We start from the raw sequence: 60,608 nt of genomic DNA on the forward strand, positions 1-60,608 counted from the left end.
CTTATCTTCTACGTTTCTGTTGTCAATCCAGTAAGAAGCTGGGCAGCAATAGTAAATGTATCCTGGGCTTCAGTGAGGCAATGAGGATAATGAGGAAGGCCTATTAACACCAGACAATTTGGAAAATTCTACCCTATTTGCAGAAATGAAAATTTGCATTATATTTTTCATTTAAGATTTTTTTTTCATGAAAGTGAAGGATTTCAGCAGCTCCCATAATCCTTAGCAAGCCTTGCTGCTGGATAGCAATGCACTGCCTTGTTCATCAGAAGCAAATCACCTTTTTGGCAAGTGTCTATGCAAACCTTGCTGGTTAGATTGGCACCAATATGTACCAAAGAACTGCAAATGCAGCAATTCATTCTAATCTTGCATTCAGCAGCACCGTGAAATTCAGTACAGTGTGGGGCTCAAGCAGTCACTCCCATGCATCACATCATGAAGTCTCTCCCTCAGCATCCAGGCTGCAGAATAAGTCAGTAAATACAGGAGGGCGAGTGACTCCAACCTAGTTATTCATGTACAGTAAGAGGATCAGCTTGGGAACACTCCTACATGTTCCTTTTTAGGCAGGAGGCGTGCCATCAGTTGTGTCAGCTGCTGCACATGGAGGTGTAGATGTTCCAGCAGGAGCAGCAGAAGTGTGTGTGTGAGTGTGTGTGAGTGTGTGCAGCACTAGCGCTCAGCCCTGCACTCTGCACTGGAAACCCACTGATCACTTGGGAAAGGCACAGCTCCCCTTTTACTTCTTTGCTTTTTTTTTCTATTCTTTTCTCGGTCAAACCAACTTAAAGCAGCAGCAGAGAATTCACCATGGAGAAAATGTCCAGGGTTTTACCTCTGAACCCAACTTTTATACCTCCGACTTATGGTGTGCTGAAATCTCTTCTGGAAAATCCGCTGAAATTACCTCTGCACCACGAAGATGGTAATGTATCAAATGATTTCCATGGCTGTGTGGGTGGCTGTACTTTTATATTCTCCTTATAATTTAATAAATAATGGGGGCTCTTAGCTGTAACTGTCTTAGCTGCTGTAATTAAACTGTATTTTATTGTCAGTATATTTTCATATAGGGATAACTGATCAATAACATAGGTTTGTGTGTATTTGTTACTGTATTTGTGTGCAGATGCACGGATAGAGAAAGTTAGAGGGGGGGTTACATGCATCAGAGAAAATCACAAAATTCAGATATCATTATAATTAATATTTGTCTAGACTGGTACCTTATTATAACATTGTGCCAGACTACATTTTTTTTGCTCATTCTTTCTTTGGTTCTTCCTCCCTAATGAACTACATTGTTATAGACAGAATTTAAATTACAGGTATGGGATCCATTTTCCAGAACTCCATTATCCCGAAAGCTCTGAATTATGGAAAGGCCGTCCCATAGACTCCGTTTTAATCATATAACTCAGATTGCTAAAAATTATTACTTATTTTGTAATAATAAAACAGTACCTTGCACTTGATACCAACTAAGATATAATTCCTTCTTATTGGAGGCAAAACATTCCTGATGGGTTTATTGAATGTTTAAATGATTTTTAGTAGACATAAAATATGGTGATTCCAATTATGGAAAAAAAACCTTATTTAAAAAAAGCCAAATCCCAAGCATTCTGGAAAACAGGTCCCATACCTGTATTTCTTCTGCAGTACAAGATAACTTCTATCCATTTCCTTTGAACTGTACCCCTGCTAATATCATACTTGTTTTATGAATAAACTCATTTTATTCACTTCTGAAATGAAACTGGATTACACTGAGTACAGGGGTATGAATTCGAGTGAAGTAGTAAACTCTATAGACTGTCTAATGTGTATATGTAGCAGACAGGTACTAACTTCTTTGCTTCTAAAGTTCATTCTTGGCTTTAAAGTGAGAAAGTGCTTCTCAACTTGATTTTATGCTGAATAAAGTCCCTTTTGTTATCGCTAGCTTCAAACCAATATTTTGCCTAGGAGGGGTATGTGTTATTACAGTAACTGGTACAGCATGTATAGAGCACAAGGGCATGGTTTATGTCTGGTAAATCTCTTAATGAGATTACGGGGAGCCTTACTTCAAGACCACCTGTTTATGGTGCGTGGCGGTGCCCTGTACGAGTCGAGAGCAAGCTAATGCTGGTTGGCTGCAAGTAATTAAAAGATCAGAATGTATCCTGTTGTAACCTCCTAAGCATGTTAGGTGCATCATTGTAAGAATCTCAGCCAACAGCAATTATATTTCGCATGGTGATTGCTCACCATAACCATATGGGATCTGTTATTTAGAAACCTATTGTCTATAAAGTACATAAATAAGGCAATGCCATTTCCCATACAGTCCTATGTAAGAAAATTCTAATTTATGGATACTTTAATGATCAAAACCTATTTGTGGCCAGAAATAAATCAGTCTATTGGGATGCCTAGATTCATACAGTCTTATGGCGGATTGGGTTTAGATTTAGCTAAAGCTAGTAAATGCAGAATGTTACAAATCCAGCATTTGGTGCACCCATAGTTTGTCCTGTTGTCCATGCACAGAATAATAGGAGCTATACCTTAAATTCTCTCCATATAGATAGAATTATTTTTTCATTTGTTTGGGTTGGATTGGGTTTGGGATATGGCAGTATTTAGCTCTAAAAGAATGTAAACATAATTTGAAGGTTTAAAGGGGCTTAGGATCTTAAAAAAGAGACCAACTGCCATGCATAAGTATGTTGTTTATAGATATACATGAAAAGCCATATATTGGTAGCGTCCCAAAACACAAGTTTTACCTTTTCTTAATGTAAACATGTTCATTTCAGACATTGTTGATCTATAACAACCAGTATCTACTATAGTAACTGACAGGTGTGACTTCTGGCGAAAATTCTTCCTAAGAAGGTGACCTTCCCCTTTACTGCTGTAAAGCGAGGTCCACAATGCTCCAACCTCCATGATTTGTTGCAAACTCTTGCTTCTGAATTTCATGACTTATTCATTCAAATATATATATATATATATATATATATATATATATATATATATATATATATATATATATATATATATATATATACCACTGTCCAGCATGTTGCCCAATAATATAGAATATCTAAATGCTAGGCAACAGAAATCCTCAGAATTTCTTACTGGAAATAGCGTATAATAAACACTTATTAGAAATCTATGCAGCAAATAAAAATCTGAACTTTATCTTGGGATCCTTGATTTTCAATAACTTTAATGACCCAATAAAGCAAAAACAAAAAAAGTTGTCATTATATGTTAAAGATGGTTTTTATAACAAGGAACAAGTAAAGAAACTTAGCACTTAGTACTATTTCCATAACTGTAGTTCTGCATGATATGTTTCTTACCGTATATATATATATTTTTTTTTATAAGCTTTCCAATTCATTAACTGCACATTTTAAATTATTTTTAAGTTGTTTGTAAATGTAATTGATATTGTCCCTTGCTAATCTATGCACTACCTGCTGATCCTGCCTTGCAGAAGTCCAGCTATCCTCCATCCTAGACATCAGTTCCTACAATGCCTTGCACACTTCTTCATGGGTCTGTTGGTTAGCCTGCTTCTGTTACACTGTTTCAGCAGTCAGAACCAACAGTGCAGAGAATAGAAACAGACAGACAGATACAGTGTCAAATTGTACTTTGGGGGGTGTTACAACCCCTTTAAAGTGCCAGATTCTCTTATGGATTCTCAGTTGCAAACAATAGTGTGAATTTCCACCAGTGTAGTAACCCATAACAACCAATTAGCCAGCTGCTTTTATGATTGTAACCGCATTTGACAGATGAAAGCTAGTTTGTGATTGATTAGTGTAAGTGACTGATGCGGGGCAAATTGTGCTTGTTAAAAATGATATTATATGTATGCCCTCTTTCTATTGCGTGGAAAGTTCTTTGTGTCTTTTAATGTTATATTTTTCAAAATGATTTCCCATATATCTAAGGGTTTGCTAAAGACACACAAATCACATGAGCTCCTGGTTTAGAGATAACCATGTCCCTCTAGAAGTGCAGGGATCTGCTACTTGAGGCTACCTCCCTTTAGATCAGTAACATCTAGCATCCTATTGGAGGATAACTCATCATTAAAAGTGTAGTAAAGCAACTGCAACTTTGCATAATCCAAGCAAATGTCATTCTAAGCAACTTTTCCATATTTGTTTGTAAAAATGTTTTTAACGTTTGTTGTAAAAGTGCTAGTCTAAGCAGTATCTTGCTGTCCTTTGCTGTTCTCTTTACTGCTGGTTCTGACTGTGCACCTTGAAACAGTGTAGGAGCAGTAAGCCGTCCTCTGTCCGAGATTCCAATCCCCACACATCTTTGCATGTTGTGTGATAAAAAGACCTGGAAAGTAGAATAACAGAAGCAAAGCATTGTGGGGAAGGGAGTTTTGGCTAGAGGAGGGCTGGATATTGTTATGAGGTTTCAATGGCACATTTAATCAGAATCAGTAGTTCAGTGAATAAGGAAGGATAGATGCTGCTTTCAGTAGCCATTGCATTTTCATATAACTAATTAAAAAAATATATGTCTGTTGAGTGGTATTTGTGTGTAACATGCCTGTATTGCCCCACTCATAAGCATGAACATGTCTGGCTTTCTAAATCTATATCTTGCTCTTGCTTCTCTGCAGCCTTCTGTAAAGAAAAAGAGAAAGAGAAGAAATTAGAAGATGACAATACCACATCCACAGTCCCACAGTCGGCCTTTTTGGGGCCAACCTTATGGGACAAGACACTACCCTACGATGGAGATACCTTCCAGCTAGAGTACATGGACCTGGAAGAGTTCCTCTCTGAAAATGGCATTCCTCCTAGCCAATCCTCACATGAACTGAGCCATCACCAGCCAAGCCACCCACAAGCTTCTGCTACGTCACCATCTGTCATTGATCTAAGCAACAGGGCGTCAACATCTGTCTTGCCAGGCCTGGTACCTCATAACTGCATGCACAGCCCAGTCCGACCTGGTAAGTGTCATATCCAGTGGGTCACTGTCTTCCTTGAACATTGGAATGTTGCAGGTCCATCGGCCAGGGGTTGCAGTAACTTACACTTCCATAACATTTGCACTGCCAAGAACTCACTATAACAATGCCAGCTATCCCTGGAACATCAAAAATATAGTTTGTAAACCTTGTTATTATGAAAAGATTATACTTTTTTAGTACATTTGTTCACATGTACAAGATAGTTGTTACTGGATGGACTTTCCCAGTTGTAAAATTGGAATGAATTTCGAATACTCCTCTAATGGCTCAAACATACGCACCAAGTTTAGCTAAGTTTTAAAAAGAAAAAAAAAGGCAATTTCCATTGTTTTAATGGAGGGCAGCATTTATAACATCATTTTATATTACAGCAGATACTAATTTTCATGTGTTACATGAGTCTTATTACCGTTAACCTAGAATTTTAACTGTTTTGTTTGGACTACAAGGTTTCTTTTAATTCAGGTTTAATTTAAGTAATATCACAAGTGAGACTGCAGAGCAGTAGCTTAGCAACAGCTGGAGGGATACTTGTGACATCACTCATTTATATATAATGAACACCCAAGATATTTTTTTATTAAACAGCACTTTCCCCCCTGCAGGCCTCCAGTCACAGGGCTACAGTTTCCAGCATTGTCTGACATCAGCAGCAGCCACTTGTGATATCACTCATGTATTAAAAGGGACCATGTATCCCAATTTTTAATGTTTAAGGATGGAGTATAGGGTTGTCCCACCTGGGATGCCCATGGGAGATTAGTAGCTGCTATATATAGTTACAATCATGCCTTGCATGGGCCAATTTCATCAATTCTTTTTCAAAGGAATGACCTTTGTTTTTACAAGTTTCTAACATAATCTGTTTTTTTCCTGCTTTTCAAAAGTACATCAGATAATTATGGTGGTGCCATAGCTAAAAATAACATCTCTTAATTACACAAAACAGCGCCGCTAAAATATTTTGGAGGATTCCATTTAGTCTGTTGCCAGAAAACAGCAGTGAAGGTAAAATTCTCAATTTCCTTAAGACTTTTTCCAAGTAGAATTGTATTTCTCTCAACTGCACCAGGAGCACCTTCTCTAGGAAAGTGTTAGGGAAGCAGAAATTACAGTGAAAAGTCATTTACATTTTGTGGGCATGGTGATAGATTCTTAGTTTATTGCAAATCCGATTTATCCGCACTCATTCACACAGTTTAACTCTTAATATCCCAGTATATGAAAGGCGGGCTTTGATGGATGGAGAGGTCAATATATATGTTTGTGTTGCAAACTTTATTCTTAAGAGTAGATAAGAAACCTGTAAGAGGTAAGGATTGTATTACTGAGGATGGGGCAGAGGCCAAAGTCATTGTGAATGGAGGGGGGGGGGGGTGGAGTACAAGCCGCCTAACGTTCATTCGGGTTAAAATACTGGGGAATTATTTGATACTGTATTGTTTGTCGAAGGAGAAATAGTATGAATTGTTTTAGTACTAAAAACTGGGGTCCTAGGTTTGTTCCAGTCTGGGCACAATCTTCAAGGAGGTTGCATGTTCTTCCTGTGCCTGTGTGGGTCCATGTACTCCGGTTACCTCCCACACTCCAAAACCAGGCGGGTTTACTGGCTCCTAATCATACTGTGTATGTGAAATATAGGGAACTTAGATTGTAAGCTCTACTGGGCAGAGACATCAGTAAACTATGTATAATAGCTTTAAAGCACAGCGGAACACGCCAGGGCTGTATAAATAAAGAATAATAAAATTTTCACTGATATATTTAAGTTCATAAGTGACTCTAGTCCCAAACTTTCCTTTTAAAGGGGTAGTTCAAATTTGGACATTGTTAGTAAAAGAGCTTCAATTGTGCCAATAGAGAAGTCAAGCCATGCTTGTGCTTGAGTGGAGAGGTTTCCCTTTGCAATGAGTGGAAATAGACAATTAACGGGCACCGTCCAATAGTTGCATGTACTTGTATAGAAACGGGCAGACTACCAAGCAGTGGCATAACTAGCTGGTGCCGGGCCATTGCCATGATGGCTAAAATGTAAAAGCAGAGAGTTGCCACTGTGCAGAGATAGTTGGATGATAATGTAGGGCACAATCTGTAGTTTCTGGTGTTACTTTGTATTTTAGCCATTATAAAGAAAGGCTGTAGTAACTGCACCTTAGGTGATGGGGTTAATTCATAGAATAGTCTAGAAACCATCTAGTAAACTCAGTAGGGGCCAGGCTGCTGTATCAAGGATATTTTTAGCAGTACAGTACAATGCTTGCAAAGTTTATTGGTTTAATAAATCCTCTATATCGCTCCTAGTTGGGTGATGTCTTAAAGGATATATAATTCTTCACATAAAAATTAATGATACGCAGATATGGTCTATTGTGCTTTTTGTATAGTAATAATATTATAGCCTGTGTGTAATAATAGATGAGAAGGTCTCATAGCTACATTACAATTCATAAGGGGTTTTGTGATGTTAGATTGTGACCCAATAATCTGGGAGGGCTGTGCAGACTGGAATATGGGACATAGTACATGAAGCCTTTAGAAATCCCTGGTTTGAGTAGGTATCGATACCAACAAGAGGAACATTTGAAAGCTTTTATCTAATAAATTAACTGATGTGCCTGAAAGCAAATTTTTGGTTTCTTATTTTGCCCAGAAGGCTGCTAAGGCTGATGTATCTGTAAGACATTTACTAGCGATGGATTGCAGAGTTCTGCTTATTCCTATGTTTGTACTAAGGGCAATATGACTTGGACTAAGGGCAATATGACTTGGACTAAGGGCAATATGACTTGGACTAAGGGCAATATGACTTGGACAAAGGGCAATATGATTTACTCTTCCTTGTTTACTTGAGGTACCTTGCTGACCTACATAGAAAAGTAGTAGCCTTTGACTACAGCAATCTGTCAGTACATTTGTTGTTTATTTTACTTAATACCAGCAAAATTATAACTTCGGTATAATAGCCCTTCTTTCCATTGGGGTCTGGATATTCCTGCTGAGGGTGCAATCATAGGCCACTGGACACATCCATGATTAGATTTTCAACACCTTTTCTATCAACAAGTATTTATTGATTATACAGGTATGGGATCTGTAATCCGGAAACCTGTTGTTCAGAAAACGCATAGGAAGGCCATATCGCATAGAGTCCATTTTAGGTAAATGATTTTCTATTTGACTGTAATAATAAAACAGTACCTTATACTTGATCCTGATTTTGAAAAAAATGTTGGTAACAGGCGCCATGCCACCACACTGGGAGGGGGCTTCAAGCGTATGTGACCACATTTCTTAGCATGTATGTGTTTAAATCAGGGGTGTATTTAGGTCCTAGGCACCGGACGTGTGTATGTGATGTGATGCGTATATACTTCGTACGCGTGATGTCACGGGCAGCATCATCGTGGAAGTGACATCACATGCAGTGTGACGTCACTTATGCAAAGCCCACGACAATTTGTCTTCATTTTTCATTATTTTGTGTTTTTGAATTATTTAGCTTTTTTGATCAGCAGCTCTTCATTATGGAATTTTAGCAGCTATCTGATTGTTAGGGTCCAATAGCAACCAGGAAGTAGTTTGAAATAAAGACAGGAATATGAATGTGAGGCCCAAAGTAGAAATAAAAGTAATACAAACTAAGAGAGCCTCTGATCTCCCTTACATGGATACTATGCTCAACACGCAAGTTGGGACACTAAGGGGTATATTTATGAAATGTGAGATTAGAGCTCACCATGGAAAAATCCACCCTCTTTCTATTTATTTGTATGGAATTTTTAAAATTGTATTTATCAAATGATGAACTCTTTCACTTATTGATAAATACACATTTTTCTGTTGTAAGCAGTAATTTCACATTTTCATAAATCTGCCCCTAAGCCTCATTTGCATGCTTGTGTCCTAACATGCCCCCCCCCCCCACACCAGGAGCACCCTCCCAGTATGGGTAGCATAGCACTCGTTACCAGCATTTCGTTTCACAAAATAGTGAAATTAGCCCACCTCTTACCACACACCTCTTTACGGAAAATCTTTCCCCCAATAGATGCCCTTTAAGACATTTGTGAATTTGAAGATTTTCTCTACATCAACTCCAATTTCAGCCTAACCCCACTCTATGCAGTCCCCCTATAAAGGGGCAATAAGTTCAATAAACGTTATATTTAACCCTACAGAGATGCCAATTATAGAAGCAAGCGCGGCAGTAATTAGCAGATGCCTACTCACACATTACACACCCTTGTAATGTTTATTTCTCCAGGCCGGTAATTGCGACACATGTGAGTGCACGGTTACAATGCCTCTCACATTACATGTCATGTGATTGGGAGTGGATTATTATGAACACATGGTTCTGCCATGTGCTGCCTATCTGCTTAGAGACTTAGCTCCTTCCCGTGCTAGTGACTTGTGCCCGATGGGTTTGTGGGCCGCGCAAGCATCTCTTATCCCTCTTTACTTAAAAAGACTTGTACGTCAGATTTAATATACATGAGTGTGGAACTCTCAGATTCCTAATTCCCTGAAAAAGCAATATAAAGCTTTGCAGCTTATTTACTGAAAGTGTACTGAATGTGCCATGAATAATGGGGATCTCGTATGCAGTTTCAGGGTATTGAGGATTATGGTGGCAAACCTAGTGGCTTTGCAGGCTTTCAGTACTCAGTGATCGACGCAAGAAGCTCCACTTTGGATCTAAGGAGTCTTAAACTGTGGTGTGACCTGGGTCAAAACAGGCTTTACTGGGCCCTATTGATTTCAATTAAGGGGTATTATTGCTCTCAGGCGCAGTGGTGCAACAGCTGAATGGTCATAGGTTGGGCAGTACAGCTATAACTTGTATTGTATGCACAATTTGGTGGTCTGCTTTAACACCCGTAGCAGCTCTTTGGGACCTATCCTTAGGTACAGGCCTGAGGCAAATGGAAGTTTTTACTTGTGCATGTTAACAAAGCACTTGGGCAATAGCTATGAGAGGAATGCGACTACATGCACAAAATAATCTAATTCTAAGTCTGCAGAAATGTGAGGCATGTCAGTGGATGATAAATATTTTACTTCAAGAGCCAATTTTTCATGCTTATTTTCCTTTAACAAAGCTTTGCTCCTATCACGGCCCTGGTTACACATCAGTTTTTGGAGATTTCCACTCGATCACTTTTGTGCTTTCAAGCACAGGGAAAATTAACAATGCTTAGCATTTGTTATCCTCTGAAACAGACATTACATTTTGAGGATATGGTTGTACATTTCATCTTTGTATATACGTGTTAGTAAATATGCACAAGAGCTGCCATTTTCTTAAGGCAATGTTTACTGGGTGCAGAAAGATAGGTGCTGTGCCGAATCTGTTCAGGTAGCATCTCAGTGGCAATTCATCAGCACTAATAGAATGATCTTATTTATGGTGTGAATCAAACAAAACACCTTCACCCTCCCTTTCATTGTGTTGAGAATCTTCATTAGTCTGCAGTATTGGGCAGAACCAGGGGCGCTGCTGCCAAGAGGTAAGTTGGGAAGCTTGCCTGACGCAACAGCACCCTGCAAGTTACCAGGGGCAGTAAAAAGCCTCTCCTGGTAACTTCAAGAGCCAAAATTCCAATGGTTTAGTGTGCTATCTGCACTAGAGATGCAGCCCACTGCTACATAAAAAAAACCTAAGAGCAAAGGGCAAGGGGGTGCGGCATGGACTAGGCCACCTCATGGGGGCACTGAGCCCTGGGCAAAACACAACATCTCTAATCAAATTTCTATAGCATAAACCAAATTTTACATGCACGAGTGCCTCATTTTCCATTGCCCCAAGTACAAGTGCTACAGCTTTAAGGTGCCCCTTAGGGCCCATGCGTAGATCACTTGCACAGGCTCTTAAGTTTTGATGGCGCTACATCCAGAGTGGGTGGGGTGGCACCAGGTAATGCTGCATAAACTATTGCCCTGGAAAGAAGTTCTCCATGCATGGGCCATAAGGGTGTAACATTTAACTTAGTGCTGTTCTGATTTCCATTATTGCAGATAGGACGATATTCTAAACACAACCAAAGTAGCACAACCACTCCAGTAGAAACTGTACAGTGGATGAACTAGGTTAAATGAATTAAAAAACTGAGCCTTATGAATTTTTGTTTAAATACAAAATACTTAGCCCCCTGCAAGTGGCGTCACATTGCAACTTTGAACAGGAAACAGACAAAGCACTTATTGTTGAAAGATTTATTGCACGCGCATGGACAGCCATTGATGTTATAACCTCAAAGATAACCTTACAGATAGTTGAGATCCACATAAAAAAATGGGGCTCACATTGGGCAAATTTGCATCTGGGTAGTAACCCATAGCGACCAGTTGGCCATTAGTTTTTCTAGCTAGCTGAAAACAGCTGTATTGTATTTATCTCTAACATGTTCATGTTAACAGAAAATAACCCCCCTTGCTTTTTAACAACTACCCCTCCTTATCACATGGCAGCTCATCACAACATCACCAACCAGAAACATGTCCAGTGGAAACTGGTACTAAGTTGCCTAAGTTATGAGCCAGGAGCTGTGCAGGGGAACTAGTAGTTCAGTCACACTTTACTGCTGAGCTGCAAGTTGGAGTGTTATCACCCCCCTCCCAGCAACCGATCAGCAGAACAATGGGAAGGGAGCAAGATAGCAGCTCCCAGTAGATATCAGAATAGCACTCAATAGTAAGAAATCCAAGTCTGGCTTGGGACTCCTCCAGTTACATGGGAGTAGGAGAAACAATAGGTTACCTGAAAGCAGTTCTAATGTGTAGCGCTGGCTCCTTCTGCAAGCTCAGACTCAGGCACAATGCACTGAGATGGCGCCTACACACCAAAAAGAAATACTTTTGTTGGTTTCAGAATAAAATGTTAAATGGTAGAGTGAATTATTTGCTATGTTAATAGTGTAACTTAGAAATAAAAAGTACACCATGGTAGTATCCCTTTAAGATCTCCTGTGAGCAAATCCACATTCATGACTGTGACATCACAGCGATTAAAAAATCAAATCGGATTGGCTTGCTGTAAAATCACATGCAGTCACACTGTCCACAAAATCTCATCCAACTTATTGTTGCTTGAGCTCCAAAGAGTAAATTGCATGACTGCTCAACACAGGGCTATTTATCTTTTAGAAAGAGATAAACAAACAGTCTGGTCCTTAGGGGATGAAGGCTGGTGCGTCAGTACAGTCATGACCCCAATCACAAGGCTCACAGTACTTACAGTCTTCATGAATGGCTTATGCAGACCCATTGCTCACAAAGCAAAGGCAGAGTTAAAGCTCTTTTGTTGCGACAAGGTAACATTCCATGGGCAATTTAGTTGCAGAAATCACTATAATAAGAGCCACTTCATGCAGTAGCCTTAACAAATTGATTTTGTTTGTTGCTGCTTCATTCATTTTTTTTTGTTATCCTTGTACAGTAGGATACTGGGTCACTATCAGCAAGGTATCCTGATCAACATTTACTGCAGCCCAGTCCCCTATAGCAACTAAACAGATATTAGCTTTAACTTTTACCTGCCTCAGACCAGTTAAAGCGAGCAGAAGACACCTCAGTCAGACACTGCCTGCTTGGAAAAAATAAATAAATGAAACTCCTAGGGGTAATGTAATAAAAGGTACAAAGTTTGCTATAGTTACTGCTTACTAGTATCAGGCCCCATTGAAAGGATGGTAATGATTGGTTGCCATGGTTTACAAGACCTGGAGCAAATTAGCACACATTATTTAAGTGCATGTGTACACAAGTGACACCATCAAGATAGCAGTATGAGTGCAAATGTCAGTAGCGGTCTCCCTTTTCATACGACTGCACTGATTCATATGCTGGAGGAATACGTAATGAACCAGTGAACTAATGGCCAATTTTTCCATGAACCTGGGAAATCTTCTGCCCAAATCATCTGTAATGGATTACCCAAGCTGACAGATAATGCTAGGTCATTATCAGTATTGAGCTGCTTCTTGCCTGCAGACACTACCTATCCATCTAGAAAGATAAAATATGACACAAAAACCATTTAAAGCTTTAATAACCCTTAGCTACATTTGTAGTTTAGGCAGAATAAGATCTGACTACAACTCACTGATAAAAAAAAAACCCATCCATTTATTCACATGCAGATGGGCACAAAGATCTAATAATGTTCTGGACAGAGCGAGCAGAATATTTTTAGATGTGTGGCCCTGTCAATCCTATTACTAGTTAAGCTTGTGGTGTGCATCAAGGTTTGCCTGTGGCAGATTCCTAGCATTAGGCTGTTGCATTCTGAGGTGTGGGCAGGCAGGCTCTCTGAGCTCTTGGGTCACATTGAATCACTTGTGCCAATTATGGAATGAGATGCAGATCCTGCTGTAACTTTCACTGACTTCCTATAAGTCATATTGGTACAGTATCTGCAGCGGTGCACTGTGTATGGAATGTGCTGTCCGGCATCACATGTTCCATTACTGGTGTCCTGTTGTAATGTTATATAATTCCTTGGTGAGCGTTAGTACAGACCAGAACTATGTTTGAAACCAGTATACTTTCAGTGTGGGATTCATAGAGACACAAGATGTCTTCATTTATATCTTTATTTACCTATTTACCAGGGCTTACAATCTAAAGTAAAGCTTCTCTGACCTAAAGAACCTTCTTGAATGTGGCTTAAATGCATTACATGTAATTTTAGAAAATGTATCTACCACAAAGGAGGGGTCAGGGGGAGGATTTATAGTTTTATTTTCTCTTTAGATATCATATGCTCTATGCACAATCATTTTGGTCTTGACACAGACTTCCAGTTTATTATTGTCAGCCTGTATCCCAGTGGCTCCTGAGCAACATGTTTCTCCCCAACCCCTTTAATGTTACTCCCAGTAGCCTTAAAGCAGGTGCTTATTTTTGAATTCCTGGCTTGGAGGCAAATTTTGTTTGCATAAAAACCAGATGTACTGCCAAACAGAGCCTCCTGTAGACTACCAGTCCACATACGGACTGCCAAATACCAAATCTTAGTCCTTATTTTGCACCCTCAGAAATGTTTTTTATTCTTGTGTTACTCCCTAACCCTTTTACAGTTGACTGTGGCTCACATAGTAAAGGTTGGGGATCCCTGCTGTAACTAATCAATAGCTGCCTGGGTTACCAGATAGTGAACCCCCTATTGCTACACTCTTCACTGTTTATAGAATAGCCTGTCTTCATTTTTTCCTGACCAGAGGAGTTAGAAATGTGGTATTTACCTGACATGTATAGAGGTATGGAACAAAAATTAACACACAACATAACCTTTTTTATTATAAAAGAAATATCTGTAACATGAGCTGGCTGTGAGCAGCATTTGCTTCTTTTATAATGCACCACATTCTAGCGTGGTCTTAGTAATAGTACCACCAGAGCTATTGATGACCAATTGCAACTGGTATGTAGATCTTTGGCCAGAGATATTTACCATTGGTCAGAATTACAGACTCCTCCAGAGAGACACATATGCTGCCTTAAATATACATCTGTGCTTGCTGATTATGTGAAGTGGTCTTATAAAAGCTTATATTGCATATATATCCAATATATTAATTTACCTACCCTCCTAACTGTAACACAAACTTGGCCATTCTGTCAACTGAAATGTTCAAAAAGCACTAAGGATTGGTATTATGGATTATCCCTCTATAAATAGAGGCAGTGATCTCTTTGCTGTCACAAGCCGCACGTACTCCAGCCTTGAGTTCTTTGTAGCGATTTCTTGTTGCGGCTGTAGAATATTTTGGGTGTAACTAGCCGTAGGGCCTTGTTTGACAATAATTCATTTGTAACTTGTACAAGGTTAAAAATGCAGTCAAGACCAATATCTCTCATGTGGTTTTTTTTCCTGAGAAAAAATAACCATCAATAAAAATTGATGGTTACAAACAAATTTTCCGCAATATATAATTTTGAGGAAAGCTCTTTTGCCCCAGATGGGGGTATGTATTTTTTCCGCTGGAACCATTCTGTGGAAATGTTCATCGACTGCATTTTTTTCATATTGACCTTGAATATATTTGGAGGAGAATACTCGTTTGTAATAGAACATAGCCCTGAATATTATCATACTATGATTGTTTTGCATTTTGTATTTTTCCACTGCTAGCTAAGGAACAGAGCGAACTGGCACCATAAGAACAATTCTGCGCTGCAATGTCTTTCAACCAGTTCCCCGCAGTTTACCCTGAGGCTTTTTGTTTCCAATAAAACATGCTTACCCCTTTTTTAAAATATTTTATACAAAGTAGTTAAGCAGCCCCAGATGTTACTTGAAAATTATCCCCTGCTGTCAGTACAACAGGAACATGGTTTCCATTAATAGTGCACTGGAGACCTCACATTCTGCTGAAGCCTACACCATAGTGATGTCCTGTTGTCGCTATAGTGATGTCCTATTGTCACCGTAGTGATGTCCTATTGTCACCATAGTAATGTCCTATTGTCACCGTAGTGATAGTACATAGTTACATAGTTACATAGGGTTGAAAAAAGACCAGAGTCCATCAAGTTCAACCCATCCAAGTAAACCCAGCACACAACCCACACCTACCAATCTATACACTCACATACATAAACTATAAATACAACCAGTAATACTAACTGTAGATATTAGTATCACAATAGCCTTGGATATTCTGATTGTTCAAGAACTCATCCAGTGATGTTCTATTGTCACGTAGTGATGTCCTATTGTCACCAAAGTGATGTCCTATTGTCACCACAGTGATGTCCTATTGTCACCATAGTGGTTGTGTTTTCATTTGTAACAACCTTCCCCAGAATTTTCTGCAAAAAAGAGAAAACCAGCGTAAAAGCAGGGTAGGCAGCAAACCTGACCAAGGAACTCATGAGCATAATCAGATCCCTATTTTGGGGACATAAACAACATAATCTAGTTCACACAGACTCTTGACCAATGATCTTATTTTAATGGGTAAACAAATCAAAATAGTGAAACAAGTTCAATTAAAGTCTTTTTAAAGGAACAGTAACACCAACAACGAAGTGTTTTAAAGTAGTTGTAGTACATTTACAGTACATTTACTGTTGCCCTGGAATGGTAAAAAGAATGTTTCTTTGCTTTAAAAGGACTACTACTACTATCTCTACTACTACTACTACAGGTTCGTGATCCCTTACCTGGGAACCCATGATCCAGAAAAGTTCCCATAGACTCCATTATAAGCAAATAATTCAAGTTTTTTCAAAATGATTTCCTTTAATAAAACAGTACCTGTACTTGATCCCAACTAAGACATAATTAATCCTTATTGGAGACAAAACAAGCCTATTGGGTTTATTTAATGTTTAAATGATATTAACAAAGCTTAAGTAATGGAGATCCAAATTATGGAAAGATCCCTTCTCCGGAAAACCCCAGGTCCCAAGCCTTCTGGATATCAGGTCCCATACCTTTACTACAATTTATATAAATATGCTGCTGTGTAGCCATGTAGCAACCATTTGAAGCTTAAAAATTGGGCACAGGTTACATAGTAGATAACAGATAAGCTATGTAGAATATAATGGGACACATAACTTAAATGTTATCTGCTATGTAACCATTGCTATTTAGCCCTATTCCAACTTGAATGGATACCCCTATTGCTACACAGAATTGTGTTTATATAAACTAGAGTAGTCTTTGTGAAGCAAACAGACCAGTGTAGGACAACAGTACATTATATTTTAAATACTTAAAAACACTCATTTCTGGTGTTAGTGTGCCTTTAATGTTTTTTAGGAAAAATGTCTACATCAAATAACTGAAATCTGCTATTTGTACCAGTATCCAGTCCTGTCTTCAGGATTTGTGGGAGTTTGTTCCCACTGTTGATGCATGTATAGGACACAAAATAACCTGTAATATAGATTCTGAAAAGTAGTTGTTTTTTACATTTGGATCATTTCCTTCTCGCCATATTTATTTACCATAATCGAAAATATTTCTTACTGTGCCGAAGGCAATGTCACTCCCAGAGACATCTATATCATTCAGTAATAAGAAAAATTCATAGAAGGAAATGACCCAGTGAAAAATGAACACGGTTTCTGTAATGCAGCTCATAAAAAAGCGCAGGGACCGTAAAGGCTATATAGTTATATAACTTAAAAAACATAATTTTCAATTTGTTTCCTTGTTGTCAAAAGGTACTTTTTACCTGAGATCTTAATTTAGCCACTTTTCTTCAGAAACATTCTTTATCTGTCATGTATTAAAATTTCTGTAATATTTCAAAGTGATAAATGTGTGCCAAGGTTGTGTTTTGAAGACTGCACCTGCTTTAAAGGAGAAGAAAGGCGAAGTCACTTGGGGTGCCAAAATGTTAGGCACCCCCAAGAGACTTAAATCGCCTACCTTGTACCCCGGGCTGGTGCCCCTGTTAGGAGAAAACTGCACCAGCCTGGGGTACCTGTAGCGAGCGCTTCCTCCTTCCTACTCGCGCTACTGCCGAATGTCCTGGACAATCGCATGCGCAGCAGAGTGAAAAGCCGACTTCGCTGTTAAAGTTCCACTATTCACTCTACTGCGCATGCGCGCGGCGAGATAGGAAGGAGGAAGCGATGGCAGCTACCCCGGGCTGGTGCTGTTCTCTCCGTACAGGGGTACCAGCCCGGGGTAGAAGGTAAGCGATTCAAGTCACTTGGAGGTGCCTAACATTTTGGCACCCCCAAGTGACTTTGCCTTTCCTTCTCCTAGCTTAGTAGGCTATAGATTGCCCTATTCATAGCAACATTTTCATTGGTCTTAATTTTTTATTTCTTATTAGTTTTTTGTATTTGCCTTCTAATTCAGTTTCTTTCTAGATTCCAATTTTAAGAGGTGGTTAAACTTGAAGTTAAATTAGAAAATTACCTTACGTTCAAATGGGCACTTCTTAGCAACTCTTCATTTGGTCCTCATTTTTTTTTTTTTTATCATTTTTGAATCATTTACTTTCCTCTTCTGACTCTTTCCAGCTTTCAAAGGGGGTCACTGACCCTGGCAGCCAAACAACTGTGCTCTGTACCTTGCTCTGTAAGGCTACAATTCCGTTATTATTGTTACTTTTTATGACTTATCTTTCTATTCATACCCACTCCTATTCATATTCCAGCCTCTCATTCAAACTACTGCTTGGTTACTAGGGTAATTTGAACCCTAGCAATAATATAGCTGCTAAAATTCCCAACTGTAGAACTGATGAATATAAATGTATATTGCAAATTATTTTACAATATCACTCTCTACAACGTGCTACAAGCTCTCTATCATTCATTTTCTGTCATTCAAACTTATTCCATGGCTGCTAGGTTAAAAGAGACCGTAGTAAACAGGTAACCATTGAAAGAAAAAGCTTGTTAAATAGTTACTGAGATAAAAGTTAATCAAAAAACCACAAAAAGAAAAACAAATGAAATGTAATCTCTTACTAGTGCCCTCCCCTTAGGGCTCTGGCACACGGGGAGATTAGTCACCCGCGACAAATCTCCCTGTTCGCGGGCGACTAATCTCCCCGAGTTGCCATAAGTTGCCATCCCACCGGCGAAAATGTAAGTTGCCGGTGGGATGGCACACGTCCGAAAATGCCTCGCGAGGCAACTTCTGCGATTTGCTGAAATCGCCTGCGCAGCATGTGCCATCCCACCGGCGACTTGTATTTTTGCTGGTGGGATGGCAACTCGGGGAGATTAGTCGCCCGCGAACAGGGAGATTTGTCGCGGGCGACTAATCTCCCCGTGTGCCAGAGCCCTTAGTGTCTCCAATCCTTATCCAATGTAACTGGAAACCATTTTTGTGAATTGTTTATATGTACATGTTAACTGTTCTGTCTTTTGTACCCCTCTATTCTGTAAAGCGCTGTGCAAATTGATGGTGCTATATAAATAATATTAATAATAATAATAATAAGCCAGCTGCAGTTTGTCTTAAACTATCACTGTCTACATTATACTAAAAGTTAATTACAAGGTATAGATTGTTTTAAAATATTGTATTGGCTTGTATTTATGTTAGCTGTAACCTTAAGTAGAGCACTGTGGAATATACCAACATTTTAAACCTCTAAACACCTCTATAATGGAACTAAAGTTTGGGGCAATTTTTAAGCAATAAACTGCATTTACATCAAATGAATTCCCTGCTTGCTTACATTGCTGCCTCCATGACATTAGCACCTCTAGTGGTCATGCTTATATATAGCAACACAAACTAGCGCACAAATACAAATATGCAATGGAAGAATGCTCTGTAGACAGGCTTAACTACAGTGTGTCCTTGTACGTTTTAGAGAACATAATGGAAAATAATGCCTTCTTCTAAATAGGACATATCCCTTAATGGAAAGACATTTAATGGTTAGCAAGTAGGCCAACAATGTAGACATTTATGGTGTTGAAGGGTTGTTAAGTTCATTATTATCCAATTTGCAAGAGAAGTTGAACATGTGAGACATAGCTGAATTTTCCCGTTGGCATGGAAACTGGGTATTTTCACTAAAAACATAAAGAGTACTTTGGTAGCTGAACTCTCAAACTGTAAAACTGAAAACTGTATTACATATATATTAGAGATGTAGAATTGCTATTTACAGGCCTAGTTAACCAGGCACATCAGGGACTGAGCAGCAGCAAACAATGAAGTACCGGGTGCAATAAGGAGTTATTACAGTGTGCTTCTGTCAAATGGGTTACTTGTAGGCCAGTGGCACATGGGTCTTGTCTGCTGCTGCCATTCGGCAGAACCACCGGCAGCCAAAATACCTCTGTCCCCCATCACAATGTCTAATACTTAGTTTGGGGTTTGGAGCCTTATTATATATGTGTGTCTGTGTGTATAAATAAAAATAATAAAACATCACTGATATCAGATGGCTCTCTGTATGAGAAAAGAAGCTGCATTCAAATAACCTGACATTTTACATCGAAGAAGCTTAAAGGATCAGACTGTGTTTTGCATTCCTTACAGCTCAGTCAGCTGAACAGACCATAAAATGACCTCCATATTGTCAAAGGATTCAAAATCCAAAGCAATTTGTTCATTTTTTAAAAACTTGTAAAACTGTGCTTTATCTACCTCTCGATAATTAATAATTAATAATTAGCCATAGAGTTTTCCAGTTTTGCCATTTTACACAGTAACATAGTAAGTTAGGTTGAAAAAAGACCATCAAGGTCAACCTTAATGCCTATGTATAACCTGCCTAACTGCTAGCTGATCCAGAGGAAGGCAAAAAAATCCATCTGAACCTTCACTAATTTGTTGCAGACAAATTAGAGAATCCAAGATGGCAATCGGACCAGTCCCTGGATCAACTTGTACTAAAAAGCCTCACTTGCTAAAAAGCCATCCAGCCCCTTCTTGAAGTTATATAATGTATCAGCCAGTACGACTGGTTCAGGGAGGGAATTTCCACAACTTCACAGCTCTCACAGCAAAAAATAATTTGCAAATATTTAGGCAGAACCTTCTTTCTTCTAAACGGAGTGGGTGCCCTCGTGTCCGTTGGAAGGACCTACTGGTAAATAAAACATTAGAAAGGTTATTATATGATCCCCTTATATATTTATACATAGTTATCATGCCACCTCTTAAGCGCCTCTTCTCCAGTGTAAACAGACCCAACTTGGCCAGTCTTTCTTCATAACTGAGACTTTCCATACCCTTTACCAGCTTAGTTGCCCTTCTCTGGACCCTCTCTAACTCAGTAATGTCCCGTTTGAGCACTGGAGACCAAAACTGAACAGCATATTTTAGATGGGGCCTTACCAGCGCTCTGTAAAGGGGAAGAATAACCCCCTCCTCCCGTGAATCTATACCCCTTTTAATACAGCTCAAAACCTTGTTTGCCCTTGCAGCTGCTGCCTGGCATTGCTTGCTACAGCCAAGTTTATTATCTACAAGGACTCCAAGGTCCTTCTCCATTATGGATTTTCCAAGTGCAATAAATCATTTTGAACAAGCCTTCAAATAACTTGCCCACCATGGATGTCAAACTTACCGGCCTATAATTGCCAGGCTGAAATCACAATCCCTTTTTAAATATAGTGTGACATCAGAGTGACATCAACTTTCCTCGAATCCATATATCCCATACCAGATGAGAGAGAGTCTGAGAATATCAGAAACAGAGGCCACTGTAAATCTGACCCTAGCTCTCTCAGTACCCGAGGGTGCATTCCATCTGGCCCGGTGCCTTCACATTAATTTTGTGTAACCCTTTATGTACCATATCCTGTGTCAACCACTGATTAGATTGAGCTGAGCCAACAGTGCAGCTATTGGGTGGGTCTTGGCATTTTGGCTCCTCTACTGTATACACTGAAGAAAAGAACTTATTTAGCACATTTGCCTTTTCTGTATATGTTATAACCATATTGTTACTATAACTCAATGGGGCCACACTCTCAACCCACATCTTTTTACTATTAATATACTTAAAAAACTTTTTGGGGTTAGTTATAGTCTCTGCCGCAATGCACTCCTTATCTTTGCCATCCGGATTGCTGTTTTACAACACTTATTATAGTGTTTATATTTAATAAATGCAGCTTCTGTCCCCTCTGATTTGTATTTCTTAAATGCTTTCCTTTTTTTCTCTATTAACTTCTTTACCTCCAAATTAAGCCACATAGGGTGGTTATTAACATTTCCACATTTACTTGTTAAGGGAATAAATTGAGAACAGTAATGGTTTATTATCATTTTTAATGACAACCATTTCTGTTCTGTGTTTTTAGCAGAAAACTTGCTCTATGCTCTGAAGCACTGCCCATAAGAAGTTAAAATTTGCTTTTGCCCCAGTGTATATTTGTTTTTTGTACCAAACATCAAATGAAATAACATTATGGTCACTATTACCCAGGGGTTCAACCACTTGCCCATTTGCTATACGTTCTGGCTCATTAGAGATCACTAGATCTAGTATAGCATGGTTCCTGGTTGGCTCCTCAACAACTTGTGACATAAATTTGTCATGCAAGAAGTTTATAAACTTACAAATAAGTTTATAAATCCCCCATTATTATCACTTGCCCCAAACTTGCAGCCTTTTCTATTTGCAACAGGAGCTGAGCCTCTTCCGCTTTTGCTTTTGTTAAGTCATCACTGACCTAAAAAGCTTGAAATCTCCAAATACTGTAACTTCTTAATATTCTCCCATGTAGCTGATCTGTTATTCTATGGGTTTTACAGAAAGCTAATGTCCTGCAGTTATTGGGCAAATTGGTCTGAGGTATAAAAATTACCCTTGCTTGTTTCTGTATTAAAAAAAAAAACATCTTGTATCATCTGCTGTTAACCTGTGTCCTGTTTAAGTTTGACTTTTAAATGGCCATTGATGTGGCAAATCATAAAGCAGGTCATACTGCTAAAAAAGGAACAAATCGCAACTTATTCCTTTCAGTTTCCTCCTTTACCACCAAGCTGTTACATACCAATAATGGATAGTTCTATGGTTTGTTCTGCTTGTTAACTTCACATGCTAACAAACAATATTTTCTGGTAAGCACCTGAATATTCCATATGCTAATGGTGCAGTTGGTGAGAAAATGGAGGAGATGGGCCTTGCTAGTTGAGAAATGAGGAATGCATGTCCCACAAGCTATGTTCTCCTCTCCTGACATAGGAACCAGGGTGTTTTCAGCGTCCTGGGTTCTACACACATGCATTCATATCAAATAGTTGCTTTGTTATGGGCTTGGATTCCAAGCATGCTAGGGAAGGCTGCAGGTCTGGCATCTCTGTGTTAAAACATAGCATTAACCACAGTAGAAAATAAAATCACTTTTTAACCTGTCCTGACACTGCGGGTACACTGGAAACTACAAAGGTATTTTTGGCATGTCCTCTGGTGAAAGTTATCCCTCATGTTAGTTTTCAAACCAGCATCACATCGTAAAATCTTTGAATTTTCTTTTTAAAATTTCTAGTGCGTAAGGAAATATATTTTGTGCGTTTATATAGTTTGCTATTTTAAGACTGCATTTCACCTTCCGTGTGACCTGAGAGTCCTGGCAGGTGTTGGTGTTATGTACACCTGTGGGTATTCTATTGTATGGGTCGGTGAAATGAAATTGTACTTCTGCTCTCCTACTAATCTACAAGAAATCCAATATCCAACTACAGCAAAAGTACATCTGGGTATTATTGTATGAAATGGATATGGGAATTAGCCACGTGTTTATGGTACATGGGAAGAACGTGATTAAAATGAGAACACACATGCAAGATGGGAATGGGGAAGAAAAGCAGATAAATCTTACCAATACAAGGTATCAGTACATTAATTCAGTGTTTGGATCTTCAGACTTGTTTTGCATGTAGCCTCCTGTCAGAGACTGTGAGCCATCCCATTAGGCATGGAAGGTTATAATATCTTATTACAATAAGCCCTTTATCTCTCTTTCTGGGTAGATAATTCTTCATGTTTTTGGCTGCTTTATGATTCTTGTCCACCAAATGAGTGCTCAGAGTTAGCCACTTCACAGTCAGTGGAACTCACTTTACAAGGCTGCTCTTGTGAATATTATGCTCTGTACCCTGATGTACCATCAGACGTGCCCAGTAATAGTAAATCACCCTAGTTTTTAAGTATATAAAACTTGGCAAAGTGTAAGAAAATTCTAAGCAGCTTTCCAAAAAGCATTGATTACACATTTTCAGTGATTTGTTACTAGACCTGCTATCTGTCCCGCTCAAGGGTGGCTAATACAGGGCCCCACCACCAATCACAGCCAACATGCTGCCCTCCCGCAACAAATGTTGACATTTTGCTCCCATACGGCGCCTTGAATTAGAAATCCGGTGCTGAGTAGAAGATTTCGAGTAGCCACTCTCTCAGCTGGCTGCCGCTGGAAGTTACAGAAGGACACTGGTGGAAGGAAGACAAAACTGGTACATGTCCAACATCCCACACACCATGGCCCTAGGCACGTGCCCCTTCTGCCTACCTATGCCTGCCTCTTCCACACTTCCTGCCATTCGCTGCACTGTTATTTTTAAACACATGATCCAATTACACCATGTTGCAGTGTTCAGCTCTTCTCCAGCCAGGACTTCAGTTCCCATAATGCCTTGTTTTCTTCTGTGACTCTCCTTTACAGTTGTGAGAATCACAGAAATGCATGGCATTGTGGGAAGTCCTGGGGAAGCTGAATTCAGTGACATTGTTTTAGTGGCACAAGTGGGACAAGCACTGCCAGGAATAGCTAGGGGGTAGACAGATAACTGCATTAAAAAGCATCAACTGTAAAATCATTACAAATGTTTAATTAATGTATAATGATTTCTTAGAATTTAATACATGTTCATTATGCAACATTTTATATTTGGGATTACAACCCCTTTAACAACTTTCCTTCTATCATTGGTGTCATCGGAGCACCACAATAATTACCCTTGAGCCACATGCTATTTAACTGCATATTAGTTACAAAGAAAGATAAGATGGCAGCACATTCAGCGGCATTCAGTCAAGAGAACCTTTCACTGCTCAGGGAACAAAATGTCCCACCTCACAAGTTATTCTCCGGAGAGATCTTTTTTTTTCAAGTTTTTATGTTTTCCTTACTGAGGCCTCTGAGTGTTGCATTTCTACAGGAACATCTCTCTACTGCTTTATCCCCTTTTCAGAGTATTAAAACAAAGCGCCATTAAATATGCACATTCTTATTTCTAGCATAGCTCTTGGAGGGTGTAAGGACTCACCTCATTTCACCTCTGATTTGCTAATTCCTTTCAGTTCCCTCTGCTGCATCCCAGCACTACAGTACAACGCATGGCTGAATTTCTGCCATTTGCCTCCTGCTTCTGGGGGGGGGGGGGTTAAAGGCCTTTTGAAGCAGCGTAGATGGTTCATCACAGTGAGGGCAGTGAGGATGATGTGATGGCAGATTCTATTAATGCCTTTAAGAGGGGCTTGGATGCAGTTCTGGATACTTTTCCATGTATATTAATGGAATAATAATTCATTTTTTGGAATACTGGTACCTGTGTGTGATATAAGGTTTAGCAAAACATCTGGGCTTATTTATTTACAAACAACATCAAAACCACTGAAATGTTTTAATGACTTCATATTGGGAAGCTGCTTAGCATTACATTTTCTTTCATTATGGAGCGACAAAGATTATAGGGGAACATTTACTAATCCACGAATCCGAATCCCGAATGGGAAAAAATCGGATTGGAAACGAAAATTTCTGAAGATCGCAAATATCACGAAAATATCGTATTGGCGATCCGAAAGTCACGAAATTTTCGTACCGAACAATTGTAAACAATGGTAAAACCTTTCCGATTTTTTCGTGCACGCGTCCGAAAAAGTCATGCGGCGTACGAAAAAGTCGTCCAGACGCCTGAAAAAATCTGCGAAAATACGCTCGGAGCGTTCGCATGAACGCTCGAGCATTCGTGCTTTTGTAAATGTGCCCCTAGGTGTAGCTCCTCTTTAAATATCGGGCCTATCTCTAGAAGTTTTCAGGTTTCCATATGCTTCCCTTTCCCATCTGTAGGCCTTTAGCCTCAGCCAGCGGGGCAAGTGTTAAAATGAGAGCGGATTAAAGAGAACATTTAGGATTGTGTGCAGGTTTTAACAGAGCAACCCTGAATAACTGGCCAGTTTCCAGAGGGGGGAGATTTGAAAACATGCTTGCATGAAAGGGTTTTCCTTTTCTAGGACTGTAAAGGAAAAAAAAAAGACCCAGCCTGGTAGGTTAGACAGTTTTGTTTTATTTCTCAGATCTTCACTTGCTAACAAATAAGTCAATCTGTAAACAGTAGTTACTCTTCTAAGGGCTGTGACACACTGGGAGATTTCCCCGAAATGCCATCCCACTGGCTGTAAATTGCCGGTGGGATGGCATACACGGTGCCGTGATTTCCCGAAGTCGCAGAAGTTAGATTATGGCGTGGCGTATGTTACCCCACCGGCGATTTACATTCTAGCCAGTGGGATGGCATTTCGGGGAGATTAGTCACCCGCGACAACTGAGAATTGTCGTGCTGTGACTAATCTTCCTGTGTGTCACAGCCCTAAGAGGCCTTCATTAAATAGATGTACAGATAAATAGCTACTGATCAGCTATCACAAACTCACATCCTTATCCAGGGCACCTTATGCTTGGAAAGGAGCAGAAATTGTGTATGTATCCAAAATGTTAGTTTTGGAAAGGCACCCACACACTGCAGTAAACTGACCTGGACAAGAGCATACACAAGAGGTGGGTATTGATACCTTGCTCAGAAGACACTTTTTCCAAGAAATGTAACCATGCAAGGAGGTAATGACCAGAGATACATAGTTAGGGCTACCATGTGGGGTTTACCTTAATGAGGTTGCTTGACAATTTTATAAACAGAAAATTGCAACTAAAAACCCATGTTTTGCATTAGAATGGTATGGCTGACACTAGGATGGCAGAATGAGAACAGAGAAACATCCTTTGGTCTTGGCAATGTGGACATCATTTTAAAATCAGCCTCAAGCTGAGATTGCATAGTGTTCAGATTAGTGATGAGCACATTTTTTCGCCAGGCATGGATTCACAGCGAATTTCAACACTTCACGATTGGCGAATTGTTTCGCGAAACTTCCATGAAAATTTGCAGCAGAAATTCATTCTGCAAATTTTCTTGCCTTTTCGCAAATTTTATGGCGAAGTGAAACGGGACAGATTCACTCATCACTAGTTCAGATGGATGTGAAGAGAGTTGGTAAAATTAGTCCAAAAGGTAAGAGCTGTAAAAGCTGTAGGAAGAACAACAGTATTTATGGAATAAAGAGTGCAGTGGTGAGGACAGGAGAAGGTGAGAGGCTTCATACTCCCTTTTAACCATCAACAATGTACCTAGCAAATGAAAATCATGTTTATTTCCATCTGCTGGGGTTTAAAGCTGTAATTGCTGTCACGTGGCTTACTGAATCTACCCCCTGTTGAAAAATATGAGGATTTTAGAAGTCACCTTGCTGTTCCACGACCTGTATAATATTGTCATGGAACTCCACAGTGACTTTTAATATCCCTAATTATTCTGCTCTAAATTCAGTATAGCAATTTTTTAGTCAATAGTCCAACAGTCATAGAACTGGGCAGAAGAGGTTAAACTTACAGTTTTTTTTATAACTTTCAGGCACCATGTGATTTCATCAAAGCTATTTCTGTTGCTGGCAAATTTCAGAGCCACACCAATCAGACACTTGGACGGCTCTTTAATCAGGCTGCTTTCTCTATCCTTACATAGTTTGATTGCAGGTTCCAAAATAAAGGGCTTTTAATCAGGATTTTCAGCTATTTAATGACAGCTCAGTAGAATGTTATGGCTGGAAGGCTCAAAATGTCTCACCTTCGCCCTCTACTGTTACTGTTGTGTATTACACCACAGTCAAGTTTAAACAATTGTGATTTACATAGTAACATAGTAAGTTAGGTTGAAAAAAGACATACGTCCATCAAGTTCAACTTTAATGCCTATATATAACCTGCCTAACTGCTAGTTGATCCAGTGGAAGGCAAAAAACCCCATCTGAAGCCTCTCTAATTTGCCACAGAGTGGGAAAAAATTCCTTCCTGACTCCAAGATGGCAATCGGACCAGTCCCTGGATCAACTTGTACTGAGAGCTATCTCCCATAACTCTGTATTCCCTCACTTGCTAAAAAGCCATCCAGCCCCTTCTTGAAGCTATGTGTATCAGCCTGTGTATATCAGCCATTGCGACTGATTCAGGGAAAACTTTAATTACCTTTACAAATCAGGCAATATTAATACAAACATATCAGAGGTGGCATTTAATTAGTTATAAAGGGCAAGTAAAACTTTTCAACAGTAAAGCTTTAGATATGATTATATGATTTAGGGTACTAATGTACAGCTCTTCTGCCAACCTATGGCCTGCTATAATAATGTGGTCCCCTTCTTCTACCGGTGATATTTACAGCATTACCTGTATTGAACTTGGTACTGTATTTAAAAAGCTGTAATGAATAAATTCTGAATGAGATCATAAAACTTTTTTTTTCATATTTAGGCCTTGGTTTAGCCTAGAATAGAAATATATTCCATAGCAACATGTTAGAATAGCAGAGCCAATGCGGTTTAGATCTCTGTACATACTGTGCTTACCATGTATCCTTGGTTATATTGGAGGGTCAGATCTGTTTGCTTTTATTGCTAATCTTGTCAAGTGTTGAACTAGGCAGGAGCAAAGCAAGGTCAATGCTATGCTTTTTAACTGATAAAAAAGGTGTATTTTCAGGCTCTGAAAAATGAATTTTGGTTTCTCTCTACTGCTGTTTTTTTGTTTTATTATCTCAGCAGAGTGCTACCTCTTAGTTGCTCTTGGTAACTAGACCTGGAGAAAACATTGCACCGTTATTGCATTTAATAGTAACACTTAGCGGTCTGCTACTTAAAAGCAAACTATTTACTATTATCCCATCTATGGTATGGAATCTGGCGTTAGGTGCAGAGTGCAGCGCCATGAAAGTCTCTGTAATTTAGCAAAGTGTGTGGCACCCATTAAGGACTTTGCACCCAGCCCTGTACATTGTAAATAAACTCTGATTGGTTTATATATGGTTTATATAGACATGTTGAATGTAGAATAGGAAATGCATTACTGCACCATTATTGACACTTCTCAGCCCGGATATGCTCTAGTAAGCATTTTCATGCTGAAAATAACCAGGTCTGGCATAATCAGGCATGGAAAAGCAGAGACTTTTGTGACTGTTAGTGTTTGTGTTCCCCAAAAGACTGCGTAATGCAGCCCCTGTATATATTTTATGCTGACTTTTTTAAGCAGACCAGCAGCCTTTAAAATAGATATTACCTTTTACCCAACTCATTAACTACAGTATCTATCTGCATTTAATAAACAATTGCATAATGTATTAATAGTCCAAGGTAATTAATATGTGTAATTAATACAGTGCCTCTTTTTCAAAACTCATTAGGTTTTTTAAGACATTTGAAAGTGAAAATGATATGCTTCCAGTGGTGCAAATATTAACAAAAACAAGGGATAACAGCATTTGGTTTAGTTGTTCAATAAGGCTAATATATGAGCATGGAGCATATTTGCATATAAAATCATTAGTTGCTATGGATTATTGGATTGGGTAAATCAAGAGGATTCATTGAAAAAAGACAAGTGTTTATTGCAGAACCACAACCGTATATTCAGTAGTGTCTCTGTGTCATATTTGATCAAATTCATTTTAGTATTTAATCTTCCCACCAGAGAACATGAAATCTGTTCACGGAACTGACAAGCATATCTTTATTTTATCTAGGACAAATTTTGACAGCAAACCGTAACACCCCAAGCCCAATTGATCCAGAGTCCATCCAAGTGGCAGTCGGATATGAACCAGACCCAGCAGACCTTGCGCTCTCCAGTATTCCTGGCCAGGAAATGTTTGACCCAAGGAAACGCAAGTTCTCTGAGGAGGAGCTGAAACCACAGCCTATGATCAAGAAAGCTCGCAAGGTCTTTATTCCAGATGATCTGAAGGTAATTTGGAAACAGTGTGCAAGATCCCCTCTGCAAATTTCAATTTGTATAGCTTCTGTATTATGGGACCCACTTCAGATCCTTATTTTTCTTCTGTGATCTGTCTTCCTTGCTGTCTTTCCCATTACTGTTCCTGTCTCTGTTTCTGCCCTCGCTGTTTTTGCCTCTATTCTGCTATAACCATTCCTTTCACTCTTTTGCTATCAGGGGGTCATATTTTCTCCTCCTCTGACTCTGCCAAAGTTTGAATCAATACTTAAGGCATATACAATTGTAGCAGGGAAAGTTTACCCTAATAAAGAATTGACGTGGGATATTAGCACGGACAACATGACATAGATAATGAGATACAAATGTGCCTACACTGTCTTTATAATGGTGCTTTGCCAGGCTGAACCTGGCAATAACCTTCTTGGTGAAAATTTCCTATTTGCACTGAAGAAATTTTACCAGGCGGAAAGATGTGAATGTTCACCAATATTAAGTTAATATTGACAAAACTCTTTGTACTGTCCTTTTACTAAATTGCTGATGTTGTTGCTCATTTTTCATTTTTGACAAAAATACTGACCCTTTAGAACATACCCCACTGTTCCAGCCCTTTCTTTTCTCTCTTGTGCAGCTTGTGCCTCCAGAGCTCTTGCCTTTCTTATCAGCTCTTTTCTATCTTTTTTTTTCCTCTTAACCATGTAATACTTCCTAAATACTTTTAGTCCTTTTCTGACTCCACCTCTTATAATCTGTTCAATATGAAGGAAAGTCTCAATCACTGGCCAGTGCTCCCATTATCAGAAACCTTCAGCATGTACCATAGAGCGATCCTCTTCCTTCACTCTGCTGAGCATGTACCAGCCCAGTGTCATGGAAGAAAGAATAACCAGATAGAGAGGATCGCTCCATGGTGCTCGCTGAGAAGTGCCCCGAACTTGTGCAGTTTTCAGGTAAGTGATAATAATCACTTGGGGGTACCTAACATTTGTCCCCCTCCCCCAGTGATTGAGACATTCCCTTAATTCTCCTTTAAATCAAGTAAAAGTGAAAATATGCAGTTAGAAGCTCTCAATGGTTGTTGTAACAAAGTCACGATTATATTAAGTATGCATTGAAAGATCCAATAACTTATTCCAGTTCTTAGATCTACTGAATTTAGGCTGTACACACATTACTTTATTCAACCTTCTGTGTATGTACATATGTCTATGTATACACACAGTATAATTAAAACAACTAATGGAATATACTGTTATGCTTGTCACTATTTATTTGTTGGAAAGTGACAAATACAACATGCACCTTGACCTGTGGTTTTCTTGATTTAAAATTTTTTGTGGTCTTACCCATATGTAATGCATAATGCATTCCCGCAGGGAGGTGCAGGCTGATAATCCTCAGCCCGCAATATGGTTTAGGGAAACAATACTATTTTTGCCAGCCAAGGCCCTTTAAGAGAACTATGTGCCCACACCAAAGGGAGCTCTAGGATTGGGGCAACCTCAGCTTGTTCATTATGTGCAGAAGGATCAAGGAACACACTCCTGCAGCACAAATGCACATAATTAGCAAGCTAGCTTATTATACTGGCTGAAGGATAGATTGCAAAGAGTGGGGGTAAATGGAACATTTTCTAATTGGGCAGTGTTGTTAGTGGAGTACCGCAGGGGTCAGTCCTTGGTCCTTTGCTTTTTAATTTATTTATTAATGACCTGGAGGTGGGCATAGACAGTATTAGTACTAAGTTGTGCAAAACTATAAGTTCCATGCAGGATGCTGCCGCTTTGCAGAGAGATTTGACAAAATTGGAAAACTGGGCAGCAAACTGGAAAATGAGGTTCAATGTTGACAAGTGCAAAGTTATGCATTTTGGTAGAAATAATATAAATGCAGGTTATACACTAAATGGTAGGGGTAGGGGATATTAATGAGCTGGAGAGAGTGAAGAGACTGCAACTAAACTGGTAAAGGGGATGGAAGATTTAAGCTATGAGGTTAGACAGTCGAGGTTGGGGTTGTTTTCTCTGCAGAAAAGGTGCTTGTAAGGGGACATGATTACTCTGTACAAGTACATTAGAGGGGATTATAGGTAGATGGGGGGGGTGTTCTTTTTTCCAATAAAAACACCAGAGGTCACCCCTTTAGATTAGAGGAACGGAGCTTCCATTTGAAGCAGCTTAGGTGGTTTTTCACGGTGAGGGCAGTGAGGTTGGGGAATGCCCTTCCTAGTGATGTTGTAATGGCAGATTCTGTTAATGCCTATAAGAGGGGCCTGGACGAGTTCTTGAACAAGCATAGTATCCAAGGCTATTGTGATACTAATATCTACAGTTAGTATTGATGTTGGTATATATGGTTTATGTAATGGAGTGTATAAATAGGTCAGTATAAATGTATGTGTGTGCTAGGTTTACTTGGAAGGGTTGAACTTGATGGATTCTGGTCTTTTTTCAACCCTATGTAACTATGCACGTGCCCCCCCCCCCCCCCCCACAAAAAAAAATCTTCAATGTGGCACAGTCCAGGGCACCCACCTGTGTTCCCTACTCCCCTCCCTCGGGTAGGAAAGTAACTGGGGAGGGGAGGTTTCTTACTATTTTCTTTATTTCTTAACCATAGAAGAAGCAGACCCTGCGGTTTGCCCCCCCCCCCCCGCAAGGAGAGTCTGAATGAATCAGTAGCAAATGTTTGCTGGGTGAAAGGTCCTGAGCTAAGAGGGGATTTGCTGGATGTGATGGGAGATGTAGATTTATAGAGCTCTGTGGATGCACGGGATGTATATAGTTCAGCTGAGATTAAGTTTAGCTTTGGCATCAGCAGTAAGCTCAGAGCTTTTGCAGGGAAGATACAAAATACTGTACATACAAATGAAAACAAAAAGATTTTCCTGTAGATTTTTATATAAACCAAGACCGTGAAAGGCACGAGTACTTGTCCGGAGAAGCAGAACATGATACGTCATTTTAATCTCCTCCACCGCTAATGCCATCTGGAAATGTTTGTAGCTCTTTCCACTTGTACCTAAGGCACCCAGGAGAAAAATAATGCTCACTGTTATCCACATACTTTTCCTGGAAGGGTGCACAATACAAATATCTCTTTCAGCTTTCAAATAGGGTAGCTGTGCCTGTACAGTAAGACCCGGCGTATCTGTTGTTCTTTAACGTAATCTTTCCGGAGGCTCTGAGCCACTCACAGCGTTTATTTGAGCCTTTTCAGCCTGCTGATTGGTTGCTTGATTCCCAGGAAATGGTAAGGAGATTAAGCCAGTCAATCGCCTCTGACAGGCACATGAATCCAGTATGCCAACCTTGGCTCAATCAGGAGGGGATTAAAGGATTTGCCGTAGCAATTTGTTGCAGCAATTTGTTGAAATAAAGATGGATGTGGCTCAGGTGACTCAGTAATGAATTGCTTTAAAGCTGATTTTGTGGCGAGTTAACTAGATGGAAGTCTGGAGATTAATTTTAGTTCAGATGTTCTCTGTTCCAGTTAGTGTGATTTCCTTCATCCAAGATCTCTATATTGTTCCGAGCATATTCTTTATCATCACTGTATTTCCATGACAACAATAGGTTATATATTTGTTAAGCTGTAGGCAATGATCAGTCGTGTAGATGAAGGGAGTATGACTGTAGCTCTGCCTGCAGACATTTATGCTTATATACTTACATGTAAAAGTTGGTTAAGCACTTATTATTTACAGATAATAATAGGTGAGCACAGGGATAGATGTAAACAAACCCCTGCACAAACTCTTCCTTTTCCCATGTTCCTTGCATTCCTTACCTCCTCACACTCACAGCTGTGTACCCTGGATGTCTGCTTCCCATTCTACTGTCGTAAAGAGGAACTTTTGAAATGAACCCCCCATAGGTAATAAAAGGCACAAAGTTTGCCCAGATGCAGTAACCCATAGCAACCAAGAAGATTTTGGCTTTTAAGCAGGTGAGCAGTAAGTGCTGATTGGTTGTGATGGGTTACTGCTCCTGGGCAAATACCATGTAGTCACAAAAGCTGGAGCATAGTATAAAAAAAAACTAATTTGGTAATGTAGATAAAAATCTTAAATTTCCCCTCATTTTGTAACCCCTAGCAACCAAGCAACCAGAAAATGCTACCTGCAAATTGGCTACTAAGGGTTACTAGACAAGAAGCAGGTTCACCTATAAGTTAACTTTTAGTATGTTATAGAATGGCCAATTGTAAGCAACCTTTCAACAAGTCTTCATTATTTATTTTGTATAGTTTTTGAATTATTTGAATTCTAACTCCTTGTCGTTTTCAAATGGGGGTCACTGACCCAAGCAGCCAGAAAACTATTGCTCTGTGAGGCTACAGTTTTATTATTATAGTTAGTTTTTATAACTTATTTTACTATTCAGGTCCTTATTAATATTCTTGTCTCTCATTCAATCCACTCCCTGGTTGCTGAGGTAATTTGGACCCTAGCAACCAGATAGCTACCGAAACTCCAAACTCAAAAGCTGCTGGACAGACACTGAAATAATTGAAAAACTATATATATATATATATATATATATATAAAATAAAAAATGAAGACCAATTGCAAACTGTCTTGGAATGTTAATCTCTACATCACACTAAAAGTTAACTTTTAAAACCATTTATTGCATTACCCTCTGACTATCGCACAAAAAGCTCACACATAAAGAATACTATAATGCTGGCATCAGTAAAGAGACTTTTTTCCAGCATTGTCATTTGATACATGAATGTAGCTCTAGTGTGATCGCTATTGCATATACAGATGGTGGGGCTATTCTGATGCCGCTGATGAAGGCTCTGCACAAAGCACTCTATTTATTTTTATTAAACGGGGCAGATGCCTGTGCCAGAGGTGCCTCCATGTAGGAGAGTATGCATTGTGGATCAATTCTTAGACAAGGATAACATGGAAGGCTATAGTGATCTCAAGATCGACACTTAGTTTAGTATAGGTATGTAGCTATAGAAACTTGCCCCCAAACCCCCTTTGAACTTATTATTCCTTAAATAGAGGGCAAGCCACTTGCTGTTACTGAACACAGGGAAAATGTTACCCACATTGCACATACCAAGAAACCAACAGTGATTTCCCTCTTTAGAATTGCAACTATATGTAATCTTTGTATGGACTGGTTATTATAGACATGTAAAATCTTGTTTTTCTTTCCTCTAAAATCTAACATCCCCCTTCCCTCTTGTTTTTAAAAAAAATGAGCAGGATGAAAAATACTGGGCCAGGCGCAAGAAGAACAACTTGGCCGCCAAGCGATCACGGGACGCCCGGCGACTGAAAGAGAACCAGATTGCTATCCGAGCCTCGTTCCTTGAGAAGGAGAATTCTGCCTTGCGAATGGAGGTGGCCGACTTGCGGAAAGAGCTTGGCAAATGCAAGAATATTTTGGCAAAGTATGAAGCTCGACATGGACCCCTGTAGACAAAAAAGGCGTGTTTTATTCATAAGGACAAAACAGACACCTGTTCCCTGTAGCACTAAACACAAATCAACCTATCTGTCATCAGCACTTTACTGGAACAGAAACAGACTTACAGTTGACAGTTTCTGTGTGTGTTACTCTGCACTTTTCCATTTTACAAATCGCTTTCTAAGAAGGTACCATCTTCTGGACTATGAAAATAGGAAAACCAAACTCCTGTAGATAAACCTGTTCTAGTGCTACTCTTCAATCCAGAGCCATCTTCACCATGTTCCCTTTAGGTTAATGTCAGCCATTATGCGAGTAAGTGGGTCTTGCTGGAAAACATTTTCCTCACATCACTGGTCACATACACAAGTCTCCAGTCTTATCATCTAAAATAAGAACTGTTTCATAATATGTTCCTGATTTTCTTTTTTTGGTCCAGAATCCCCATCTCTCACTCTGGTGGTGGGGTTTGAGAGGACCTTGACAGCTATGAAAATAAATACTACGATTATTTTCTTAAAAAAGAAAAACAAAATAAGAAACCTTTACACATTATAGATCTGTATAAGTATTTCCAGGTTGCTTTTTTTTGTATGTTATAACTATGTCAGCAATATTTCATCAGTCAGTGCTTGTGATTGTCCCATCTGTGGTAAATAACCTTCATATCGGCATAACAAGGAATGAACAGTTATTAATGGGAGACATATTTGCCCCAGTGTTGCACATTTTATATTTAAAGCAATAACGCTGTACACTTTGCATGCAGCCGGGCTTCTGTATCAAGATTTCCACAACACTAAGTTATAATATATCACACGAGTGAGCATGTAACAATCACAAGGGGCATATTCTGCGCCTTCATAGATACTTCAGGTGCATACATTTGCATGCGTTCATTTTCACCTTGCAGAACATTTTTTCCCCTTTGGATTATTTCTAAGTAAAGAATCAGACTCATTTCATATAAATGAAGTATTAATATGGAATGAAATGTAAACACAAAACAGAAACATATATTCTTTTTGATGATAAGTTTTCCTGTAGTTGCCAGTAATAACTAAAGGTTTCGGTATATTCCACGCCTTGTGTTGTCCTTTTATAAGTGCAGGCAATTTTTTGTTCCGTTTACATAAGTGTCTTGATGGACTTTTTAATCTTGGTAATTCACGTTCTTAACAGGCCCAATCTATGGACTTTAAATCAGCGGTTCTCAACCTGTGGGTCATTTGGGGGTCGAGTGTCCCTTTCACTGGGGTCGCCTAGGAGCATTGGAAAACAGATATTTCCGATGGTTTTAGGTATAATTTTATGGTTGGGGGTCACCACAACATGAGGAATTGTATTAAAGGGTTGCGGCATTAGGAAGGTTGAGAACCACTGCTTTAAATGAATAGATCTTCCCATGAAAATCCATTCAGAATCCCAATTATGATTGGACAGGTTTAGCAAGTTGTTGTACATTGTTGATCATTGACCAGTCAGATTGGCTTGGCCACTGGCCATTAGCCATTCCGCTTTGTGTGATGCAGTCATTCAGCTCAACTTCCATACATTCAGTTCTGCTACACTCTATTGCTCACTATTTTTGTAGTAGATTTTGCACATTACAGCCAGCTGTAGGCAACAAAAGTCTGAAAAATGTGGACCAGCTTTTCAAGCACTGGGAATCAAATTGCTGGGTTATTAAGAGGCTTCAAAACCAGCATGGGGGCAACAACACCACACTGATATTATCATTAAGCGGGCATTGTTATCAGAATACTATACAACTATATAAATACATGGATTAGAAAAAGATCACTAACATAGTAATATGGAAGGGTCAGGACTTTAAGTGAGGCAGAAGCGTATTGGGCTGGTTTGTACTAATGTTATTCCCCAAAACCCAGAGAAAGAGTTTTTTAGCACTGGTATTTCAAACTCAACTTTTTCATTGGCTAATCCTAAAAGCTATATAGAAAAACATTCCCTTTAACTCTTTGTAAAAGCTCAATTGCAATACTTCAAATATAACAGCAACGTAACAAAAGATACAAATATTTTATCAATTTCTCTTCTATGCTGCCACCTTAAACCAACTGTATCGTGCCCCAGACAATCTAATGGTTCCCTGTTGTACCTCATGGACCCCCATAATGTGAGGATTGAGGACAGATCTACAGTAACCTCCAAGCATGGTTCATTCTACACAACTCCACCTTACACAACTCCACCTTACACAACTCCACCTTACACAACTCCACCTTACTCAACTCCACCTTACACAAAAGACCTTTCCCAGAATGTAATGTCACCGTTTTGGGTTTATGTCACACTTTGTACCAAATGTTGTGTTTTCAGCTAATTTGAAAAGTTCAAATTCTTTTAGATAAAATGTGTGATTTTTTTGTGTGTAAGCCTGGTGACTGTGGAATAGTAATTATATTTGTGTTAGAGCAAAGGAAACCCTCTGCTCCTTGTTCACTTGCAGGTATGTTCAACAATCGGCACATTTGGACCAACAGCCATAAAACAGGCTCGTTTGGTGCATTTACATTATACCCAAATTGCATTGTACTTTCAAATTTATTGTTCAAACTTTTCAAGAAAGAAGGCTCCAGCACGTTAAAACGACTCCAGTTATATGTTAAAATGTACACAATTATTTGTGAGGTAGGGATTTATTAAAGCAGATAAACTGACAAACCTGGAGGGTATCAACTGATTATAATTCATTGCTGAAAAGTCAGGGAACATATGTATCTGTTTCATAACTCATTGCTACTGAGAACATTCCATTTGAATCAGAATTACAGGCTAAATTTTTTAAAGTAGATTTTATCTATTCCCAGAATTCACAAAAGACCCGATGGCAGCCATGTTGTCACACTATGTTGCTAATGGTTGCTAAGGTGGCACTTCCGTTCAGGTGACTTCTGCAGATTGTCTCAGAATTGAATGAATGTAGATTACACTGTTGTAAAAATACTAAAGAAAGTATTGGTGTTGTTATGTTCTGTGTTGGAATCAATTGAATTAACACTCTCTGTAGACTATTATATGAGTGACAAGACTGTACTGTTTGTTTGGAGTAATTTATGGTTAAGGGTACATACACGGGATTCTGGGTAACAATGAGAAGTCAAAAGTGTATATAATAATACTATAAATTCTATAAATAATCACTAATATATTGTACAAAAGAAGAAACTGTTCTTTTTTTAAAAAAAAATCTGAAATATATGAAGGCTGTATATCATCCTTGAGGATCTTGTCTGCTTTAAATTATTTCTTTAAATAAAGGGAGTTAATGACCCTATTAGTTTGCAGTTATTCACTCATAGCAGGAAATACATTATAACACCGTTGTTTGTTGTGCCAACGGGGGGCGCAAATGGGCTGTGAGCAGCGGAGGGAGGGGTTTCGAGGAGCACTGGACCCCCTGAAGGTTTCTTTGTGGGGGTGCCATGAAGTTATGCTGCTTTTACAGAAATATTCTATGTAAACACTAGGGGGCAGATTTATCAAAATGTGAGTTTAGAGCTTAAAGATCCCCATACACTCGGCGATGTCGCCAAGCAAGTGGATCTTCTCCCGATATCCCCCAGCTTCGGGTGGGCAATATCGGGAGAATCCAGGCTAATTCGATCATTTGGCCCTGGGGCCAAACGATCAAGTTATAACGAAGGGTATAGGAAAAGTCGGTCCCCAATCCGACTAGATTTTTTAACCTGCCCGATCAATATATGGCTGATTTCAGGCCAGATATCAGTTGGGCAGGCCCGTCGGTAGTGCCCATACACGGGCCAATTAGCTGCCGAATTGGTCTAAGGGACCGATAGCGGCAGCTAGAATGGGATTTTTAGAAGCACATTTATCAATGGGTGAAAGTTAGAACTTACCCCTTGATAAATCCACTTTTAAAAATCCAATAGGAATGAATAGAACGTGGTTAATTTTTATGCGTTAAGCTCTAAACTCACATTTTGATAAAAGCCTCTAGGGTCAATTAACATTTGAACTCAAGTTTTTGTGCTAAAACTTTAAGAAAATTTCAATGTAAGAATCAAAGCGGGCAAATTTATGTCAAGGTCAGTGGGACGACTATGAAGATTTTCAATTCATCCAGGTCATGGTATATCTAGTATAAGTAAATCTAAAGCAACTGGACTTGTTAAGTGATTCAATGATTTACTTATACTAGATAAGGTCTGTGGGAGTTATCCTAGCAAACTGCAAATGATTCATAAAAGTAATAAGTAAAATGAAATTGTGCTGCGAGAGTTTTTTCCATGAGTTTTTTAATAACAGAGCGCACATTTGCGTTTTTTGATTAAAAAAGAAATTTCAAAATTTGAATTTTGGTAAATCAGCCCCTAGCTGTACCAATGTAATAAGTCTGTTTACTTGAAAATAAGTGAAGGAAAAATACAACTTCTAAATGTGGTGACACTGGTCCTTACTATGGCAGCTGATTGATATTAGTGGGGTATATAAAGTGGGGTTTGATGCCTGTACGGTGGTTGCATAAATGTGGTGGTCTAACCCAAAATGTTCATTCTACAGCGATTATGTTTTCTGTGACACACAATTAACTTTATTTCTGACAAAGTTTAATACACTAGTTTATTCACTAGTTGGCTTGTTATGAATGAAGAGATACTAGCTGTAGCTAAATGATCTGGTGGTTTGAGAAGAACATATTAAGGCAAAATGTCGTTTATGTTTAATATATATCTTAAACATTGAGGGGCACATTTACTAAAGGGTAAATTGTCTTTTTCTTGTGAAAATTCGCCAAAAAGACAATTTGCATTCACTGATTTACCAAAGTGCGAAGGAGACTTCTCACTAGTGAAAAAGCTAAGCACTAGGCAAAGAAACGAAAATTCAGTAATTTATCAAAGGGTGAAATTTTCTCTTCGTTACCCTTTCCGTCTGCTTCTGACTTGGGATTTTATGAAGCTAAATCCGCAAAGTGACTGTATCAGTGATATGAAATCCTGCATTCCAACAAAAACGTCATATCTGGCGTCAAAACACATGCGTTTTTTTAATATTTAAAATGATATTCTTTATAAAAGTTGTAAATGTAAAACATATTTTCATACCTCCTGTACCGCCTGTATTGTTAATGACACATTTCACACATGCTGACTGCCATCCTCCCACAAAGAATTTTTTGTTTTTTTAAATGCTCAAATGATTATAAATAAATAATATTATCTTAACCTGTTAATTGTTTGTGGTTCATTAACGTCATTAACATATCTATATTGTTTGTCCAGGTATTAATGCACTCTTTGCATTGCATTGCATAGCTTATTATGTTGTTAAACTGTAACAATAATATTTTTTCTCTGCGTCTGACGTTGTTCTTACTGCAGCTGACAAGAGAGTTACTCTTCCTTTTGGTTTCATAGACATTTAAAGAAATAATTGGGCACTTTCACGAAGTTCATCAACATCATTAATACATACACACATCTGTCCTGTATATAGCCACGGTTTTCAATTAACACTAGCTCACACACGCTAGCAAAGTTTCTCTGAAAAATAGTGTTAGGAAAAGTACGTGCTGGCAAAAAGTCTCTGACGGAAATATGCCAACGTTCTCTTGCTGCAACAAAAATTCTTGTTTTAGTGAATAAGCATATTCCTCACAAATTACAGGTATGGGACCTGTTATCCAGAATGCTCGGGACCTGGTGTTTTCCGGATAAGGGGTCTTTCCATAATTTGGATCTCCATACCTTAAGTCTACTAAAAATCATTTAAACATTGAATAATCCCAATAGGTTTGTTTTGCCCCAATAAGGATTAATTATATCTTAGTTGGGATCAAGTACAGGTACTGTTTTATTATTACAGAGAAAAAGGAATCATTTAACCATTAAATAAACCCAATAGGGCTGTTCTGCCCCCAATAAGGGGTAATTATATCTTAGTTGGGATCAAGTACAGGTACTGTTTTATTATTACAGAGAAAAGGGAATCATTTAACCATTAAATAAACCCAATAGGGCTGTTCTGCCCCAATAAGGGGTAATTATATCTTAGCTGGGATCAAGTACAGGTACTGTTTTATTATTACAGAGAAAAGGGAATCATTTAACCATTAAATAAACCCAATAGGGCTGTTCTGCCCCCAATAAGGGGTAATTATATCTTAGTTGGGATCAAGTACAGGTACTGTTTTATTATTACAGAGAAAAGGGAATCATTTAACCATTAAATAAACCCAATAGGGCTGTTCTGCCCCCAATAAGGGGTAATTATATCTTAGTTGGGATCAAGTACAGGTACAGTTTTATTATTACAGAGAAAAAAGGAATCATTTAACCATGAAATAAACCCAATAGGGCTGTTCTGCCCCCAATAAGGGGTAATTATATCTTAGTTGGGATCAAGTACAGGTACTGTTTTATTATTACAGAGAAAAGGGAATGATTTAACCATTAAATAAACCCAATAGGGCTGTTCTGCCCCCAATAAGGGGTAATTATATCTTAGTTGGGATCAAGTACAGGTACTGTTTTATTATTACAGAGAAAAGGGAATCATTTAACCATTAAATAAACCCAATAGGGCTGTTCTGCCCCCAATAAGGGGTAATTATATCTTAGTTGGGATCAAGTACAGGTACAGTTTTATTATTACAGAGAAAAAAGGAATCATTTAACCATGAAATAAACCCAATAGGGCTGTTCTGCCCCCAATAAGGGGTAATTATATCTTAGTTGGGATCAAGTACAGGTACTGTTTTATTATTACAGAGAAAAGGGAATGATTTAACCATTAAATAAACCCAATAGGGCTGTTCTGCCTCCAATAAGGGGTAATTATATCTTAGTTGGGATCAAGTACAGGTACTGTTTTATTATTACAGAGAAAAAGGGAATCATTTAACCATTAAATAAACCCAATAGGGCTGTTCTGCCCCCAATAAGGGGTAATTATATCTTAGTTGGGATCAAGTACAAACTCACTGTTTTATTATTACAGAGAAAAAGGGAATATTTAAAAATTAGAATTATTTGCTTATAATGGAGTCTATGGGAGATGGCCTTTCTGTAATTCGGAACTTTCTGGATAATGGGTTTCCTGATAAGGGATCCCATATCTGTACTGCCTGACATAGTTGCACAAAACTTCACTCATTAAATGTACCCGTTAGAAGGAACTGTGGCATATAGGTCATTCTGCATGTTTCTGTTCGGGCAAACGGGAGGGACAGGGAAACCAATAGCTTTTCATTGCTGCTCTCCAAATATTTTAGCTTCCTGTGAAAATACTTTAGGTGTGTAAGGCATTTGCAGATCTGGAAACCGCCACTGTTCCGAGAAGCAGGGGATTGTAGATAGCGGCACATCTGCCAAGATACAGTGAGGGTTATATATAAAGTTCATGTAAGGCATATTTTTTTTGCAAATGGTTGGTGCGTATTTTCCCCTAAATGCTTACATTTTGCACTGCTGCGCCCGTCTTAACTGTTTTTGCAAATCGCAGTGAAATGCGAATTGCGCACAGGAATTTGCGAATGAGATTGCGGTTTGCATGAGGGCGCCTGCCGTGCACATTAATGCGTGACTTTAGTGCTGGTTTTCTCTTTGCGAACATAAATCCGCAATTTGGGAAATCAGTTTAGCGAATATTTTTTCAGTCTCTAACGCTGTGGCATTACTTGGAGTGTGGGCATAAATATTCACATTTTGCAAATATGCCATATTTAAAGAAGCTTTAAGCTTTAAGCTTTAAGCTTGCACAGTGAATAAAAATTTTGCAATTATGTTTGCACATTAAATGCACCAATCTTGTCCAGCTTTATAAGTATAACATAAGTAAATATGTTCACTGTGCGAATAGTTCTTCACTGTGTGAAGTGACCCCCAGTACATCTTTAAAGGAACAGTAACACCAAAAAATGAAAGAGCTTTAAAGTAATAAAAATATAATACACTGTTGCCCTGCACTGGTAAAACTGGTGTGTTTGCTACAGTAACACTACTATAATTTATATAATAAGCTGCTGTGTAGCCCCGGGGGCAGCCATTCAAGCTGGAAAAAAGGAGAAAAGGCACAGGTTACATAGCAGATAACAGATAAGCTCTGTAGAATACAATAGTGTTTTATCTGTTATCTGCTATGTGCCTGTGCCTTTTCTCCTTTGAATGGCTGCCTCCATGGCTACATAGCAGCTTATTTATATAAATTATAGTAGACTTTCTGAAGTAAACACACAACTTTTACCAGTGCAGGGCAGCAGCACATTATATTTTAGTTACTTTTATACACTTTCATTTTTTGGTGTTACTGTTCCTTTAACTGTGAGTGCAACCTAACCTGCAATTTATCTATCAGGCTGCCTATTGAATCCCTGCTTACATGGGAACAGCTATTGTTTGGCATATCAAGGTGCACAAGTTGCTACACAAATAGTCTGTTAGTAAACCTAGCCCAGAGGATTAATATGACTCCAAGAATTGTGTAGTCACTCCTCTGGATGCATCAGTCTCGTATCCTTTACATATTCAGTATATATACATTATGCTCAGTGTATAATGCTCCAGATGTGACATTACAAGATTATACAACCTGGGAAAGAACTTATGTGTCCAGTTATGCAAGTTGTGTTTGCAAAAGTGATAATCTTATCACTATTGCAAACACAACTTACATAACTGGACAAGGCTGTAAGCCTACTGTAGGAAGTATTTGTATACTTAAATTCCTAAATTCCTTATTCAGTTTTAAATAAAAAAAAATCAAAAATTTAAATAAAAAAGTGAAAAAACATAGCTTCACGTGTAGGGGTAAGCACACAGGAGCGGATTTATTGGCATATGAGTAGAGTAGTCAAATTCTGCCACAGACTGGCATGGATGAAATTGCACCGGGCGAGCTGGTTGGGGAATGTACTACACAGTATTACAGGCCATATAATTTCAGGTCCAGGTTCCGGTTCTGGTTCCTAGCCAGCTGGACATACAGCTAGTGGAGAAGTCTTTCCAGACTGTAAATTCAGCAACTGACCGAGGACTTTGGGAACCAGCTATAACTTTTTTTTGCGGGGCATCACATAATAATGAATAGGGCAGTTTCTATACTGACCACTGCATCTACAAAGGTTTTCTGAAACAAGTACAGGTATGGGACCTGTTATCCAGAATGCTCAGCACCTGGGGTTTTCCAGATAAAGGATCTTTCTGTAATTTGGATCTCCAGATCTTAAGTCTACTAAAAAATAATTCAAACATTAAATAAACCCAATAGGATTGTTTTTCCTCCTATAAGGATCAATTATCGTAGTAAAAATTTTAATTATTTGCTTAGAATGGCGTCTATGGGAGATGGCCTTTCTGTAATTCGGAACTTTCTGGATAAGGGATCCCATACCTGTACTTGCATATATACTTGCATATATATTATTAACTTAAAGTGTATAAAGTATATGAAGAAAAATTGATGCACACCTTTCTAAATAATAAAGAAATGTATATGTTAGATGTGAAAGATAAGCAATACACTACATATAATCCACAGGCTTCCAGCCCGTTAAGATAAACCTTAGACCAGTGATCCCCAACCAGTGACTCGTGAGTAACATGTTGCTCTCCAACCCCTTGGATGTTGCTCCCAGTGGCCACAAAGCAGGTGCTTATTTTTGAATTCATGACTTGGAGGCAAGTTTTGGTTGTATAAAAACCAGATGTGCTGCCAAACAGAACCTTATGTAGCCTGTCAGTCCATATAGGGTCTATCAAATAGCCAATAACAGCCCTTATTTGGCACCCCAGGAATATGTTTCATGCTTGTGTTGCTCCCCAAGTCTTTTTACATTTGAATGTGGCTCCCAGCCTTAGACCTTCCAGCTACTTTTAACAACCCCCGACTATCCACACTTTCCCACAACCCAAGGTACTATATCTGGACCAGTTTTATTTTTGTTGCACTGATGAAGGACCAAATAATTTTGGTCAAAACATTTCCGGGTTTTTTTGGCTATACCTCCCTTCCTGTATTCCATTGGATGATATATCTGTTATTTGCATTTTTTGTGCTGGCACAGTGTGTTGAAAATGTATTGCTCAAGCATCATAAAGTTCTGTTGGCCAATCTCTGTTGGGAAGGCATTGTAACATGGTTGTTATGTTTGGTCTTTATCCCTCTCTCCCTCACAGATTCCCAGCAGTGCATGCTGGCAGAACATTATAATTGTGTTAATAATAGTTGACTATTATTTTAGGAAGCCCTTAAGGGTTCCTGATATGTTTAACATACTTGTATGCTTGTCATCCCCTGGATTCTATGTCCTGACGTTTTGGTTTCCAGCAGTGGAACCATGAGTCTCATTAGCTGCTTTGGAAATTAGGGCTGCCAGTCATCAGTATTGGGGTTGCTGTTACAAGTCAATGTTGCGCCAATAATAGAAACATTGATCATTCACTGAAATATCACCAGTATTTCCTGTATCTCTCTGTTCCATCTCTTCATTTAGATGAGTAGTACTGGGCATGATGAGTAAAAGTCTTGTACCTTTAGTACAATTTAGAGGAATATCACAGCTGTAGTCCAGGACCAGAACTACCCTGAATATATAGTGTTTCAGGGAATATAGTTAAACCTTTTTCCATTCCATTCCATTCAATTTACCATTTATACATTTATTTGCAATTTTCAGATTTATTTCTGGGTCCCATCAATACAAAGTGTGTTTTCAATTTACAACACGTTTAACCTGGGCCTTTAAGGTGATACTGTACACGTGCACGTGTAGAAAAGGCCAAACATGACAGTGAGCCTCCTCTGCATGGTCTGTATCAAGCAAAATCTTGTAGCGCGGATGGATGGATTTTGTTTCTTGCAGACAAATATCCATTCTCCTGCTTTAGTGCTTAAATAGATCAAAACGTGTGACTAAGTAATATGTGTAGTAGCAACAAATTAAATCAATTCCCTATGTTTATGTGGTATAATCTCTATCACTAGTGGTGCAGAATGCAACAGTTGCAGAGGCATACTGGGATTGTAGTCATCTGCTGACTAAATATGATCCGTGTCACATGCCTACAAAATGTGATACAGCGACATGTGAACGGTACAGATGGAGCTTCTCTTTCTGGGTCTCCATGTAATGGGTTTACTTTTCCTAAACTGTATTATGTCTTAAACTTAAAGGAACACTGTCATGGGAAAACATGATTTTTTTTATATTTAATTTTGACATTTCACATGGGGCTAGCCATATTCTTCATTTCCCAGGGTGCCACAGTCACAGACCTGTGCTCTGATAAACTTCAGTCACACTTTACTGCTGCGCTGAAAGTTGGAGTGATATCAACCCCCTCCCTTTCCTCCCAGTAGAGCAATGGGAAGATAACAAGATAGCAGCTCCAGGCTCAGACTGGGTCGATCCCTGCAGGGCGCTCTACCTATCCTCCAGTCTCCCTCCCCCGATGCGCTGCAAGTAAGTTTCATTAACGCCCCCCTGTACACCTCAGTCCGACCCTGAGCACCTCCCAGTAGATATCAGAATAGCACTCAATAGTAAGAAATTCAATGACCTGGGCAGCATCAAGGCCTTGTCACCATTTATTAGACCCTCTTTCAGTTATAAATAACAACACTGAGGCACCTGGGTGGATTGAAAAGGCCACAGCTTTATTAACGATGTAAATCAACAATGCAAGAACTATTGCAAAATAATTACTCAACTGGAATGCTTGCCCATAGTACTCCACCCCGAGTGAATGGGCCCCCCCGCCATGCCAGCCATCCCCATGCTACTGCACACAGATGGGCAAGTAGAAGCGAGTAAGCCTCACTCAAACCCTCCCGAGACCATAACCAGGGAGGTAACAACCAACTCTACCGAATGGGGGGAATACCGCCCCCCATCCTCTAATTTGCCACAGAGGGGAAAAAATTCCTTCCTGACTCCAAGATGGCAATCGGACCAGTCCCTGGATCAACTTGTACTAAGAGCTATCCCCCATAACCGTGTATTCCCTCACTTGTACTGAGAGCTATCTCCCATACCCCTGTATTCCCTCACTTGTACTGAGAGCTATCTCCCATAACCCTGTATTCCCTCACTTGTACTGAGAGCTATCTCCCCTACCCCTGTATTCCCTCACTTGTACTGAGAGCTATCTCCCATACCCCTGTATTCCCTCACTTGTACTGAGAGCTATCCCCCCTACCCCTGTATTCCCTCACTTGTACTGAGAGCTATCTCCCATACCCCTGTATTCCCTCACTTGTACTGAGAGCTATCTCCCCTACCCCTGTATTCCCTCACTTGTACTGAGAGCTATCTCCCATACCCCTGTATTCCCTCACTTGTACTGAGAGCTATCCCCCCTACCCCTGTATTCCCTCACTTGTACTGAGAGCTATCTCCCCTACCCCTGTATTCCCTCACTTGTACTGAGAGCTATCTCCCATACCCCTGTATTCCCTCACTTGTACTGAGAGCTATCCCCCCTACCCCTGTATTCCCTCACTTGTACTGAGAGCTATCCCCCCTACCCCTGTATTCCCTCACTTGTACTGAGAGCTATCTCCCCTACCCCTGTATTCCCTCACTTGTACTGAGAGCTATCTCCCCTACCCCTGTATTCCCTCACTTGTACTGAGAGCTAACTCCCATACCCCTGTATTCCCTCACTTGTACTGAGAGCTATCTCCCATAACCCTGTATTCCCTCACTTGTACTGAGAGCTATCTCCCCTACCCCTGTATTCCCTCACTTGTACTGAGAGCTATCCCCCCTACCCCTGTATTCCCTCACTTGTACTGAGAGCTATCTCCCCTACCCCTGTATTCCCTCACTTGTACTGAGAGCTATCTCCCCTACCCCTGTATTCCCTCACTTGTACTGAGAGCTATCTCCCATAACCCTGTATTCCCTCACTTGTACTGAGAGCTATCTCCCATAACCCTGTATTCCCTCACTTGTACTGAGAGCTATCCCCCCTACCCCTGTATTCCCTCACTTGTACTGAGAGCTATCCCCCCTACCCCTGTATTCCCTCACTTGTACTGAGAGCTATCTCCCCTACCCCTGTATTCCCTCACTTGTACTGAGAGCTATCTCCCCTACCCCTGTATTCCCTCACTTGTACTGAGAGCTATCCCCCCTACCCCTGTATTCCCTCACTTGTACTGAGAGCTATCTCCCCTACCCCTGTATTCCCTCACTTGTACTGAGAGCTATCTCCCCTACCCCTGTATTTCCTCACTTGTACTGAGAGCTATCCCCCCTACCCCTGTATTCCCTCACTTGTACTGAGAGCTATCTCCCCTACCCCTGTATTCCCTCACTTGTACTGAGAGCTATCTCCCCTACCCCTGTATTCCCTCACTTGTACTGAGAGCTATCTCCCATAACCCTGTATTCCCTCACTTGTACTGAGAGCTATCCCCCCTACCCCTGTATTCCCTCACTTGTACTGAGAGCTATCTCCCCTACCCCTGTATTCCCCCACTTGTACTGAGAGCTATCACCAATACCCCTGTATTCCCTCACTTGTACTGAGAGCTATCACCCCTACCCCTGTATTCCCTCACTTGTACTGAGAGCTATCTCCCCTACCCCTGTATTCCCTCACTTGTACTGAGAGCTATCTCCCATAACCCTGTATTCCCTCACTTGTACTGAGAGCTATCCCCCCTACCCCTGTATTCCCTCACTTGTACTGAGAGCTATCTCCCCTACCCCTGTATTCCCCCACTTGTACTGAGAGCTATCACCAATACCCCTGTATTCCCTCACTTGTACTGAGAGCTATCACCCATACCCCTGTATTCCCTCACTTGTACTGAGAGCTATCTCCCATACCCCTGTATTCCCTCACTTGTACTGAGAGCTATCTCCCCTACCCCTGTATTCCCTCACTTGTACTGAGAGCTATCTCCCATACCCCTGTATTCCCTCACTTGTACTGAGAGCTATCTCCCCTACCCCTGTATTCCCTCACTTGTACTGAGAGCTATCCCCCCTACCCCTGTATTCCCTCACTTGTACTGAGAGCTATCTCCCCTACCCCTGTATTCCCTCACTTGTACTGAGAGCTATCTCCCCTACCCCTGTATTCCCTCACTTGTACTGAGAGCTATCTCCCATAACCCTGTATTCCCTCACTTGTACTGAGAGCTATCTCCCATAACCCTGTATTCCCTCACTTGTACTGAGAGCTATCCCCCCTACCCCTGTATTCCCTCACTTGTACTGAGAGCTATCCCCCCTACCCCTGTATTCCCTCACTTGTACTGAGAGCTATCTCCCCTACCCCTGTATTCCCTCACTTGTACTGAGAGCTATCTCCCCTACCCCTGTATTCCCTCACTTGTACTGAGAGCTATCCCCCCTACCCCTGTATTCCCTCACTTGTACTGAGAGCTATCTCCCCTACCCCTGTATTCCCTCACTTGTACTGAGAGCTATCTCCCCTACCCCTGTATTTCCTCACTTGTACTGAGAGCTATCCCCCCTACCCCTGTATTCCCTCACTTGTACTGAGAGCTATCTCCCCTACCCCTGTATTCCCTCACTTGTACTGAGAGCTATCTCCCCTACCCCTGTATTCCCTCACTTGTACTGAGAGCTATCCCCCCTACCCCTGTATTCCCTCACTTGTACTGAGAGCTATCTCCCCTACCCCTGTATTCCCTCACTTGTACTGAGAGCTATCCCCCCTACCCCTGTATTCCCTCACTTGTACTGAGAGCTATCCCCCCTACCCCTGTATTCCCTCACTTGTACTGAGAGCTATCTCCCCTACCCCTGTATTCCCCCACTTGTACTGAGAGCTATCTCCCCTACCCCTGTATTCCCTCACTTGTACTGAGAGCTATCTCCCCTACCCCTGTATTCCCTCACTTGTACTGAGAGCTATCCCCCCTACCCCTGTATTCCCTCACTTGTACTGAGAGCTATCTCCCCTACCCCTGTATTCCCTCACTTGTACTGAGAGCTATCTCCCCTACCCCTGTATTTCCTCACTTGTACTGAGAGCTATCCCCCCTACCCCTGTATTCCCTCACTTGTACTGAGAGCTATCTCCCCTACCCCTGTATTCCCTCACTTGTACTGAGAGCTATCTCCCCTACCCCTGTATTCCCTCACTTGTACTGAGAGCTATCTCCCATAACCCTGTATTCCCTCACTTGTACTGAGAGCTATCCCCCCTACCCCTGTATTCCCTCACTTGTACTGAGAGCTATCTCCCCTACCCCTGTATTCCCCCACTTGTACTGAGAGCTATCACCAATACCCCTGTATTCCCTCACTTGTACTGAGAGCTATCACCCCTACCCCTGTATTCCCTCACTTGTACTGAGAGCTATCTCCCATACCCCTGTATTCCCTCACTTGTACTGAGAGCTATCTCCCCTACCCCTGTATTCCCTCACTTGTACTGAGAGCTATCTCCCATACCCCTGTATTCCCTCACTTGTACTGAGAGCTATCTCCCCTACCCCTGTATTCCCTCACTTGTACTGAGAGCTATCTCCCCTACCCCTGTATTCCCTCACTTGTACTAAGAGCTATCTCCCCTACCCCTGTATTCCCTCACTTGTACTGAGAGCTATCTCCCATACCCCTGTATTCCCTCACTTGTACTGAGAGCTATCTCCCCTACCCCTGTATTCCCTCACTTGTACTGAGAGCTATCTCCCATAACCCTGTATTCCCTCACTTGTACTGAGAGCTATCTCCCCTACCCCTGTATTCCCTCACTTGTACTAAGAGCTATCTCCCCTACCCCTGTATTCCCTCACTTGTACTGAGAGCTATCTCCCATACCCCTGTATTCCCTCACTTGTACTGAGAGCTATCTCCCCTACCCCTGTATTCCCTCACTTGTACTGAGAGCTATCTCCCATAACCCTGTATTCCCTCACTTGTACTGAGAGCTATCTCCCCTACCCCTGTATTCCCTCACTTGTACTGAGAGCTATCTCCCATAACCCTGTATTCCCTCACTTGTACTGAGAGCTATCTCCCATACCCCTGTATTCCCTCACTTGTACTGAGAGCTATCTCCCATAACCCTGTATTCCCTCACTTGTACTAAGAGCTATCTCCCATAACCCTGTATTCCCTCACTTGTACTGAGAGCTATCTCCCCTACCCCTGTATTCCCTCACTTGTACTGAGAGCTATCTCCCCTACCCCTGTATTCCCTCACTTGTACTGAGAGCTATCTCCCATAACCCTGTATTCCCTCACTTGTACTAAGAGCTATCTCCCATAACCCTGTATTCCCTCACTTGTACTGAGAGCTATCTCCCATAACCCTGTATTCCCTCACTTGTACTAAGAGCTATCTCCCATAACCCTGTATTCCCTCACTTGTACTGAGAGCTATCTCCCCTACCCCTGTATTCCCTCACTTGTACTGAGAGCTATCTCCCATAACCCTGTATTCCCTCACTTGTACTGAGAGCTATCTCCCATAACCCTGTATTCCCTCACTTGCTAAGAATCCATCCAGCCCCTTCTTAAAGTTATAAGTATACCATAAAAATCATGACAGTTTCCCTTAAAGCTCTGAGATATATATGGATCCCGCCATGGATAAAAGAGTCACATTCACTGGCCTTTGAAAGTGTGTCACTATATCAGCTGGAGGTGATTGGGGCAACCTCCATTGATGGAGGTTTATGATTCATATGTAAATGTAAAAAAAAAATTAACCAAATATGTCCATACACATGCAGACATTGGATTCCAAGAACTCTTTTATTCTTGTATGGGGCCAAAATGATCCCTCAGGGTTCCTTCAGATATTGATGGTGCTTGGTTGAAAATTATGTCAACCAACCACTATTTTGTTGAGCAAATGTAAAGCAGTCACATCAGAATTCCACCAGAACAATCTTGAGGAAGGTTCACACACTGACCACTGTTTAATAATGACACTTTTGTCACAATGAAGTAAAAAGTTTCAGATGTTTCATAATACAGAGACATGTATCAGAACATTTTATTATATACACGAAAGTCCCTGAGTGCACCACTACCAAAAACAGGGGCATTTCAGTGCTTTTTAATGGTGAGGGTAAGTTTTGATTTGGGTGCAAATTACAGAGGGTGGGTGACTGGACGGCTACTCAGGTGACCAGTGATTCTTTAATAATCAGTGTGAGGCCAGAATGTGCTTACAGACTCCATATAAATATCTATAAAGCCTTAATGCTCAGATTAACCCAAACCCTTACAATTATGTGGCACTGGATAACCTTTGCTATTTTTTCGCCAGATGATGCAAGTTTCAGTTCGGTGTTTAGACAAATATTTTTGGGAAAGGAACAATATTTTTCAGAATCCAAAAAATATAAATTAAGTGGACGCAATATAATAAATATCGGACCCCTTACCCGGAAACCCATTATCCAGAAAGTTCCAAATTACGGAAAAACCATCTCTCATAAACTCTATTTTAATAAAATAATTCAATATTTAATCCTTATTGGAGAAAAACAATCCTATCGGGTTTAATTACTGTTTAAATCATTTTTTTGTAGACCCCTTATCTGGAAAACCCCAGGGATAATGGGTCCCATACCTGTAGTAGCAAAAAACTATAACACAGAGGTGAGCTCTTGGAAAATGTTGGAGCTCCCTCTATTGGGATTTTTGAGGTTTACAGTATTCACATTTCCAGTCTCAGTGTATCAGGATACAGGTTATAAAGTACTGAAGGGATACAGGTTATAAAGTACTGAAGGGATACAGGTTATAAAGTACTGAAGGGATACAGGTTATAAAGTACTGAAGGGATACAGGTTATAAAGTACTGAAGGGATACAGGTTATAAAGTACTGAAGGGATACAGGTTATAAAGTACTGAAGGGATACAGGTTATAAAGTACTGAAGGGATACAGGTTATAAAGTACTGAAGGGATACAGGTTATAAAGTACTGAAGGGATACAGGCTATAAAGTACTGAAGGGATACAGGTTATAAAGTACTGAAGGGATACAGGTTATAAAGTACTGAAGGGATACAGGTTATAAAGTACTGAAGGGATACAGGTTATAAAGTACTGAAGGGATACAGGCTATAAAGCAGTGTTTTTCAACCTTTTTTGGGCAAAGGCACACTTGTTTCATGAAAAAAATCACGAGGCACACCACCATTAGAAAATATTAAAAAATTTAACTCTGTGCCCAGCAGCAGTGCCCCCCTAGTACACTGGTGCCCAGCAGCAGTGCCCCCCTAGTACATTGGTGCCAAGAGCAGTGCCCCCCTAGTACACTGGTGCCCAGCAGCAGTGCCCCCCTAGTACATTGGTGCCAAGAGCAGTGCCCCCCTAGTACACTGGTGCCCAGCAGCAGTGCCCCCCTAGTACATTGGTGCCAAGAGCAGTGCCCCCCTAGTACATTGGTGCCCAGCAGCAGTGCCCCCCTAGTACATTGGTGCCCAGCAGCAGTGCCCCCCTAGTATATTGGTGCCAAGAGCAGTGCCCCCCTAGTATATTGGTGCCAAGAGCCAGCCCCCCTAGTACATTGGTGCCCAGCAGCAGTGCCCCCATAAGTCAGTGTGCCCCGTGGCCCCCCCTAATACATTGGTGCCCAGCAGCATTTTACTCTTCGGCGGCTTCAGCAGCATCTTCCCCTCACGCGCGCCGCCTCTGCACTTCTGCCTACACGCGACCGCACACAGGCCCTTTTATAACGTTGCGCCCCGTGCGTACTGACGTCACCCGTACACACGGAGCGCAACCAATGACAGGGCCCGGATTTTTTTTTTAAAGTAAAAATTGCGGCCCTGCCTACGGCACACCAGGCAACATCTCGCAGCACACTAGTGTGCCGCGGAACAGCGGTTGAAAAACGCTGTTCTAGAGGTTTTCTGGACAGTGCCAGTGTCACTGTGGGTACAGGAATGGGAGAAATGTATAGCAATGAGCAATAATAACTAACTAGAAACTGCCCTTTGTGGCAGAGAAAAAACTAACAACTTCAATGGAACTTTTTGTAACTGTTTGTAACTGTAATGGAAGGCGAACAGTTCTAAATTTCCAATTCCAGACATTGCATTAACACAATGTCTTATATTAAGTAGTTTTTAAACAGTTTTAATACTGTTGGTTCTAAGTTCCAGGTTCTAAGTTCTTACCTTGAGAATATCCTACAGGCAAGAGGTGTGTGTGCTGAATGCACAGGAATACAAATCAATTGCATGTAATGCTCAAGGAATGATGGTTCTGTATGAATATTTCCTTTCTACCTTTGATCCCACAGAAAGTGCTGGTAGACCTGGTTTCCCTTTATATTTTGTCTTGAAAGTGACAATTATTGACATTGGAGATGAGAGTGTTGCTGAAAGCTGTTGCTTTGTAGACACTGTCTCAGCCAGAAGCGGATTTGGAGGAGCATTTTGCGGAGAAAAACGATAAATTTTGATGATTTTGGAGGAGAGTAGAAAGATGGAGAGTGACAATATATAAACATTTACTTACATTTAACCAAAAAAATGACAAGAAATGTTATTTGTGGTATTTCATCAGAGCTAATATACATAGATTAGTCATGGGCTTAGATAGAGAACGCAAACAAAAAAAGATTTCTGTACACGCAATGGATTAGGTATCTTGTTGAGGAAATTCAGTGTGGATATCTGCAGGGTTAGGTCTTTAAAATATGCAGGTATCTTAAGTTTGTCTATTTATTAACTAAGTAGGTTATAGATGGGCTTATTCTAAGCAACTTTTCAATTAGTCTTTATTATTTATGTTGCATTGTTTTTTAAATATTGGCCTTCCAGTTCTAGTGTTTTTTAGCCTGAACTTTGGTTGTCACCCCAGCAACCAACCAGATTTATTGCAAGGCTTTACCTTTATCATTAGCTATTTACAATATTAATTACCAGTCTCACTACTGTTTTGGTTTTAAAACAACTCCCTGGATGCTAAGCCAATTAACCCCTAGTAACCAATTAACTCTTTAAGCTACAAGCCTATTAGTTGCACATCAAAACAAGTAAATACAAAACAGTCTATAAAAAAATAAAATTAATTAATTGCAAATTTAAGGATGAACAATCCCCATACTGGCACTAAGATAACTGAATTGGGGTTGTAAGGGCTGTGGCACACGGGGAGACTAGTCCCTGAGAGGAAACTTACGCGATTTCAGCGCCGCGTATGCCATCCCAACGGCGATTTACATACTAGCCGGTGGGATGGTATTTCGGGGAGACTTGTCGCCCGCGACAAGAGAGATTTGTTGCAGGCGACTAGTCTCACCGTCTGCCACAGCCCTAAGTTGTTGAAGATAACAAGCTTAGCAATAGGACCTTATTTATGGCAAGTAAGAATTAAGAAGAATTAGTAAGGCCTCATCTTGAATCTGAAATCTTAGTATCTGGTTTTAAAAGTGATCTTGTGGCAGTGGAGACTGTATGTTAAGGTGGCGATGTCGCCAAGCGAGCGGATCTTCCCCCGATATCCCCACCTACGGGTGGGCGATATCGGGGAGCATTTAGGTAAAAAAAAAAATAATCCGATGGTTTGGCCCTGGGGCCAAACGATCGGATTATGTGGGCGGCAATGGGGCAGTCGGATCGGGGACCGCATCAACGAGCCGATGCGGTCCCCGATCCGACCGGATTTTCTAACCTGGCCGATCGAGATCTGGCCAATTTCAGGCCAGATATCGGTCGGCCAGGCCGCTCTGCTCTCCCCATACACGGGCCGATTAGCTGCCGAATCGGTCCAAGGGGCAGATATCGGCAGCTATAGTCGGCCCGTGTATGGGGACCTTTAGACCTGAAACAAATTGCATGACATTATCCCTTTTTATGCATAGCTTGTATGTGACTTTCTATATCATTTACAAACTCATAAAATTAAAATGATATCTTGGAAATCATTTTGTAGGGAAATTTCATGCAACTTCCAGATACCAAATTATTTCAAATTAGTATAGGTATTGGACCTGTTATCCAGAATGCTCGGAACCTGGGGTTTTCCGGATAATGGATCTTTCCGTAATTTGGATCTCCATACCCTAAGTCTGCTAACAATAATTTCAATATTGAATAAACGCAATAGGGCTGTTATTATATTATTATTATATCTTAGTTGGGATCAAGTACAGGTACTGTTTTATTATTACAGAGAAAGGGGAATCATTTAACCATTAAATAAACCCAATAGGGCTGTTCTGCCCCAATAAGGGGTAATTATATCTTAGTTGGGATCAAGTACAGGTACTGTTTTATTATTACAGAGAAAAGGGAATCATTTAACCATTAAATAAACCCAATAGGACTGTTCTGCCCCCAATAAGGGGTAATTATATCTTAGTTGGGATCAAGTACAGGTACTGTTTTATTATTACAGAGAAAGGGGAATTATTTGCTATAATGGAGTCTATGGGAGATAGTCTTTCCGTAATTCAGAACTTTCTGGATAACGGGTTTCCAGATAAGGGATCCTACACCTGTATATGTAACAATACTTTATACTACTGGACATCAGAACAAAATAACTTGTCAATTTTGGCTACATCCGTTGTCATAACCGGGGGGTGGTGGAGGTTTACACCTCTCCTTGGCAATCCTTCAGCCAGTGCTCATGGATGAAAAAGCTCCATTTAATCTGAAGAGGCCACACTTTTCTCTCTCCCTTGATTTCATTTATGGAGCTCCACAAAGACTGTATTTATACAGGAAAACCATTGGAACAAATGAAGTTATTTTGTTTGCACACAGTTTGTTACTGATAATTACTACATTATCCATGTTCCTTTACCACTAGGTGTCAGCATAGATATGGTTAGTAGGCATTTTCATTTGGCATTAATACATATAAAAAATTAACATGTGTTGCTTTTTTGCCATGTCCATTATGTTAAATTAATTAATTAGGCCTCTATATTTCTATAATTTTCTTTGAATAGAATTCCAAAACGTGTAGAAGTAATCTTTATGTCGTGCCTTTGGCCATTAACCAGAGTCAATCCAAGAAACTTTGGCACCCACCAGACCATTACATTACCCCAGTCCTGAAAAAATTGGCTATGGCATACACAGAGAGGGCTGAGGAGAGACAAGGAGCTGGGCAAATGTTGAGCTGCTCATACAGTGTGCTACCATACCACAATACATATATTTTCTGGAATTGTATCCCCCCCTGCCTTTTTCCAAAGGCCTATGTGCCTTTGATGCCTACCTTTTATAATGGCTCTGCATTAAGCTGTGGCCACCTCTGCTGGCTTTCTTTGCTGGGCGGGGCGATGTCACAGGGGGGCGGGGATGAGGCAGGGCCATGACATCATGGGGCAGGGAGGAGGCGGGGCCATCATGGGACAGGGCAATGGTGCAGTGATCGGCGTTTGCTCACCAATGTTACTGAGTCCTGCCTGGTTCCAGGGTCGGACTGGGCCGCCGGGACACCGGGAGAAATCCCGGTGGGCCCTGGCCCTAGTGGGCCCCAGCGGCCCAGTCCGACCTTTGCCGGCGCTCCCCCTACTGACTGTTCCTCCCGTGACGCATTCAATTTATACGCGCTCGGGGAGGACGTCAGGCGGGGGCCCTGCGGGGGGGTAAGGGGATGTGGCTGGGGCACCTGCAGGGCCCCTGGGGTGGGAGCCCCGGTGGGCCCTGCACCCCCCAATCCAACCCTGCCCGGTTCTCCTGATTTGGGAAACCGGGTAGGAGGTTTTGACCTGGGCAGCCCTTCTGGGTACATTTGCACATCAGTGGCACATTTGCACTAGATCACTATCAGAGGCACATTTGTGCTAGATCACTATCAGAGGCAGGTTTGCACTAGATCACTATCAGCGGCACGTTTGCACTAGATCACTATCAGCGGCAGGTTTGCGCTAGATCACTATCAGAGGCATGTTTGTGCTAGATCACTATCAGAGGCATGTTTGTGCTAGATCACTATCAGAGGCACATTTGCACTACATCACTATCAGAGGCATGTTTGCACTAGATCACTATCAGTGGCATGTTTGCACTAGATCACTATCAGCGGCACGTTTGCGCTAGATCACCATCAGTGGCACGTTTGCACTAGATCACTATCAGCAGCACGTTTGTGCTAGATCACTATCAGCGGCACGTTTACACTAGATCACTATCTGTGCCACCTCTGCACTAGATCACTTTTAGAGGCACATTTGCACTAGATCACTATCAGCCGCACATTTGCACTAGATCACTATCAGCGGCACATTTGCTCTAGATCACTATCAGCCACACATTTGCACTAGATCACTATCAGTGCAAATGTTACTGGATCACTATCAGCGGCATTGAATTTAGTAAGGAGTGAAATGCAGTATATCATGGATGCCTAAACTACAGCCCCCCGACTACAACTCCCATGAACCTACTGTAGGAGGAAATCAAACTGTTACTTGTACTAGATTTCAATCCATCGTGGTTTCACTGTTGTTGTTTTTTTTACATCGATCATGTCTTTAGAATGTGATCAATTGTTGCTGTACTGGTATTCTGTCTTCCTGTGCATGGATGGAGTCATAGCAACCCTAAAACCCTCTTAGAGTCAAAAATAGCTGAAGTGGGATCTGTCGATCGGAAGTCTAATCCCGTAGGCTTTCCTGCTGCTTTTCCTCCCAGCTGTCAGTCCATCTGTCGACACAAAACAAATGACTGGAAACAACCTTGCCCATGAAAACTGAGCAACCCACTTGCCAATGGGAATTGTTTTATTGATGAGTCTATTTCAGCTCACTATTCAAGCACATTGAACCCGGAACTTCCAAGGGATATAGGAAAATGTCGCTCAGCAAGGGGTGTTGAATATATTGAATTTAAATGGACCACAAAGTTTTCTGAATTGAGAAAATGGGGGATTTTAATTACCCACGTATTGACTGGAGGATCAGTACTGCCAGGGCGGATAATGGTAACAAGCTTAGATACTTATTACATGACAGTTTTATGTCACAGATTGTTGAGAGCCCAACTGGAAATCTGGATCTAGTGATTTCCCATCTAGAACGCACAGTGGTCTCCACCCCAGTGCCCAAAGGGATATTATGGAATTAAAGAAGATTAATATTATTGAAAGTGCAAGTTATGAAGAAACGCTGGACAGGCTATGAGAAGAGCCGCTTAGGGAGGTGTGTTTACTATGTAGAAATAATTAAAGGAGATGTCAACTCAAATTTTTATTTTAATTGTAATGCATAAGGTGAATTACCCCCACCTGAACCGCATTATTTGCGCTCCCACAATCTCCTTCTACAGCCAGCACTGTCGCATTCTCTGTTTCGGCAGCCATTTTGCCGAGGTGATGTCATCAAGCACTTGTATCTCTTTCACATGCACATGCCCCTCCTGCCTGATCTCTTGAAGAGTTTTTTTTAACAAACTTTATTAAAATAGACAGATATTGGCTGATATGCGCATGCTCAATAAAAACGGTGTAGCACTGCGCATGTGCACCACGCCAGGCAGACACGCAGAATTCTGAAGGGAGGGGGGAGAGGGAATTACAGAGCTGCGCAGAGGGAGACACATCAAGCGATCGCTGCAGCTTCACTGTTTGCTTTGAGTGATCAGATTGGCAGGTATTTAAAGAATGCTGTGAGGCTTTTCACTGATAACATTTTTGGTTGGGGGGTTGACATGTCCTTTAAGGACACTATGCAGTAAGACATAAGAGCACTATGATTAGAAGAAAGGAAATTGCATCTTAAAATACAATGTTGTGGAATTCTCTCCCTGAAATGGTTGCACTGGCAGACTTGCGGGTTACTTGCAGGATCGGACTGGGCCGCCGGGACACCGGGAAAAATCCCGGTGGGCCCCAGCGGCCCAGTCCGACCTTTGCCGGCGCTCCCCCTACTGACAGTTCCTCCCCGACGCGTTCAATTTATACGCGCTTGGGGAGGACGTCAGGCGGGGGCCCTGCGGGGGAGTTAGGGGGGCCCCTGGGGGGGTTAGGGGATGCGGCGGGGGCACCTGCAGGGCCCCTGGGGCAGGAGCCCCGGTGGGCCCTGCACCCCCCAGTCCGACCCTGGTTACTTGAATTAACGCTTAGTGCAAGTTGATTCAGGGACTGTTCCAATTCATTTAGACAAAAAGGTTAAACCTGATGGGCATGTGCCTTTTTCAACCTATGTTACTTTTTATTCAGACTATATGTACCTGAATATTGCAGCTGGAGTACTGAAGCCGAACTCGGGAGAAAGGTGTCTCCAGGACAATCAAGACTTACCGGCAGTTTGAAGACAACAACCTCTAATGTCTATTAAACCATCTGGAACCTTTTCATGGGCTGGTGTCTCAGGCAAAAGCTAGTGCCACACAGGGGCGATTGTTGCCCTGCGGAAAAATGCAGCCCGAGAATCAGCCCCTATGCTGGCACTGGCCTGCTACCTCGCCTGAGGCAGAAGCAGCTGTTATTAGCAAAAGACACACGAGTCTGCATTTCTCAGGCAGAGACAAGGCTTCCGGGTGCAGGCAAGGTAGGAGGCTGGTGCCGGCATAGGGGATGGTTTATAACCTGCATTTCCACGTGGGCCAGTAATGAGCCCCTATGCTGGTACCAGCCTCACGGGCAATATGCAGATCACATTGCATTTTGGACTTAATTACCGACGGTTTAAGTTTAGGGCTTCAGGTTTCAGCATTTTTATTGTTTTTCAAGGGCAATTTACTCTATTTAAA

General features: G+C 40.6%; 1 protein-coding gene across 2 annotated transcripts; it reads left to right on the plus strand.

Moving 5' to 3' along the window:
* The first annotated feature begins 594 nt into the window (after window positions 1-594).
* On the plus strand, window positions 595-38,257 carry hlf (hepatic leukemia factor). 2 transcript variants are annotated; one of them, XM_004918559.4, is made up of 4 exons: window positions 595-928; window positions 4,652-4,987; window positions 29,313-29,533; window positions 34,749-38,257. In XM_004918559.4, exons 1-4 carry the CDS (start codon window positions 814-816, stop codon window positions 34,965-34,967), a joined length of 891 nt encoding a protein of 296 aa, XP_004918616.1. In that variant the 5' UTR covers window positions 595-813; the 3' UTR covers window positions 34,968-38,257. The 2 variants fall into 2 exon arrangements, with proteins under 2 accessions (XP_004918616.1, XP_002937858.1); XM_002937812.5 differs by having other exon boundaries at window positions 34,752-38,257.
* Window positions 38,258-60,608: the final 22,351 nt, after the last annotated feature.

Source organism: Xenopus tropicalis, chromosome 10 (assembly GCF_000004195.4).
Source record: "Xenopus tropicalis strain Nigerian chromosome 10, UCB_Xtro_10.0, whole genome shotgun sequence".
In the NCBI taxonomy this organism is placed as follows: domain Eukaryota; kingdom Metazoa; phylum Chordata; class Amphibia; order Anura; family Pipidae; genus Xenopus; species Xenopus tropicalis.

Coding starts and splice junctions, on each gene's coding strand:
- hlf (XM_004918559.4), top strand. CDS start 814: ATGGAGAAAATGTCCAGGGTTTTACCTCTGAACCCAACTTTTATACCT. Junction 4,988..29,312: donor GCACAGCCCAGTCCGACCTG/GTAAGTGTCATA, acceptor TATTTTATCTAG/GACAAATTTTGACAGCAAAC. Junction 29,534..34,748: donor TTATTCCAGATGATCTGAAG/GTAATTTGGAAA, acceptor AAAAAAAATGAG/CAGGATGAAAAATACTGGGC.